A 61,063-nucleotide genomic window follows, 5' to 3' on the forward strand; every position below is an offset into this window, starting at 1 on the left:
AGGAAAAGGCAGATACAAAAACAAGAGAGCAAGTACACACACACAACAAAGACATAGAGAGAAGAAAAAAAGAGAGACACGGACAGAGAGAGCAACATCAAGTAGAGGAGGAATACGCAGCATAGGTTTGTATATGGGATTTCATCAGTCCCTTTCTTCTCTAAATGTCTCTCTCCTTCATTCTCAAATCTGAATTTTTGCTTGGTATTGCAAATAGGATTGAGTTTCATGGGAGTTCCTAACTCCATGCATGAAGCTTTAAATACGAGCCCCTGACTCATAAATCCTATTTGTACATTACCAAATAAAAATTCTCTCATCTTGGCACCACCAAAATCTCCCTCAAATTTTTGTTTGGTAAAACAAATAAGGTTGGGTTTCATAAGGAGTTCCTAACTCCATATATGAGGCTTTAGATATGAGTCCTTGACTCGTAAATCTTATTTGAAAATTACCAAATAAAAATTCTCTCAAGTTGTGGTGTAATGTTCTTTTTAATTGGAATCCTTGATTCTACTAAATTAATGGAGTCCTTGACTCTACCCTATTAATGGAGTCATTGACTCTACCATTTTAATAGAGTCCTTGACTCTACCCCACTAATGGAGTCCTTGACTCTACTAATTAATGGAGTCCTTGACTTTACCTCATCAATGGAGTCCTTGACTCTACCACGTCAATGGAGTCTTTGACTCTACCAAATTAATTGAAATCTTTGATTCTACTAAATTAATAGAGTCCTTGACTCTACCAAATTAATTGAAGTCCTTGACTCTACCATTTTAATGGAGTCCTTGACTCTACCCCATCAATGGAGTCCTTGACTCTACTAAATTAATTGGAGTCCTTGACTCCCAAAAATTACTTTAAGTGGGGATTCTAATTCCTTCAAATTCCAATATGACAAATTCCAATATGACTAATTCTTTGGGATTCATAATCTCTCAATCAAGATTGGAATTAATAATTCTCAAAATAAAATGACCATAAAAATTGATTTAAGGAAATTTTCTAATTCCCAATGTTCATAAAAAATAAAATTGCTTTTAAGGAGTTTTCTTTCCCTTAATTAAATTTGGAAACCTTAATCAAAATATCATTAAAATTCCTACAAAGAAGCAAATGAAAGAAAGGGAAAATTTCTTGGAACTTTAACTTCTCAAAGATAAAATCCTTGATTCAATTTCCATAAAAATATGGTCATTGACTTATCCTTGAGACTAAAACCAATTATCTCACCCAAAAGCAAAATTAAGTCGATGCCTAATTAAATACAAAGTATTTGACTTAAATGTCCATCATTTAAATTGGGCAAAATCAATTTGAGGATTTTGAATCTAAAACCTCAATTTAAGAACTACGAATTGGCTTAATCCCCCCCAAAGGAACGTAGGCAACCTAAATAAATTATTAGGTGCAGCCACAAATAAATAAAAACACATATCCCTTTAAACATGAAAATAAATAAACTTATGTACAAAGACAACGTGGTTGGAATCAAAGGGTTTTCCCTTGAAACAAGGGGTTGTAATTAAGAGATACATTATCTTGAATGGGCACTACTCACATCAATAAAACTCATACACCCAAACACCTATGAGTGAAATTATGTTTGATGAATTAGACATAATTTAACAATTCTTGTTAAACATAATTTGACAACGTTTGTTAAACATAATCTAACAATTATTGTTAACAATTTTCATCAACAAATAAAATTGAAATCTGAACTTTATCAAGATTTATTTTAGAGTATTTATCTACAAGATAATTGTTGCTAAAAAGACCTAAATTATCCAAAAAAGAGATAAAAATCTAAGAATACGAATTGAAAACACGTTTAAATGCAAGGCCCGGCTCAAGAAAACCTAAAAAAGGAGTCCAAAATGCACCCGAAAACGAAAATGCGATTAGCATCCAAGAGTACCATTCGGCACTTTTGGAGTGCCGATCAGCACTTTCAAAGTGCCGAATGGCACCCTTAAGGGCTTTGGTCCAACGCTCTTTGGGTGATGATAAGGCATATTATTTTCGACTTTTTTGCAAAAAGACGCGTATCGATTCGCATTCTACTCATCGTTGCTTATTTTTTAAGCATTCTAACCTCTATAAATAGAGACTGGATCTCAAAATTCAAGACACTCTTTTACGCTCTAAGGGAGACACTTTCTCATACTCTCAAATTTCTCATATTTATGATCTCCCTTTTTGATATTCTCTCTTAAGCTAGGGTTTTTAGGTTTCAAAGATAATTGCATAAATTTCTTTGAACCCTAAAATATCCTCTCAAGAAGAAGAGTGCTTCATGCAAGAGGTTGTTTCTTATTAACCATTTTTTCTTATATTGCTCTTGTTGTGATGATGCATGTTTATTTATTTTAGTGTAGTTGTGTCAAATATTCATATCATGAATTGTTAACTTATTTTGTTGAAACATGTTCTTGATTCTTTTTATTATTGTTATGATCTCTTATACGCTCTAAGGGAGACACTTTCTCATACTCTCAAATTTCTCATATTTATGATCTCCCTTTTTGATATTCTCTCTTAAGCTAGGGTTTTTAGGTTTCAAAGATAATTGCATAAATTTCTTTGAACCCTAAAATATCCTCTCAAGAAGAAGAGTGCTTCATGCAAGAGGTTGTTTCTTATTAACCATTTTTTCTTATATTGCTCTTGTTGTGATGATGCATGTTTATTTATTTTAGTGTAGTTGTGTCAAATATTCATATCATGAATTGTTAACTTATTTTGTTGAAACATGTTCTTGATTCTTTTTATTATTGTTATGATCTCTTTCTTAGTTTGAAAATCTGCATGTTATCAAAAAAAAAAAAATTTTCAACAAAAAACGGATCTGCATCTTCATTAGATGCAAATCTGAACCTTTTTTAAATCAAAAACGGATCTGCATCTTCCTTAGATGCAAATTTGAATTTTTCTCTAAATAAAAAAATTGATCTGCATCTTCATTAGATGCAAATCTGAATTTTTTTCTAATTAAAAACTGATCTACGTTTTCATTAGATGTAGATCTGATTTTTTTTTTTTTTTAACATAGCAAATTTTGAAATAAAGGATCATGAATGGTTGTGTTTGTTGTGCTTGTTTTATTTAGTACACATAGCATAAACTTATTTCATGAATGAGATCCTCTTCTCAAGAAATATTTTTCATATATTTTTTACACATATAAAAATAGATCTGATTTTTTAAATATACAAATCTTATTTTTTTTATTATAACAAAACAGATTTGATCTTTTACAAATCAAAAACAATTTTTTTAAGTTCTCAAAAATAGATTTGATTTTCCTACACCAAATTCAATTTTTTTACAACAACATATTTGAATTTTGTTTAACAAAGAGGAGGATGCATTCATAAATAAACTTGTGTGATTTAGTTTTTTAGTTTTTTTTTTTCATGTATGCAACATATCATTCATATCATTCCCGTATCGATGCGTCATCCATCAGGGGTTGATCATGGAGCATGGCAACAGGCAGCCAGGCTTGGGCTTCGGACTGCTGGATGATCTTCCTACCTTTCCGTTGACCACCGAGCTTCAATTGCTTCGAAGGCCTGCGAAATCCACCCTCCTCGGGCGGGGAATGGGATTTGCTCCTATCCATTGGCTCCTTACCCTTGGAAAGTCTCTTCCTTTTTGGGTCATGAGACTCGGTTTGAGGGTTTGATACTGTAGGGACAGAGGATGACCTGGTTTGCACAGTTGAAATCTGGGGCGGATGTGTTGAAGGTATGGGCTACGACTCTTCCGGTGCACCCTTCTTGGAGCCGCCTTCAAGCAGGTCAAGAAGATTAGTTTGGGGCTGTCTTTTTAAACCCATCTCAGCCTGAGTACCAACTCTTAGGGACTGGAGGTCGGTTTCGGACAGATGAGGGTCTCCTAGATCACCAGGGGGATCCTCGGACTGATCAGCTAGGTTGAACACACTATATTCGTCCTCAGAAGAGCTCAGTTCAACCACCTCCCCTGCCTTCTTAGATTGTCCTTCCTCGGCCACCGTTACTTGGTGGGATGAGGAGGGACCTACTAGCGGAATACCTTCAGGTATGTGAGATCCTTCGGAAAATGCAAAACCGTCCTCCACCACGGTAATCTGCGTAAGCCGATGGTCACGAGCTCTAATTAAGTATCTCGGGACTGGGAATGATTTCTGAGCTGGGTCGCATCCGAGGATTTTGTGAGCAGCTCTAACCTGGTTATCGGTTTCGTTCAGGAAAAGTTCTAACCTAAGAACGGTTTCCAAATCCGCTTTGTTGACCAGGTGGAAATGACGTGCGAAGGCGTGCGGATCTGCGAAAAGAAAAGCGAAACTCCTGTGGTTAATCAATCAAAGCGGATATACAGCTATAAAAAAATGAAAATACTAAAACCTAGATCGTCTCCTACTTCGGATACCCTACATGGCTCCCCCTCAACTGTTGGGCAGTGAAAACCATTGTGCCACTCCCCCGACACTATGAGGAAATCTTGAGTCAACCCCTTATTAGAATCAGGAAGACACTGGATGAGTCGGACCCTCTCGTCCCTCGTCTTCATATAGTACGTCTTACCCCTCAGGTGATGAAGGTTGTAGCACCAGTTCACATTGTGGTGAGTCAGTCTCAGCCCCATTTTCTCATTCAAGGTATCTACACACCCTAATATCCTAAATACATTCATGGCGCACTGGGTAGGAGCCAGACGAAAATGCCTAAGGTAACCGAGAGTCACTGGCCTCATAGGGATTCTCATCCCTCCCTCTACGAAAGCAACTATCGGAATCACGACTTCACCCTCTCTCCTCTTAATGTACCACTCCCCTTCTTCATAGTACCTTAAACTCACATTGTTGGGTATCCCATAGTCAACAATGAATTTGTTCTTCATCTCGTTGGACTCAACCAACTTCTTAAACTTACCCATCCCCCAAGACTGACTAAAGGTTCTAGAAGAAGAAAAGAAGGAGTAGAATCAAGGAAAATTTGGGGTCACCGGAAGAAGAAGACTTACAGAAATATGACGATCCTCTTCAGGCAGTGTGCAAGTTGAACCAGATTCAAATTATACGCATCAATGGTCGTAAGCGCAAAAATGAGGAAACCAGGCGGTTCAAACAAGTACTTATACTCCCCATTAGGCTCCCCAAATGTAACCACCTACCCATAAAAGCAGAAGATCCCCACCGAACAATTACCATCACGCCGTTGAAAGTGGGAAATGTGGTGCCACCAAAATTTAATGTGGGTACACACTGAGTCTTGAAACGCCAAAACGTACATCGGGCAGTCGAAAAGTCGCCAACATTAGCGCGGACCGAAGTGGGGCGGTTCGTCTAGAGGGCCCGTAGATATCAAAACCCTCCTCTTCGTCTGGATGAACGTGAAGCAGGATTTTGAGGGGCTATTGTGGGGCCCGTAGGCCTGATGGCCTCAGCCCATCGTGTAGTAGGCCCAAGGCTTGCGCCGAGGAGGGATGACCATCCAAGGCTAAATTAAAGAAAGACTCTTTTCTGGATCCACGCCGAGGACCTCTTCATTCTCGGCATACTAAGAATAATTTTGGGAAGGGACAAGCCCATAGCAAGCTGTCACCTCCACACTTAATGCATTCACCTAACCCCTCTGGCCACATTAATGGGGATGCAACCCCTTAGCAGGGCGACGTTGATCAGTGTGAACCACTTGAGTGTTGATAAGGCCTCTGATATGACGGACGGTCAGAAGAAAGGCGAATGGATGATCAACAGATGGAAGAACGAGATAGGACAATGAAAACTATATAAAGAGGAGCGATTAAAGTAAGGCAGGGGGGGGAAAGAAAAAGGAGAAAAAGGGCTCCTCGGCCATGGGCCGAGGAGCATCCCCCAGTTGTAGATAATTCTAAGTATTTTCTAATAAAAGAAGAGAGTTCATGCTCACGGAACGCCGGCCAGCACCTAAACCTTCAATCCACTCTCTAAAAATTTATTGTTTGGGCTTGTTGGGCTGAAAACCCATTCATACTCTGGGTCTAATCCAAATTGAGTCCCTACACTTCATAAATACTAAGTTTTTGTGAGGGGTGGGGGGAGGGACAATGGTCTGAATTCAAGTCTCTAAAAGCGAGACTCACACACACACACACACACACACACATACACACTATATATATATATATATATTGTGTTGTGTTAGCTTAGCCACATTAATGGGGATGCAACCCCTTAGCAGGGCGACGTTGATCAGTGTGAACCACTTGAGTGTTGATAAGGCCTCTGATATGATGGACGGTCAGAAGAAAGGCGAATGGATGATCAACAGATGGAAGAACGAGATAGGACAATGAAGACTATATAAAGAGGAGCGATTAAAGTAAAGGGGAGGGGGGGAGAAAAGAGAAAAAAAAAAAAGAAAAAGGGCTTCTCGGCCATGGGCCGAGGAGCATCCCCCAGTTGTAAATAGTTCTAAGTGTTTTCTAATAAAAGAAGAGAGTTCATGCTCATGGAATGCCGGCCAGCGCCTAAACCTTCGATCCACTCTCTAAAAATTTATTATTTGGGCTTGTTGGGTTGAAAACCCATTCATACTCTGGGTCCAATCCAAATTGAGTCCCTACACTATTGATAGTCATTTTTATATTTTGTTAACTCTTTAAAAAAATTTGTAAGGATAATATTAGATATAAAATATAAATTGTCATTTTTTTTAAAATTATTGTGAATCACTTTTTTTTTACGATTCGTTTATTTTAAACTCTTTGATTTTTGTACTTAATAACTCATTTGGATGAATATTTATGATATGGTCTCACATTTGATTCTAAAATTAAAAAATAAAATTCTTTAAGAATAAATAATTTAGGACGCATAGCGCAAAATTAGAACTCCAATTTGAATTTTAATTTGAGTTTCTCTCAGTTTCACATATTATTATTATTATTATTATTATACTAGTTTTTTTTTTTTGGATAGACGTATAATAATTGAATATATACAACCATTACTTTTCATTGCAATAAAGGTAGGCATTTTCTACTTCAGAAGACACGATAGACATATATATACTCTCTAATTCTAATCATATAGTTTAAGAAGCTTAACTTTAATCGTATAAGGCTTAATTGTATTTGTTTAATTAATTCATAAATTCATTGTTTCATCATGTATTTGCTCATATAAGGCTTTTTTTTTTTTTTGGGTGTGGTTAAAGTGCCTCTGTAAGGTTTGATTGTATTTTTATATTATTACTAGTGTGTAAGCCCATTCATATGCACCGGTATAATTAAAAACAATCACAATCATACGGTTCAAAAACCAAACAATCACCTCCCTAGCCACTATTCAAAAACCAAACAAATCAAACCAAAATAATAATAATAATAGCAAAGAATTAGAGAAAAATAGAGAATCAGATGGAGTGAGAGATAGACAGAGCGAAGAATTTCTCGCGAAGCGTCAATCAGTGCCAAGATGAACCTCAAGGACTTCCTCTTTTGCTTATTTGACCAGTCTTTCGGTCCTGCTGTGAACCAAACAAGAAATTAGGATTTCGATAACAATAACTAGAAAAAAAGAAATAGGAATCGATGAATGCAAAAGAGTTGTGTGTACAAATGCCAATGGAGAATGCAGATGCAGGAGCGGTTGGAGAGAGGAAAGGATAGAGAGCGATGAATGAGAATGAGAGAGAAGCTCTACGTGAGAGGGAGATCAAGATCTAGAGGGAGAGAGAGAGAGCTCGAACCTAGAATAGAGAGATCTCGGTAAGGGTTTTTGATAAGGAGCAAGCCGCCTCTTATGGTGGCGGTGCCGGTTTGAGATTAGGTAGCTCAAGCCCTAGGTTTCTGTCGGATGAAATAGCAGAAAAGGGTGGTGGTGGTTGTGGTTGGGGGTTGGGTGGTGGTGGTGGCTGTGGCTGTGGGTAGTGGTAGAGATGAGACAGTGAGGAGATTTTCAAAGGGTCTGTGAGAGAGACTATGTGTGTCTGTGAAAGACTGTGTGCGTGGGAGACTAGCTAAAAACGAAAAGGTGCTAAAAATGAAAAGGGGCAAAAAAAAAAAAAACAGAGGGAAAATTTAGGTCCAGGTGGGGGAAATGTAAGGGTCTATTGCGGCAGGTCATTGACACGCCGCTATATCTAAGTTTGGGGCTTCTAAAACAGGCCTATTACAACAGGTCATTAGCCTAACGCTAAAGTATGCTGTAAAATACTAGAGCTATTGCGGCAGACCAATAGAACGCTGCAATAGATCTCATGTACAGCGGTAGGGGTCAAAACGCGCCGCAATAGGCACCTTATAGCGACAGTTATCGCACCTGCTGCAATAGGTCGGTTTTTTTTTTTTTTTTGTAGTGCTAATACCATGTATAATTTGAATTTCTTCTAAAAAAAGGTATAATTTGAACAGTACAATTGTGATTTTTTTAAAAAAAAAATTGTATCCGTGCATATGCACGGGACTACATACTAGTTGATGTTAATTAATTGTGGAGCTATATGTAAGAAATATTGTACAAATTACAATTTATCAATTCAACATTTTTTTTCAATTTTTGCGCTTATATAACAAGTTGGGCAGTGGAGTTCAAATCCAAGTTCTCTTACATGGGAGAATTGGACAACAACACTGAATTGCAAATCTCTTACTTTATCACATCAATCTGTTGTAAAAGTTTTTAACTCTTAACAAGTTTGTAACCAAATGGGTAGCAAAAAAAGTACTAGTACACCAATAATACGATGTAGAAAATAATAATAATAATAATAATAATAATAATAATAATAATAATACCGCAATATCTATATTTAAAAAAAAAAAATCCTGTGACTATTATGTTTTAAAATTATAGGATTTAAGCCTGTGTTGTAGGTTCCAATCCTATTATATTTATTGTGTAAAATAATTATATGATTTAATTTAAAATCATTCTTTAAAGTGTAGTTTATCCATTCTTCATTTCTACAGTTTGAAGACCATCAAATCCGGTGAGCTTGGGACACAGAAAGTGCAATGTCACACAAACAAAACTCAAAAGCACTATTCTCTCCACACATTTTGAAATAATTCGAGATAGAGTAATAAATTTTCAATACAAAGTGAAGCAAGAACCAATCACTCAATAGTTGGATTTTTTAATTAGTAACTAAACAAAATAAAACAATTCGATAAACCACCTATTGGGATTTAACATAAAAAATAAAAATAAAAATGAGGAAAAAAAACAAATTCATAAAAATATTTGAAAAATGGAGGGCAATTGGGTAGTATTGAAAACTTTTTCATTATCAAAATCTAATTCTTGTTCTCTGAAAATATATATTAAAAAAAAGTTCGTGAACCAATATCTTCCATATAAAAAGGCTGGGACATAATATATAAAAATAAATAGATAAATTGTATAAATCCATTTATTTTTCTGATATACAACTAGGTTGTAATATCATAATAATGAAAGAAATTGAGTTATTCCAAACACTAGCTTGTATCATTATTGCTGAGATAATGGTCTAATTCTTGTGTATGAATGAGATATCCAACAACAAGAAGTAAAACAATTTAATAGAGGACACACACACATCCACAAACCCTCAAAACTTAAAAGCACTAAAAGTTTAGACGTGGCAAAATTGGACCCAACTTGAACCCGAAAATTTTTACCTGAAGTAAAATGGGTTGACATGTTACCAAATCCATTTTCCCTAGGTTGGGTCATATTTGTTTGTTTTGGCTTTTCAATAGCACAATGCACAAATAGAGAGAATATAATTTTGCTAAGTCTAGTTAACTAGAAACCAATGCATAAAAGGACAGCCTCATTGACCATACTTATAGTTTTCATTCCAAGGAAAAAATAAGAAGAAAGAAAGAGACAATATGTTAAGAAAGTATCATATTTCCTATTGCAAAAATATGTTGCCTTGTTTACATTGTACAATCCTAAAAGCTCTACCACGATCCAGATTATAAGATTTATTGACAAACTGAACATAAAGTAACTCATAATCAAGCCATTGCATCTAATCAAGCTATGAGCAATCATAAAATTGATGATGCAAAAAATCATCAAGTTGAGGACCTCGTCTCAGTTGATGGACAATGTTGCGGTTGGTCGTGTCTCCAGTGCAAACCTGCAAGAAAAGCTTGGGAAAGATGTGGAATACACCGGTGTGGTGTTTGCCAAAAACACTCCGATGCTTAATTAAGTCAGAAAGGGAGAAAGTTGTTTAGAGAGAAATTGACTTGGAGTGATTTTTGAATGAATATTTGTGTGTACCTTTGGATTCTATTGCTTCTTTCTTTTATAGTTGTTCCTCGCCTTTATGGACAATGAATGTCTGTATTTATGCTCAACGGCTAGTATATTATCAATGGGAGCTCTAAAGTGCACATCTCACTTGTTACCATTGCTCTGTCTATTAAGTTTCATCATCAATGCACGCAATAAATGTGTAACGCTTGCTTAGATCGTCATTAATGGGAATGATGATCTCGTGTCATTTTTTGACTTATCAGCTGCCCCCCCCCCCTTCATATCCTCATCTATGGGACGAGGTAAGAACATAACTGTTCGTCGCTTTGTGTTCCGTGTTCGGCGCATTTATTGCAAATTGATGTCTTGTCTACCGGCGCCACATGTATGATCAAGATGTCTTCTTTGTGTCAGGAAATCTTGATTTTCCCTCGCACTATCTTCTATTTATTCAGCCTTTTTCCCTCCTTTTCTTTTCTTTTCTTTTTTTTTTTTTTTCCATTTTTGCTTCGTTCTTTCCTTCTTCATGGCGTTTCAACTGCTTTGGATCCTCCCTTATCCCTCTCTTATTTTTTGGTAAGTCTTTCGTGTTTCTTTCTCTGTTTTTGTTCTTTAATGGTAGAGTATTCTGTGGTTAGGTCAGATTGTCCCTCATTTTCTTTTTTCTTTGCTCGCTTGTGTAGTTTGCTCGAAGCTGTAGGTAGACGATGCCCTAAGGTTGGGCTTTTCGTGTGTAGAAATTGTCCTTTTAGGTCTAGCGAACTTGAGAGAAGTTTGTCCTCGTCTGAGGACCGTAGGGCTCTTGAGGTTACTTCTCCATCAACTCATTACAAAGCTTGAGATATTTGCTGTGCTTTGAAAGGGAAATACAAGGGGAGAATTAGGATCCCTGATGATGAGGATAGAGCTGCCATTCTTACGCTAATGAGGTGTACTTCTATGAGGCTAACTTCATCAATGGTCTTCGCTTTCCCATCCATCCCTTTCTTAGGGAGCTCTTTAGTCATTTGTTGCTTGCTCCTACCCAACTAGTCCCCAATTCGTGGATGATAGTTATTTGCTGTATGGTGGTGTAGATGTCAGCTAATGACAGAGACACCATTAAGATAGATGAATTTCTGCATTTGTTCCACCTAAGACACTCCAAGGATCCTGGTTATTGAGAGTTCAAACCCTGGGATAGGAGTTCAAGGCTGATTCTTGACTCCCCTTCTTCTCTTCAAAACTGGAAGATGAGCTTTTTTCTTCGTCTCTAGTAAAGGTTGGGAAACCATCCCTCATGAGGATCCGAGTGAAGCTCCCAAGTTGCTTCACAGTTAGGGGACTCCTGTGTCTAGTGTGTTCTTTATTTGTACTCGTGTTTACATGTTTCTATGCTCGTGTATTTTTGTTACTTTCTGAATCCGTTGTCTGCTGTTTTTGGTGTATATAAAGTTCACCCCCGATTAAAGAGGTGATATCACGCTTGTTTAGAGAAGGTTAAGGAGTATTTGAGGACTGTTAAGGACTTTAATGAGCCCATCTCTCCCCAATCTCTATTTCTTCATTTTCTTGGTCCCAAACCTTCCAACAAAGTTCGAAAGAATATCGAAATCGTCAGGAAAAGTATGTTGACCCTCCATCCTTCAATTTCTATTATATGCTTTTTATGTTTGCCAAGGATCACTGTCCCTTTTTTCTTTTTCAAGAATGACAACCAGGTTCAGCAAAGCAAAACTTGCCGAGGCTCAGGAGAAGAAAGCTGAGGCGGGTTTGGCTGGTGGTCTTCAATTGAGGAAACATCAGAGGGAGATTGAGCCACGCAAGGACAACGCTGTGGTGACTTCCTCTGTGGCCAAGTCTCAAGATCATTGCCCTGCCTCGCCTACTTCTTCCTTGGAGCTGATCGTCTCTACAAGTGGTGGCTATAAGGCCAAAGCCATGAGTAACGCCTAGATTGCCTCTTTTTGGGAAGATGCAGAGACTACAGCGCAAAAGGCTCACGATGCAATCTCTGTGGAGGAATTAGAGCCTTTGATGGGAAAACCTCATTTTGAGCTGATGCCGTCACATGTTCATAAGCTTATGTATGTATGCACCCTTGTCTCTTTTTCTTATGCACACCTTTGTTTTCTTCTTTCTTCTTCTTCTTCTTCTTCTTCTTCTCTCTCTCTCTCTCTCTTAACTGACACCTATTTGTCGTTGCAAATGTTGGGAGAGTCCTTGTACATCTTAGGAAAATACTTGGACTATGACAGAAAGTTGGCTGAGGCTCAGTCTAAGGTTGCTTCTCTTTCTGCCGATAATGAGTCACTGCCGATTCAGATCTTCACTGTTGCTGATGAGGCCAAGAAGGACAAAGATCGTTTGAAGACTTTGGAGAAGAACATCGATATCAAGAAGTCGTTTTCAAAGCTGAAGGATAAGAAAATTGACAAGGCCATCATAAAGGTCGAGAAGGTGGATTTTGAAGCAGTGGAGAAGTTTAAGGCTTTAGATGAGTTCTCGGACAAGCTCTGCGATTATTACATGGATGGTTTCAACCTCTTTCGTAAGTACTTGGCCAAGCATCACCCTGAGTTAGACTTCTCCCAACTTGATATGGAAGAAATGGAGAAGGAAATTTTGGCTGATCGTCCTTCTGAGGCTGTAGCGAAAAACGAGGTTGTGCCAAGTTCAGTTGAAAGCATCCCTACTGATCCTTCCCCTTCCAGTCTTCCTTGAGAATTTTTATTACTTGTTCCTCTTCATTTTTTTTTTTTTTCTTTTTTTTTTTTTGTAAGGCAAAAACATTGTTATTTTTAAGGCTCGTTGTTTTGAGCATGTCTACTTATTTTTCTCCTTTGAACAATCCTTTAAGCTCATTTCTTTTGAGCATATAATTTACTTCGAGTATTTTCTACATATTTTCATCCTTAAGTAGGTTTAATAACTGTTTCTTTGCCATGTATGAGTGGTGACATTGTTGCATATGATATTTATGCATCATGTATAAATGACATCTTAGTTATGTGTTAACAATTTTTCTAAGCCATGTATAGATGACAATGTGGTTATGTATGAATGACGGTTTGGTTATGTATTAATAACTTTATTTCTAAGTCATGTATGAATGACGATATTAATATCCTGAATGTTGATGTTGCTATGAATTAACAACTTTTCTTAAGTCATGATTATGTTTGTTATGTATTAATAACTTTTATTAAGTCATGTATAAATGATGATGCTGTTATGTATTCATAACTTTTATTAAGTCATGTATAAATGACAATGTCATTATGTATTAATAACTTTTATTAAGTCATATATAAATGACAATGTCCATATGTATTAATAACCTTTCTTATTCATACATGAATGATGACATTGTTACGTATTAATACTTTTTATAAGTCATGTATCAATGACAACTTGGCCAACAGTTCGTAATGGAAGAATCTGCGAAAATAATCCCTGAATAGAACTTCTGCTCATGTTTTATTGATAGAGAGACAAAATATTCCTTCGTCTATGGACGGTAATCAATAATAAAAAGGGAAAGTACATCTAAATAAAGATAAGCATTTTGGAATACACGGGGATTCTTACTGATAGTATCTCTTTAGGTGTTCTATGTTTCATGGACGAGATAGTTCTTGGCCATCCAAGGTCTTCAAATGGTATGATCCTTCTGTAGAGTGACGAATTACTTCGTAGGGTTGTAGGAGACAAAATTTTAAGCCAATCATAAAATGCCACATCAAAATTTAGTGGCAAATTCTAAATTAATGTCAATAAATTATTTAAATTAGATGATGACATAGGTCATCCAAATTGACATCACATTAGCATATCAAAATTTGCCACGTGTCATTTAGCCCAGAAGATAAAGATAAATTTCATATTCAAAATTTATGGATAATTATCTTTATTAAAATAAATAAATAAATAAAATAAAGATAAATTTTCTATTCAAAATTGATAGATAATTATTTTTATTAAAATAAATAAATTAAATAGAGATAATTATCTTTATCAAAATATGATCTTTATCAAAATAGATAAATAGAGATAATTATCTCTAAGAAGAATTTGGACCAATCAAAAGTCTACTACATACTTTCAAGCATATCAATTCAAAGTGGAGTTTATCCTCTGAAGTTACTATAAATAGAGGTCATCCCCTTTCATTTTCAACGCCAAGTTTTCATGAGGCCCAAGCTCTGGAGAAATTCTATCTCAAGAATCTTTGAAGAACTTGAAGCATCTTGAAGAACATTCAAAAGGCTTGAAGAACTTGAAGGACAACAAATCTCTAACAAGCTCAAGGCTAGAGATTCGCTGTGAAGACCATTCAATCCACCTTCCAACCAAAGTCAAGAAGATCTCTTGTTCGAGTTCTTTGAAGTTCTATTGGAATTAAGCAAAAAAGCCTCCATAAGCCTCAACAAACCCAAATCGTTGAAGCTTAACGGATTAAGCCTCTAAAGCCCTAAAGAACTTCAACCTAAGAGCCTTCACATTCGAAGACTTGAAGAATAATGAATCTCTAACATGCTCAAAGCTAGAGATTTGTTGTGAAGACCGTTCAATCCATACTCCAACCAAAGTCAAGAAGATCTCCTGTTTGAGTCAAGTTTAAAGAAGATAGAATCAAAGGGTATTCTTTTGTAAAAGTATTGAAATAGAGATTGTACTCATTATTCATCAACACAAATTTATATTTGCAAACCATATTTCTTTTTAATTGTTTGATTTTCTACAATTAAGAAATTTTGTGTTTACAAATTTTTGGCACGCTCGGTGGGACCATCTCTGCCTTTCATCTCTTCTTCATCAATTTGTCATATCTTTTGAAGTCCTATGGCTTCAAAGAAGATTCAAATCAACAATCCTCTTTTCAGAACAAGTGAAGTTGATCCTACAATGGATTCAAACTCTTTGTCAAGTTCTGACACTTCCTATGCTGGACCCATGACAAAGGGAAGAACAAAAGCTCTTGCAGAGGTCTATGCTCAAACAACGCCCATACCCCAGTTGTCACCTATTTTCAACACTTCTAAAGCTTAGAAGTCGCAAATAGATTCATCTACACAGAGGGAAAGCAAAGATGTAGCTAGTCTTGTCAAAGAAATGTTATCTCAACCAGTTTTGTCTCAAACTTCGGAACCAATCCAAGAAGTTCCAATAGTTGAAGAAGAAAACAAGTCACCCGATGGCTCTGAGTTCTCTTTTTCAGAAAATATTCCTACTTCCAAGCTTAGGGACTCTCCTCACTCTGTTAGTTCATTTGCCATGCCAATCATGATGACTAACACAACATCTCTGGAGTAACAAGTCTCAACTATAGTTCAGACTTTAGAAGAATTAATGTAGTCTATGAAAGAAAGGGAAGCATTGAGAGACACACAAATAACTCTCATAATGGATAAGATGGAGAATACGTTTGGACTGAATTGTGAAGATGAAAGCACTAAGCCAAATGGGTAAGGATTTGAATAGACAAGGAAATTAATGGGAATTGATCAGAATGTTTCCCATCATGAATTTGAATAAACAAGGAAATTTGTTTGGTTATGAGCCATTCTATAACCAACACTTTTTCTTGGGAATAATGACATATTTCTATTGCATAACTTCAAAACCTTACTAAAAATTTTGAATTTGATTATGCATTGGATATTTTGCTTGATCACATCACATTTAAAATATTTTACATATTTGGAAGAAATAGTTTGACTTTGATGTAAGTTTTATTTTTTTCCCTTTCTTTTTTATTTGAATTGTAGATTTCTTTAATTTTATTAATTTTTTTATACGTTTTTTGGTTTTTATTTTATTTTATTGTATGGTAGAAAAAATGGATTTGAAAAAGTTTTTTAAAACTTAAAAACTAATTTTCAAATTTTGTATACTTTTTGATGATGCACAAAATGTTATAAATATTTTTGCTTCCTTTTGAATTCTTGAGGAAAAATTATATTGTTTTCATTATGATGCGACAAAAATTCTATATATATATATATATATTAATGATTGTCCCTATAATAAATGAAAATATGATTATAAAATACATTACTATTTATTAAATTAGTCCAAACTTCAAAAAATAAATTTAATGAGACCACCTTATAAATATTATGCGTGGGTCCACGACTAGTAAATATAAATTTGAAACAAGCCATATTAAGAATGAGATTAAATTGGTCAGGAACTGGCGTAAAAGATGTGTTTTATGCTATCCAATCCTAACTCACCATCTCAGCAAAATAATTTAAATTCAATACACTCACTACACAAAACTATAACCCAATTAAAACACCAAACCCTTTCAAACACAACACGTTCAGACTTGGAGACCTAAACCCAAATCTCATCTCCTTCCCTCCTTTTTGCACTGGAGCTCCACCTCTCCACAGACACCGCCGCAGGCACTGCCCAACCCCCGACCCAATTTAATCTCATATAACATTTCATTTAATCACAAAATTTATTATACCTCTGTCACACATGAGTTGCTGAACACTCTCTCAAATACCAAATTTAATAAATCAAATAAATAAAACCCAAAATCTACAGAAAATCAAAACCCAATCTTACTAAACTTCGAGTTTTGAATGGGTTTTGATTTTCTATAGATTTTGGGTTTAATTTATTTTATTAAATTTGGTATTGGAGAGGGAGTGGTAGTGTGTGTTATCATTTATTTTTTTATGGGTAAAAAACTAAAAAAAAATTCAGCTTCCATAGTCCACACTACAAAGATTTTCTTTTATTTTTTTTTTCTTAAAATAAAAATTATTAATGATTGTGTTTGGTAGCTGAGTAAATCATTAAGAAAAAAACTACATAAATCTTCTCCACTCGGTGTTTGGTAGCCTAGAAAATTAGAAGGAAAAGCTAAACAAAGTTTCATCTTCATTTAGTGTTAGGTAGCCAAGAAAACCAAAAGGAAAATCCTCATGTTCTTCACAAAGAAACCCAAAAAAACACCCAATGATCTTGATTCAACCTCTAACGCAAAATTGCCATGAACCACCATATCAAACTCCAAATGTCTACTTCAGCTACACCCAAAATCCAGTTAACCCAATCCCCAATTTGCCATTATAAGGATAGATGCAAGGAAAAATAAAAAGAAGAGAGAGAGAGAGAGTCAGCAGCTCACATGTAACCAAGGTTGTCAAAATCGGGATCCTATGTAGGATCGTGGGAGGTAAGTAGGATCGTTGATCGTAGGATCGGATCGTAAATCGTAAGATCCTACCTAATTTTAGATTATAAGCAAAAAAACCTATTGATAGTAATTTTGTATGTTATATAATCACTTAAAATATGAATCCATCCACTAAAAAAAAAAATGCATAATAAAATGTAATTTGCACACTCTACATTATTCTTATGTCATTCTATTGAAACAAAATATATTTAACTTTTAACATAATGTATCTAAAAAGTTTAATACATGTTTAATTAACAACTAAGTACCAAAATATTATCTACACATATGGAAAATATTTTCCAAATTCTAAGTTCTAAATCCAAAATAAGTTAGGCTAGTTAGCATATAAAAACTAGCTAACTACAAATTTACAATATGTAATCCAAAAGAGAATTCTCAATCTAAGATTCTAAGGTAAACTAGCTAATTACAAATATGATAAACAAAAGAGAATTCTCATTTTAAGGTTCTTCTAATCTAATCAGTGTCATTGTCGTATCTAATATCATCATCTATATCCTTCCTATTATCAACATCCATGGCGTAATCCTCGAAATCCCTAACTCCCTCAAATCCAGGTGGGGGCCCATCACTATCATCATCATTAGAACCATCATCATTCTCATGATATTCATCACTAACATCATGAACTAGCACACTTTTTCCTTTGGCAGCAACTCTTGAAACCTCATCATCACCTAACATTGATAACCAAAATATACAAATTTTTTTGATAAGTAAAGTATACAAATATAAATTAGTGATTAGTGGTCACACATTCAAACTATACATAGGTAACTTGTATAAATATTAGCTATAAAGGAAGGCTTTAAAGTTATAAATTAATACCTTCATTGACTTCATCAAAATCAGCACTATCATCTTCTGAATCTTCTGAATCTGCTGCTAACCACTCATCATCAGAAGACAAATTCTCCAAACCAATTTCTTCTTTTGTACTCAATGGTTTAGCTCTTTTCTCTTTTATCTTCAAGTTGTACATAACGAAGACCAAGTCATTCATTTTTTTCTGGTGTAAGCGATTTCTCCTTTTTGAATGTACCTATAGTTGTAACAATTTTAATTGAGAATTCTCAAACAGAGATTGATTCCGGGATGTGTAAGTGTAACTCACCAATAAATTTTTTTCCTGCTCCCAAAGATTTTGGACAAAGTCTATGTTGTTTGTATAAGTGAAATTGTCCATAAAAAGAAAAAAAAAAAACTAACCGTGTGCACAATTCCTTCTAGTTCAACTCCATAAGTGAGTGTTTGTGTGAGTATATATACATAGATACAGGCACATGCGTATTTAGAAAGAGTTTCCTCAAAAGCTTCTGATTAAGCTATTAATAAAGATGCAAGCTTGTAAACCAATTCAAAAGCTTTTTGAAAAAAAGATTAAACTAAGTTTATTTTTCGATCAGTTAATTTCCTTTCATCCAACTCTGACAGTTACACCAAGCTCAGAAAAATCAAAAGGGCAAACCCCAAAAATAAATAAATAAACCTACAAATTTCACCACCTATCAGACATGAATTTCATAACCAAATCAATTCAACAACTTTTAACCACAGAATCAATCTAACCCACAAGCATTAATTATCATTTCAAACACAGCACAGCACAGCACCAAAGAAAAAGGAGGTTGAACATCACAAAATTGAATGAAACACATAAAAAAAAATAAAAATAAAAAATAAAAATAAAAAAAGAAAATGGAAAATCATCTTGTCATAATATACCAAAGTCATTTGGTCTTACCATTTCAAATGCACTCCAATTTCTTTCACAACCAGATGAGCTACATGTTAAGCTCAATATTCTTATAGCAAATTTTTTCAATTCAGGACAGTCATCTCCATATGAGTCCCACCACTCAGCTGATACATATATGAATTATAATATCTTAGTCTTAAGAATATAATCTACAACTAATAAAGATGAATTTGAATGTAAAACAAGAAATGAAAAACAAAATTGTTACCTGGCTGTTTAGTATTTCTGGCTAGGATGGCAGCTTCAATACCAAAGAGTCCCTTTGCTTGTTTGAATTTTTCAAGTTGGACATCTATTTTTTTCCTATCACTAACTTCTGGAACCATTCGTTGAAGACACATATACAGTCCTAATTTAATATCTGAACCCGGATCAAAAGAAGGATCATAATGAATAGAAGGGTTCAAATAGTATCCCGCAGCGTGCAAAGGCCTATGAAGTTGCATTTCCCATCGATCATCAATAATATCCCATATCTCTTTGTAACTAGAATTTAAAACAGTGGATGTTATATTAAAAAAAAGACTATATATTTAATAAGCTAATGAATTAAAAACAAATGTAAATTTAAGGAAGATATAAATAAAATGGTTACCTCTTTTGAACATTATTGAAATTTTTCTGTATTTCTTCTTTTGCTTTTTCCATTTCTAGATAAATGAATCCCATTGGAGGTGTATCAGAGTCAACCATGCGAAGTACCTTTAAAAGGGGTATTGCAGCCTTCAAGCATTTGACAACAAGTCGCCAAAAGCCGTTGTTATCCATAACTATGGCATGAATTCTTTTCCCTTCTTTTGTTTTTGCAAATTTACTACCCCTCCATTGTTCAGAAGAAAACATTGTCATCAATTCTCCTTTGAACTCATTAAGGCATGACAATGTCAAATATGATGTTGCAAATCTAGTGGCAGCAGGTCTAATCAATTCCCTCCCTTTAGTGAAATCCCTCAACCAATTTAAAAGCATAGCTCTAGAATATATGTATGTTGTAATCTTCTTCCCCTTTGCAATTGTGTACTTATGGTCCTTAATCTTTTTTTCAAAATCCTCAAGCATCAAATCCAAGCAATGGGCAGCACATGGAGTCCAAAACAAGCACTTTCTCTTCTGCATCAACATCTCTCCAGCTAGTTTGTAGTTTGCAGCATTGTCAGTCACCAATTGCACAACATTCTCCTCTCCAACCCTATCCACAACTTCATCTAACATTTGAAAAACTTTTTCAGCTGTTTTAGATATGTCAGATGTGTCTATAAAGTATAGGAAAATGGTTCCTTTGGGACTATTCACCAAAAAATTACAGATGGATCTCCTTTTCTTATCAGACCAGCCATCAGACATAATTGAACAACCTTTTTTTTTCCATTCAACCTTATATTCTTCAAGCATTTGTTGTGTAAAATCTACCTCTTTCTTCAAGCATGTCTCCCTAATCTCATGATAGGAAGGAGGCTTGAGGCCAATTCCAAATCTTGAAATCATATCAATCATTCGTAGAAACTCCGGATTTTTGACACAATTAAAAGAGATGGCACTAGTGTAGAAGAATCTAGCAATTTGTTGGATCACTAGATCACGTTCTCCTTTTTTAAACACCCGATTCATTGTTACTTGCTTTTTTTTTGTAACAAACTTATCCATGGAGCCTATGTGTCTGCCCCTCCCTTTTGATGAATGTGGTTGTTGTACTTCAACTAATTCATCATCACTGCCATCATCATTTTCTTCTATAGTATACCACCTTTTCTTTTTTATAGATGCTTCAGCTTGGGCATACAAAAGAGCCACAAATTTTTCCCTCACCTTTTCTGGCACACTAGGACAAGCTGAAACATTTTTCCTAGTCCCAGCTAAATGATGCTTCAGCCGATATATACCCCCACTATGAATTTCTTTACAATAATTACATTGAACTTGCCTTGAACCTACTTCAACACCATGTTCCCATCCCAGGTCAGACCTATTTCCTGGTGCATTTTTTCGCTTAATTTTCTTTCTAGCCAAAGTAGACATTGTATATTTGTACAAAGCTGTAAAAAAAAAGAAACCAAGATACAGAGCATGCTCAAAAAATCACACAAAAATTTCATCAAACAGGTTGTGTGCAATTCTAAACTACTAATTGTGTTTACTAATATTTCTCAAAGAATCAAATACTGAAGATCCTGTTTCATAATTTTTCAAATTTTACTTAATTTAGTTAACAAAATAGAAAAATAAAAACCTTAAAAGCTTTGTCAAAGTCATATACACAAGTAACAACACAACAATCTGGAATCAAGCTATCAAAGTACAAATAAATGATAAACTACTAAAGCAAATTACCAGAAAGCTCAAAGGCAGCGTTGGGATGGCTCACGGCAACATCATTGAGAGGGCTAGAGTGCTGGGTTTTTGACAAAGGATTGATGAGGCGCCGACTGAGGTGCTAGCACTGATTGTTTCTAAATATTTTAGGTTTTGAAGCTATGGCTCACCATTGAGAGGGCTGAGAGGGGCTGGGTTTTTGACAAAGTACTGTAGACTTGTAAACGTTGAGCAAACTCACAACCCAACAAACTTCCTCGCCACTACCCAAAAAACTATCTCCCGAACTACAGCACCACCATCGTCCAAATCGTCGCTTAGATCGATCTGGCGCTTAGCTCGGTGTTGGAGTGAGAATAGGATCTTTGCCCAACAAATGGATCTTCGTCAACCTGCGTGGATTAGATATGAATTTTTTATGGGTTTCTAATGGGTTTGACTTTGATGTTAGATTTAGGTGATTGATGTGTCTGTGTTTGGGTTTTATTGTATTTGGTGATGTCGTGCCGTGGTGGTTGGCTGTTTGAAGCTTTTCATCGTGTTTAATCTTCAAGTTTGGACTGATAGTTCAGTCTAGAGTGTGGAGGCGCGGACAGAGGTGCTGGTCTGGTCTGCTGGAGCGTGTTTCTGAACTATTTAGGTTTTGAAAATGTTTAACTTAATACTAAAGGTTTTTTTGAGATTTAATGATAAGATAGGGGTAAATTTGGTTCAATCTATTATTGGGTTCTGATGGGCTTGTGGGTTTAGTGGACCGTGGGTTATCAAAATGGACTAAACCAAATGAAGCCCACTTAAAAAAAAAAAAAAAAAAAAACCCAAATGGTAGGATCGGTAGGATCCCATACGATCCTACGATCCTATACGATCCTACACGATCCTACCTACGATCCTAACATTTTTGCGATCCTGCTACGATTTTGATCTTTTTGGTGAGGTGGGATCGTAAAATCGTGCGATTTTACGATCCGGATCGCGATTTTGACAACCTTGCATGTAACAGAGGTGTAATCAAATTTGGGATTTAATGAAATATTATATTCACTTTTTAATACAATGCTGACTAGAGATCCATTATTGGTGGGCTTAAAACATGGTTTTTACATGTTTTACGCCGCCAACCGGACTGAACATGCACGAATATGAGTGAAGTGTGTCTGAAGAAACTGATTGCATTCAACGAACCTTCTTTTTTTTTAAAAAAAAAAAAAAATTTTGGAAGATTCCATTGAGCTACTATCTAATTCTTTATCATTTACTAACAACAAATCTAACCGTTAAATCTTAACATTAACCAACGAATCACTATTAAAAGTAACAAAATCCACCCACGTACGGAGACTGTAAAAACGGTCTGACATCTGAACAAATAATTAATACAGGTGTAGCTTGCGTGATCATTCAAACTACTGCCAATACTTGAAAAATTGTAATCTTTTCGTGTTGGCAAGCTCATGTATTGAGAAATACGACAGGTTCTTCTCAAAAAAAAAAAGAAAAAAAAAAAAATACGACAGGTTGGAGCTGAGACTTCCAGCTGGACAACATGTCATTGACTTTATTGTCTTAACACAAGACAGACCGACCAGGGAAATATCTTATTGCGAGAAAATGGTATTGCCCACGTTCAGTCATAAGTATTTGGTCAACTTTCATTATTTTTTTAATTGAAATTTCTTTTTATTTTATTGAGAAACGGTTACGTGACGTAAAACACATTATCATTTATTATTATATATTTAAAATAAAATAAAAATATTCAATTAAGTAATAAAAGCAAGTCAAATCTGAGTTATAAATGGTTAACTTAAATGTATTATCAAAACACAATTTTAATAGTGTCATGTGTGCACAATGTGTAACTGTCACTTCTCTAAATAATGAATTTCTTGTAATGCACGACAACCCAATAAATAACTGACCCTAGGAACAGGAGATTTGGGACTCCCGTCCCTCCTACATTCTCTGAGACTTCTATTCTTTTAAGAAGCTCCTAGGTTCTCTAACTTAAACATTGAACACTTCCTAGACCAAGCGTTTCTTGCCGAGATTATATATTAAAAAAAAAAACTATTTGTTGATTGAATGTTAGATGCATTTAAAGCGAGGACAAGCCGCATGTTTTCGGTTGGTGTTTCTACAATTCCAAACGTAGCTATACCCCCCCCCCCCCCCCCCCCCAAAAGAAACCAACCTAAGGAGTAAATATAGATTTTAGATATAAATAAATATAGATTTTTTCTTTGAATAATGCTAAGGAGTAGGGACCCACTCATCTATACACCCAAATTCACAACATGCCACTACAAAAATTAGTCTCAAACTAAAAAGACAAATAAACATGCCCCACAAAACATAAGAATACTAATACTAATACTAATTGATGAAGCCAAAAATGGTCGTCAGTTGAAGACCTCGTCAAGACTTTGACAAGGTTATATTCCCTGCAAAGATGAGAGAAAAGCACCGGAGTGGCGTTAGTTCCGATGACTAAGTTAGTAGAGTTCTCAATATCTCTTAGAAAATCAAAATGCAATTCTGTGTGTTTGAATGTGCATACATTTCTCCTGGTGCTTGGTGGCTTATTTATAGTCTTAGTATAGCTATTAGGAGGCTTATCATGAGTGTAATTAATGGTAGCCTCTTAATGGCTCTCTTGGCTATTTTGAGTAACGTTTGTCTGAGATTAAATGGAGGTTTAACTAGCTCATGATTGGCATTTCTGACCATTGGAACTCGTCAATTACGAAATCATTAATGGTCGTGCCGTTAATGTTGTAAGATCATCCATCTTATTGATGACACTATAGATTGAATGCTCGTCAGCTGTATGACAAGCTTGTAATTTTAGTACTCTTCAATTATCCCCTCATTCTTGCATCAACCTTTTGGGCAACTGTAGGAATATTGGCGGTCTACACCTATTTTAATGAAGACTCCTATTTTGGATTCCATTTATATCACATGCTTCTTGCTAATCTTGATAATTAGGTAGAATTTTTGATTTGTTGATATTGTTGATCTTGCTTGCTTCTCTGAGAATTGAGTCATTTATATGATTTTGTTCATTGGTAAGATCTTACAAGTTTAATTACATGACTTACTCTCATATTGTGAAGTTTTTTGTCGTTGATGTGATTTTCTCGTCAATTTCTTCCATCTTTCGCTTGCCATCTATCTCCTTTGTCAATAATGCATCCTCTTCGTTCATGTACTTCTAGGCTTTGAATAGGAGGTCTGTCATTGTAGTTGGCAGGGTCTTGACTAACAAAAAAATGAAGTCCTTGGTCGTCAAGCCAGCTTGGAAGGCCGTCAGTTGAACTTGGTCGTCAGCTTCATCTACCTCCAGGATTGTTTAGTTGAAAAGCTTCACATACGCTCTCAAAGTTTCCTCTTGTTGTTGTTTTATCGTTAATAGATGTGAAGTTGGCCTTTTGTGTCTCTGGCCACCGATAAAATGCAGTACAAAGGAGTCACTTAATTGTTCAAAATTTACTATTGAAGGTGATGCTAACTTGTTAAACCATTCTCGAGCAGCTCCTTTGAGAGTTGTCAAGAAGGATCTACACATCATTTCATCAAGTGTCTGATAAAGGTTTAGAAATATCTTGAAAGACTCTATGTGGTCTAGTGGATTTGTATGCCCTTCATAAGTCTCCAATTGGGGGAGTCAAAACTTCGATGGGAGAGGGCATTCTAGGACCTTGCTGGTGAATGGAGAGTCTATTCTTTTGATCATCCCATCTAGGTTCCTGGACAACTTTCCTTTCAGGGCATTTTGCATTTTGTCCATCACTTTTCTCATGCTCTTCAGGAGATCATCATTGTTTCGATCAGGCTGTTCTATTTGCCAGGAACTGGACTGTCTTGTTCACCTAGAATTGGACTTCTTTGTTTGCCTGGAACTTTCTTTCCTATTACTAGTTCGTGGGCTATAACCTTCCTCGTTGTCGTTGTTCTAGTTACGTTGGCGAGGATGCACATTGCTATTCTCCTGAGAGAAGTGCTGCCTCAACTCTTCATTCTGTTTGGTCAATTCTTTAACACTTGCTACTAGTGATTGAATTTGCTAGGTTATTTGCATTGGATCAAGTGGGGTTGATGAATTTGGATCCATTGCGTCGTTTGAATGGTAGGGCTATGAAAATCTATATGATTCAGATCTACATCCCCATAGACAGTGCCAAACTAATGAAGCCAAAAATTGTCGTCAGTCAAAGACCTCGTCAAGGCTTTGATGAGGTTATGTTCCCTGCAAAGATGAGAGAGAAAGGCACAGGGGTGATGTTAACCAATGGTTCTCAAATGACTAAGTTAGTAAAGTTCTGAATATCTCTCAAAGAATTACAATGTAATTCTGTGTGTTTGAATGTGCATACATTTCTCCTAGTGCTTGGTGGCTTATTTATACCTTTAATACAGCTGTTAGGAGGCTCATTATAAGTATAACTGATGGTAGACTCTTAATGGCTCTCTTGGCTATTTTGAATAACATCTGTCTAAGCTTAAATGGAGGTTTAACTAGCTCATGATTGACTTTTTTGACCATTGAAGTTCGTCAGTTACGAAATCATTAATGACTGCACCATTAATGTTGTACAATCGTCTATCTTATTGATGACACTGTAGATTGAATGCTCGTCAACTGTATAATGAGCCTGTAACATTAGTACTCGTCACTAATAATTCATTACACAACATGAAATTTATAACATTGAACATGTCCTAGACCAAGCGTTTCTTGCCGAGGACTAGCCACACGTTTTCAATCCATATTTGTTTATATCATTGAACACTACCTATTTGTTGATTAACTGTTAGATGCATTTAAAGCGAGGACAAGCCACGCGTTTTCAGTTGGTGTATCTACCATTCCAAACGTTGCTGTAACTTGTAAACTAGGTTCTGCAATAATAATAAAAAAACCCCCACAAACCAACCTAGAAAGTATTATTTATACGTGTGAAAGTCATCCCAATTCCCAGCAGCCAAAAGACACCTGTGCATGATTGCAAGTTTGAGACAACCTAAAGAAAATACAAAATGACTGCAGAGAGAGTACAGGCCTTGGCTTTGGGTGGGCTCAACAAACTTCCTGCTCAATTCATCCGCCCGGCCCATGAACGGCCCGAGAACACTGTGGCCGTTGACGGGGTCACGGTGCCCGTCATATCTCTCTCTCAGCCGCATGATGTGGTCGTCAAAGAAGTTGCAGAGGCTTGCCAGGAGTGGGGATTCTTCCTCATCACCGATCATGGTATATTACCTTCATTAATCCAAAGGCTAAAAGAGGTGGGGCAAGAGTTCTTTGAGCTCCCACAAGAGGAAAAGGAAGCCTATGCAAATGACGCAGCTTGTGGCAAGTTTGAAGGCTATGGTACCAGGATGACAAAGAACCTAGAAGAAAAGGTGGAGTGGATTGACTATTACTTTCATCTCATGGCTCCTGCTTCTAAGGTTAACTACGATGTATGGCCCAAAAATCCTCCTGCTTACAGGTGAGCAGTACATGTCTTCTTTACGTTTTTTTTTTTTTTTTTTACTAATATGTGTCTTCTTTACTTAATCGGTAATCCATGCAGTCGCATATATAAAAATATTTTAACCATCGATCATATATATAAGTCTTACATGAAACTGGTGGACATGGAATTGGTTGATTTAGATGCTTGATAGCATCTATTCTTCTTTTGGTTTGATTTCATAACTGAAAACGAAAGAAGAATACTGTTATATTAGCTTAAGGGTTGTCAAACAAGGGAGCTAAGCTTGAATTCTGTTTACATAAAAAATAAATAAAAAATAAAAAATAAATAAAAAATAAAAACTAGTTGGTACTTTAGTTTATTAATAAAAGTAATCAGCGTTGGGTGGACGTTGTCATAAGTACAAATTCTAAAACTACTATTTTTAAAAATAAAAAAGATTCATTGGATTTCCTAAAAAATTGCCTAAATTTATTAATCCATTGTCATTCATCTAAATCAAATATTCAGGTTTACTCGATTTGATATAAACTAATTTACTAAACATTAACCAGCAAATATTTGTGTTCTCCAAGTAGGTCATGTCAAACAATGCCACCCTTATTTTTCTCAATATCCCTTGATCTCAAATAAGTAGCAGATTGTATGGGAATGTAATTAGTACTAGCCTATTCTTTTTAATTTGCGCATTGCAATTGAACAGAATTAGAAATTAATTTGAAACTCCTAACATATGTATGGGAATATATGTTTAAAAATAATTATAATCAGATACATATAAAATATTTCTAGGCAAGTTTACTACTAATGATATTCGTTTCATGTTTATTATTATTTAAATGATTCATGAAAAATTAGTTATTATAAATATCTATTTAAAAGGCATAACAAATTTTTTAGGTGAAGCTAAATTTTTCTTCGAAGTTTATATATATATATATATATATCAGCAGAGAATTTCGATTATTTTCAAATGCAAATATATGATTGAAAAAGTTTTGAATTGGAGGGCCGGCCTTGACACAAAACTAGAATGGATTTGAAATCTAATTTGGTACATTTGGGACAGAATCAAGGTAGATTAACTTAATCTTTTATTGAAATCCCACTTTTTTTTTTTAATTAGATTCAAATTACACTTAGTGTAACTTTAAAAAATGTCACATTAACTAATAACTATTAATTGGATTAATATTTCAAAAATCTCATTGTTGAATTACATTTTCTCTATGTTATTAAAACTAGTATATAACTCATGCTTGTGCATTATATAACCCATGCATGCGCATGGAAATGATGAATTTTAGTTGTGCTATTGATATTAGCTTAGGTTATAAAACATATAGAATATCAGTTCGACTATGACATTTGGAAGTACTAAAATAGTTTTTACTTGCAATTTTTATAATATTGGTTACGCTAAGTTTCTCATTACACTACTATTATGTATATAATTTTGAAAATCACTATTAGATACTACATATACAACATCAATTCACAATCACTGTTCTTGAAATTCTACTAAATACAATATAAAATAAAAGAATAAATTGGTCTAATAGTATCTCCTAAATTGTTTTATATACAGAGTTTTATATGATTTGGTTTTTTATGATTTATTTATATTAAACTCCTCATTCTCTATACTGATTAACTCACTTGACACAAATTTAAAAACTTAGATTAGATGAGACACATAACGCAAAATTAAACTCTAATTGAATTTCAATTTTTACATTAAATTAATTAACTTGGCACAAAAATTTAAAAACTTAAATTAGATCAAACATGTGGCGCAAAATTAAACTCTAATTAAATCTTAGTTTGAAATCTAATTGAATTTTCTCTCAACTTTGGCTATTAATATATATATATATATATATAGATGTATACCAACTTTCTTGTAAATTGGATACTATTTACTATTCGATTTAGAAAGTCATATTTTATGCAAAACTTTAAATTATTAAAAAAAAAAACTTAAAATTTAAATATTTTGATCAATAACACAGTTTTCGATTTCAAATCATTTTGAAATTTCGCAAGCATATGGTGTACATGAAGAAAATTTAATCAAATAGTAAATTTGTTAAAACTCGCATCCAATAAAAAAAATATTGAGTTGTGTAATATAATTTAAAATTTCACTATGTATAACTTGAACCTAACCTCTCTCTCTCTCTCTAAAACTCGAAGCCAATAAAAAAATATTGATTTGTGTAACATAATTTAAAATTCCACTATGTATAACTTGAACCTAACTCTCTCTCTCTCTCTCTGTATGTTTTATCATAATCGTGCAAATTTTAAAAGATATTTTTTTAAGGATCCCATGAGCTTCCAATAAAGTTGAATAATAATAATAATAATAATAGTAACCTACCAATGTAAAAATCTAAATGTTGATCGAGGATGACATCACTTGGACTGAGAGCACCTATCTAAAAGAAATAAAGAATAAATAGGAAAAGAAAAAGAAAAAAAAAAAAAAAGAAATCATATTACGAGGCATGTATATTTCTGGAAAAAGATAACGCATATCTTAAGGTGTTGATTTAAGAAATATTTTTAAAAACTTTTTATGGAAAAAAAAACAATTAATTTTTGTGATAACTTTTTTTATTTCCATGAAAGTGATATCAAAATCTTTTTAAAATAGTTCATTAACAAATGCTTTAGGGGAATATTTTTTGTGTGTGTGTGTGTGTGTGTGTTTTTTTTTTTTTTTTTTTGGGTAATTTTGAGAAAAAGGAATACATTGTCTTTGTACAACACTATTATTTTTTGGAGAATCAAGACAAACGTGATTACACGATAAATCAGTTATCGACTATTGCAATCCTTTCTATAAGGCCTTCTCTCATTCCAATAATTTAATCTTATTCCCAAAACTTTATTAAGATATAATATTAACTTCTTCTTTTTTTAGAATCAAGATATAATATTTTCTTCTAAAAAATATATATATAATATTAACTTCTAATAATTGAAAGAAACCACCCTTTATTTGTTTTCTCTCAAAACTTTATTAATATAGAGAAGTGTTAACAAATATTTGTTAACACTTCTCTATATTAATAAAGTTTTGAGAGAAACTTTATTGCAAACGCTGGGATAGTCCCATTTTTTTGTAGTGAATGTTCTAAGGGCATTGGTTTAGGAATTATTTTAAAAAAATATTTATATAGAAAAATGATAAAGCAATTAATTGTGTTGACAACCTTTTATATTTCTTATAAAAGTTGTACAAAAACTCTTCTAATATAGTTTATTAACAATTACATTAAAGACACCCGTTAACATGACCCATTAATATATAATACTACCACCAAACTAAAAATATATATTTTACCACCTAATTGACTTAGGATCCCTTCGAATCTAAATCCTCTTCTGTAGTTGTTGTGTTGTTGTTGTTGTTGTTGTTTTTTTTTTTTTTTTTTTTTTTTATGAGAACTTCTAACCCTCTTCCATTCATCGGTTTCATTGATAAGTGATAACAACCCACCAATTTTTATTTATTAAAGTTAGAAAAACATTTTCTATTATTAATTCATTTTGAATCCAAAGATATATGCGTCGGTTCATAGGTTACCTATAAATTTTATGCTTAATAATTCGTTATGATTCCATCAAAAAATAATGATTCGTTATGAATTAGATATGGTACATGGAGAGACAGTTCATATTCTTTCTCAAATTATTTAACCCGAAAACCAAAAAAATAAAAAGGAAAAATCATTTATCCAACAGTGGAGGAAGGGTATATATATGGGGCCATGGCTACGTGGCTTTTTAAATTCCTCCCTCCTATTTCTCTTAAAATTATAAAATAGATTTTAAATTTACGTAACGAGATAATTTATTATTTAGTGTCCATTTGGCTTGGGCTGATTTGCTGAAACGCACGTTTGCGTTTCAGCCTTTTTTTTTTTTTTTTTTTTTTTTTCACGGGTTTCAGACTTTCAATCCACTTTTTTTACTGTTCATTATTGTTGCAGCTACTATTCATGAACAGTAGCCGTAACATTTGACTTTTTCACACAAATTTTACTATTTATGGACCCACAAATTTCACTATTCAGCAACTTTTTCATTAAAAATGAGCCCCACGGTACTATTTACATATTTAAAAATTATTTGTTACAGTGTTTTTCAATTTTCAGTTTTCAGTTTTTAGTCACCTATTAATGTTTTAATGTACGTCACTCAAATAAGATGAAAAAAAAAAATGTTTCTCCACAAACAGATTAGCAAATCCCTATAGGGAAAATGTTTATCTACAAACCACTTTGTAGACAATAAATACAAACTCCCACCATACAATTAATTAATATGACTATATATTTTGAAAATTTAACCGTTGGATTGCATGTTCTTTACATTATCAACATGCACATCAAATTTATTTCAAATTGGATATTATTTATCATTCGATTAGTAAAAATATTTTTTATGCATAATTTAAAGCTACAAAAACTTGAAATTTAAATATTTGATTGATGACACAGCTATTAATCTTTAATCTTCTTGAAATGTTATAAGCATAAAGGATATAATAATAAAATGTAATCAAATGGTGAATTAATTTATCAAAATTCACATCTAATAAAAAGATATAGGGAGAGTTTGTAGTTCGCGTTCTAAAACCTAAGTGATAGATTAATTAATCAGTGAAAAGTTATTGATTGATTCCACACAAATAGATAGTCCATCACAATTATCAATCACCAAATCTAAAAAGATATAAAGATGTAAAGTAGTTTAAGGAAGTAGGTTCTAGTCAGCTGAACTTATAAAATTTATTATCATTGAATAAGAGATTAACTAGGATTCAAACCTTAGATACACCAAAAAGTGATTGATATCTTAGCTTGATGATAAGAGTAATCCTCATGGAGTGAACTCTATAGGTATATTAAATTCATATAAAAGAAAAAGTAGTTTAATGAACACAAATTTGATAACAAAGTGAAATAAACCAATGAAGAACCTCTTCGAAGGTAAAACCACTTCGAGGATCCAATCCCGTAATTAAGAGTTAAGACAATCTACTTATAAAATCCTTATAACCAAACTCTATTGCAACCTTTGAATGCCCTACAACTCTGAAAATCTTCTACATGAACTTCTTTCACAAACAAACCTCATTTGTAATGCCGAAACTTTGGACAATAACAACAACTCATTGTTGTGGAACTAACAAATTAACAATTTAGGCTCAAGGAAAAACTCTAAAAATATCTCATAAGGAGAAACATTCTATGGAGAGGAATTTAGAAGGCTTAAGAAGGTTTTTCCTTAGGCTAATCTTTACTAATAACCTCTCCCTTCTCAATTTATGCAATAAGGGTTGTTTTATATAGGAAATGATAGGTTAAGTCGCCATGTGGTCAAAACCAATTGATTATTTACCGCAATTTTGTTAGAGTGAGTATCTAGCGAGTCAAGCAAACGCTTGGGGACAACACAATTATTGTACTAACTTTAAATAGTTATATCTCATCCATTTCAAATCCAATTTGAGTCAAATTTGTATTTGTGTTGAAGCTCCATATATCTATTTTCCAACGAAATAAGTTCACTCAAAATTATTTTATGGTGTAAAAGATATGAGCAAAAGATTATTAACTTATTATCTTTGATTAGATTAAAACTTTGTTGTCTTTAACCAGCTTTTTTCCTAAACTCAAACCTAATACAAATTTCTTTATAAACCCAAATTTTATATGTTTTGGCATTAGGATTTTCAAACACATCTATAAACCCTAGAAACCATCCCCAGTTGATATATAGTTTAAGAAAAAAAATTCAAAATCCAAAAGTTACTCAATCCTCTGTTCCAAAACTTTAGAATCTAACCCTTTATAAATGCTAAAAGATTTGAACATAAGGGAATATATCTTATCTTCATTTAGCAAAATAATGGATCATGTATTTTGTGTTTAAGAATCATCATGTATTTTAGTCGTTAGGGTCCATTTGATATGTGTGTTTAAACAATATTTTTCAGTTTTTTAAAAAATATGTATGGGTGAAAAATGTGTGAAAATGCGTGTAATATTATTTAAAAACTGAAATCATGTGTTTAAAATGATGTACCAAACAACCCCTTGTTAAAACAAATTTTTTAGAACAATTAAAGAAAGTAGTTTATGAATAATTGTTCATTGTGTACATAGAAAGAGAGATTGTTATGAAATTTAGTTCAAAATCAATAGAGCATAACTCAGATAAGTTTAAGCTAATTTTTGAAAGAAAGTATTCATTGTTAATAATATAAAGATTATTTGAGAGTCTATGAAACAATAACAAATGTTGTATCATGTTAAAAGATATACTTGATATATACATACATGTTTAGTATTAAAAGGAAAAGTTATTTGTTGACCTTTTTTTCTTTTAATATTTAGCTTCGCTTTAATAAAATCTGACTTTGTTAGTGCCTGCATCATGTACACTTAACACAGAGGAGTCACAGAAGAATATAACAAAGAAATATTGAGAATAACCGATAACCTACTGCAACTATTGTCAGAGGGGTTAGGTTTAGAAGGGAAGGTTTTGAAGTCTTGTTTGGGTGATGAAGAACTAGAGCTGGAGATGAAAATAAACATGTACCCACCTTGCCCACAACCTGAATTGGCTTTAGGAGTTGAACCTCATACGGACATGTCTGCACTCACAATACTTGTTCCAAACGATGTTCCAGGCCTTCAAGTGTGGAAAGACGATAATTGGGTTGCCGTAAATCTCTTGGAAAATGCACTTTTTGTCCATATTGGTGATCAAATTGAGGTATGGTACTCCCTATCTTGTGCGGTGAAATATGACAATAATGTTTTTCTAATATAATTTTAATGAATTTTTTTTGCAAAAAATAAATGTTCAAGTGTCCAATGAGATGTTTAAGCCACGATAGAGGCTAAATTATAGCTTTAGAAGCAACAAATATATATATATATTTTTTTAAATTAAAATTCATTCTGAAAATAGCAACAAATAGTTGTTTTTGTAAATGTCCAAGTTATGAGAATTTTGTTATAGGTGCTAAGCAACGGGAAGTACAAGAGTGTTCTTCATAGGAGTTTGGTGAACAAGGAATGCACACGCATGTCATGGGCAGTGTTTATTGTGCCTCCACATGAGGTGAACATTGGACCACTTTCAGAGCTTGTGAATGATCAAAACCAAGCCAAATATTCAACAAAAACTTATGCTGAGTATCGACACCGCAAATTCAATAAGCTCCCACAATGATAATAGTTCCATATAGCCTTATGTATTGTCTTGGAACAAGGTTGCCAATTGTTTGTACATTTCATTTGATTATTTGACTACGGTCAAACTCCGATGAAAGATATGTAATAAGTTATGACGATGCTTTGGGTGTCGTATCAAAGTTCTTAAAGGTTTGTTTGGTAAGAGAGTTTGGGTATTGGTTTTTAAAATAATGTAAAAATTGTGGTTTAAAAAATGTTATAAAAATATGTGTTTAAAGTACTTTTAGTGCAAAAAATGTGTATGGTACCATATTTTTAATAACAAATTTTCAAAAGTGAAAAATAACAATTGAGTATTTGGTAAAAGTATATGTTTGCTTTTTAAAAAAATGTGTGTTTTATGTATTGTCAACATCATCTAGATCCCACAATTTTTAAAAACAATTATAACAATATCACTTAAAACTATTACTTGAAAACTGAACACCTCTTGAAGTGTTCTCAAAATGTAGTCTTTAAACACTCTAAATTAAGAATTGTGACTCAAATATTCTTTGTTAAACTCTCCTACCAAACATTTTATTTTAGGGCTTACAGTTTTCAATGTTTAGACACCGTAAGATATTGTTTGAACTCTAACCAAACAGACTCTAAGTATTTGTCTTAGAATAAGGTTTTCAATTTTTGGTGTATTTCATTGATTGTTTGACTACAATCATACTCTCATGAGAGATTTTTATTAAATTCTAATGATGCTTTGGCTGCCCATTGTCTCTCTCTCTCACTCACAAACAACTCTCTTGCTCTCTCTCTCTCTATCTCCCCCTTCTTATTTCCCTTTTTCCTAACTAAATTAAGTAGAAGATCAACTACTTGGATTTACATGCACAATTGTGTTGGTTTTTCCGACCTTAAATGTCTATACAAAATTACAAACCCCCCATCTCATTTTAATAATTTACACACACATATATAGTTTGGATTCTATCTTCATCAGTAAAGATTGCACATAAAAGAATGTTGAATTCACAACCTTTTTCACTGAAAGTGCCCCTATGCATTTATATTACCATGCATAGCCCAATGTAATACATCACCTTAATTATTTTCTCTCATTTGACCTTATCATGTGCACTATTATCTGCATCTATCCATTCCTTTGAAGCCTAGACTAATTCCCTCATTATTTGATTCCTCATCTTTTAATTTTTAGGGGCACCAATTATAAGAACCTTAATCTTATGAAATTTAGTTTGGTTGGATCTCATCCAGTGTAAATTACATAGAGAAATCATCTCTTTCAACTATCATCTCTGTCTATTCAGCTTATAATTGTTCTAGAAATTGTTGCTAACAATGTTGGAAGAATGTACTTCTCTATATATTAGATGATAAAATACTCTACAATTGGGCATTGTTATACTTTAATTATTTAATTTTCAAATCATCAATAGATATTTCTAATGGAGCTTTATTTATCGCTAACTTTACTTGAGAGGCAGCTGTCAACAAATTTATACAAGGGCTTTGATTGTTTCACATCCAACAATGTCAACACTCTTTCTATCATATATGTAAAATATGGATACCTAATATAAAGTGTAAATATTGTGTGAAATATCATACATCCGGGAGTGTAAAACAGTAATTAGCTTTATATGAAAGAATCCTAAGATACAAAACTTTTTTCATATGTAAGAAAAAAAAGGTATTTTAAGACCGCTAGTTTGGATTGAGGGAGAGTAGAGTTGGCTAAATTAGTCAACTCTACTTTACTAGTATATCTAGTATATTAGAGTTGAGGTTTAGAACTTGGAGTTTGGAATTAGTAAACCATATTTTCTTTATGCAACTCTGGCGTCCTCTTCAGCATTGCCCTTTCCTATTAGTGATTTCAGTGCTACATAACACTACTTAATCCTGAGCATCCTCTCATATAGCTTTATTCCTTCTCTACTAGTGATTTCACCGCCATGTAGTATAACTTTTTAAGATTCACTCATCCCCTCCTTCATAATTCATACCACCATTTTAAGTTACGAAACGACATGGGTCTTGTTTTGCACAATGCCGAAAGACTCATCATTAGAATCTTCCGCTCCTTTTAGTTCACTACCTCACATGCTCTATAGCCTATATGACTATACACAAACACACACACACCAAAATACACATCCACCGACCTCTTCAATGGTCATACTTTTACTCCAATCTCAAATTGTTATCAAGCTTACAATTTGAGTTTGAGAGGAGCATCAGAACACTATAAAAATACTATGGATACAAGGAACAGTGATTTTATATAATAGCACGGGCTGTGGTTTTAGGATTATTACATTTGTTATCACATATTTAAAAATGATCATTGTTATTGAATATGATTTTACATCAATCATATACCAACAGTACTTAGTAAAAAAATTGATCACCACAAAAAAAAAATACTTGGAATAAGGCTTGGATTTCAGTAATTATCAACATGAAACTTTTGCAAAAGCCTAGAAGCCCTTCCAAGACCGGATTTGACAGTAACCATATGAGAGCAAAGTTATCACAACACTTACAGACACATTCACGCAAAAAACAATTATTCTAAGGTTTGGTGCCTAATAAAATGGTGAAAGAGAGGACAGGCTGAATTAGCAATAATGCAGGTGAAGACATCCAAGTTATTGAGTTTAGTTTAATGAAGCTCTAAGAGGCACCATAAAAATTAAAAGACAATCCTTACTATTTATTACTAAAAATCCATTTTGTCACTACAACCAGAATGTTTTTCTGAAGTTTTATGTGATCAATGGCCTGCAACTTGATGGACCATCTTTCCATATCTTCCCAGGCTTCCCATGTCACGCTCTCTTTTTCCCAGTCCCACACAACCTTAAAAGCTGAGTCAGTTCCTCGCTTCAATCTGTTGGATACTCCCAGTCCCTAGTGAACAAGTCAAACAAGTTTTTTAACAAGTCCAGCATAACTTCGTAAATTTCTTATGCATAACCAGACACCAAAGAAAAAAAATGGGAAAAGAAAAATTATCAAGGGTATGAAAATTTAAATTGATGCATTTGTAATTTTTTTCCCCCTAAGGTACTATTTCATCAACTTATATTGGATCATCCAAAAAAAATTGTAGACACTATAAATAATGAGACAGCATCAAATTAAAAGAATTCACGAAATGCGATGTCATTGGTTTTCCATTCATTTTGTAATATAAGACGATGGATGACAGTCTTGGACCATCGTGTTTATAATTATGAATTCTGCTCATATTATATACAAAACAGATCAAACCAACTAAATTTCATAGGACATCAATAGAGAAAAAATAAAATAAAATAAAAAATAAATCATGGGACATTCGAACAGGGCCAGAAGTGCATTATCCCCCTTGCTCTTCTTCTTCTTACCTTTGTAGCAAAATCCTGACCCTCCTGCTTGTAGTAAAATCCCAAGAATTAAGAGAACTCATTTTTAAAAAAACCAAAAAGTAAAGAGAAGTGCTACATCCACAACATTTTCATAACAAATCATAGGTGGCAAGTTGTTATTGATTCAAATTTAAATCTATCACTTAAATTACTTTTTTGCTCACCAATAACAATCAGTAACGACCTACCACTTATGATTTGTTGTGAAAATGTTGTGGCATAGCATTTCTAAAAAGTAAAACGGAAAAGGAACTACTAAGATTCATGATAATACAAAGCCATAACAGTGGGATTCTGGGCAAATGCATCTACAAATTGGAGAGCAGTTGTAGATTTATCTATAAATATGTAATAATAAATAAATAAATTGTTTATAATTCATCATGTCAAATGAATTCACTACCAAAATCACTAAAATATGAAAAATAAATAAATAAATAAATAAAATAAAAAGTGGCCACCCTCAATACAGTAATATAGCAGAGGCGTTACATGAATTTGAAGGAAACCAACTTCTGAAAATAGGCATAGAAAGAATTAACTTACATCCTTAGGCAAGGGTGAAAGGTGCAACAATCCATCAGCATATTCTGACACAAAAACATGCAGATGAAGACCTTGTTTCACAACCAAAAGTGCCATTTCAATATCAAGAAAACCAACTTCCACCATCCTCCTTAAGACTCTTGCTTGGAAGCTCTTTCCCCTATTAGAAAACGTGAGATGCCAGACTTTGGTTTGTATGTAATTATTCATAATAAACATAGAAGGAATCAAGAACAGAGTGCAAAAATCAATGCAATACAATAAATACAATTCCAGAAAGGAATGGTTACCAGAAGTAGGATTAATACATATGTAGTAGCACCAGACCTGCTAGGATCCCTGAGTGGAGAACGAAGTTCTGGGGCAGGTATAATCCCAGCAAGCATTGCAGACTCCCCCAAACTAAGAAGAGATGGATGCTTTCCAAAGTAGAAAATTGATGCTGATTTAATGCCATATATACCATGTCCCCAGTAAATCTGTAATATAAAAATACCTCTATTACAAGCTGACAACCTGTAAGGATCATATGAAATATCTGAAAAAAAGTAAGGCAATCATATTAACCCTTAAAGTTTTAGGTGCTTTCACTTCACATGGTGAATGCATGAATTTAGTACAAAATGGAGGGCTACACGAAATTAAAATAATTTCCAAATGGGCTAAGCAAAATATTTTCTAAAAAGAAACAATGCTACCACCAAAGAAATCAACTTATCAGATCGATTATAGAAGTGTAGGAAGAACAGGGTCCAAAAATTACAAACCTGAGGATTTATGCCAGCAAAGTTGACATATGCCACTGGCATAAAGAGTGAGATCTTTGTCTTAAATTTATAGTGACCTTACAACATTAATTGACGAGATGCCACATAACTTATTTAAGTGAAAGAGCAATTTGATTAATTTTTTATATAAAATCAAGCAGCTAAATAGACTCCAACATTCACAATAGGCTTAGGCAGCAAGCAGAACAACCATTTAGCTTAAACTAGACTTTTTTTTTACAGATCTTCAGACTTCAACCTCAGTTGTTAATAAACACAAGCCAAGCTTGTGTAGGAATTTTGAGCTTGTTAGTTCTATCAACAAAACCTGAGCTACACTTCTAGCCCCTCTCCAGGCCAATGAGCCCTAGCTCAAACAGAGCCTCCTTTACCTGTAAGAATAGGATAAAAGGTGAACTCATGGATTCAAGTCCCACTTTGGGCATGTAACTTACCAATGAAAAAAAAAAATTTATCTATCCCTCCTTCCAAAAAGAAGGGATAGATAAGTTTATGCTTAATTGAGCTCACATATATTGGCGATAAATTACCACTTGTCCCAAAAGCTTAAATGGTTAAGAAATGGAAAATTGAATCATTTAACCACAATTCTAACAATTGGATTAAATTTGAAGAGTAAAACTTTACTAACATCTTTCCTTCCCTAAATCTTTGTTTTAGAAGACATAACCAAACCCTCCTTTTGCAACCTAAATTCTCAAAACGAATGTCATTACAGCACATCTTGCTCATTATAATATTCGTAGTTACTTCTTTGAATGAAAAATTCTCCAACCATATATTAAAAGGAAATAAAATAAAGTCATTCTGAAAACTAAATGCTAATTTTCTAGCCTATCATGGAATGAAACCCAACTAAGAAGTCTTGCATCGCAACCTATTTTTCTGATTAATTAAGATATGTATTTGAGCTACAACCATGATCCAGTCACTACCTGGATTACAACCTTTATATAAACCTTGAATCCTTGATCCTTGTCTACTTTTCTTTCCTCCACATCCTCTTCATTCTCTAAAATTTTCATCTCTAACATTCTGAAAGTGAAACCTTTATGTACTATGAAATGATGATTACATGAATAAGACAAGAAAACACCAACAATTCCAGAAAATTTAATAACTTGCGACAAACATGATTTTGTAATAACGTGGAATTTGAAAGGAGGGAGGGAGGAAATGACTCACAATACTGATTTAAGCTAATATGTCTCCGCCCACACAACCAGCTAGAAAATTAAACCACCGTGACACATATTAAACTTCAAAACAAATAGAATGATGACATTATATGCCTAATGTATCCAATTAATTGAGCTTCCTGGAATCTGTGGGTGAGTGGGGGCAGGAAACATGCTTCCAAATACACACTAAATGTAAGATGCAACTATAATAAATCCTGTCAACATCTCCTTAAAACTTTTCATGTGCAGACATAAGCACATTAAATACAATCTCACATGAACTTCTCAGATCACCCCTACTCCCCCCCAGTGCCCCTCCCGACACAACGCATGAGGAACAGAATACACAGCATCACCTAATTAAAAAGAACTATAATTGACCAAACCTTATTCATATAGCAGCTCAGAATTCTCCTTTTTGACATTGTCCTCTCCAATGCTAGTGCCAACACCATCTCGACTACTTTTCTTGAAAGAGTGCGTTCATTTTTTAGGAAGGTGTTTTTGACAAGCTGCAATGTGTTTCAAGAACAGAAAGAAAATAAGATTAATTAAAACACATGATGTTGAAATAAACCAATAGATGAAAAGAATTCAAAAACAAGCTTCATATATGACTCCACATAAAGGGTGGGTTTCAAAGGTACTGGATGATTCAAGCCAAGAACAACTGTAAGGCCAGGTCTCAGGCCCTTAAAAGAAAGCCAATATAAATGCATAGTGAAGTAATCAAATGTTTGTCTTTCTGCATAAGATATTTGATCAAAATAAAAACGTGGCAATATATTTCTTCACAGCATTATCCATGTAAAATATATCCTAAAATTTTGAAAAGCAGCTACCCGAATTTTCTTTTGATTTAGTGTTAAAAATCCTGGGTTTTTTCCTATTTTCTATTTCAATTACTTCAACTATCATATTAAGACATTAATTTTCCATCAATATCTATTAGGCCTTGATGGAAGTCAAATGTGTTACAGAATACTCCCATACAATTGGCAAAGAACAAATAAATGTTCCCATCTCTAGTGTCCTTTTTTCCTTTTCATGCATTGGGTCCTACTCTAGAACCAGAATAGATATCAGATCATAAGACTTTTCAATTTAAATATCAATTTGTAAAAATGTTACATTAGCTTAGCAAGCTTCCAAGCGGAGACTGCTAATGGTAAACATGATACAAATTTGTCAGTTTGTGTTTTCAATGAACTATTACCACTATATTTGGAAGAAAGTTTCTATATGAGAACTCTCATAATTTCTGCGGTTTTAACTATTGCCATCAGCTTCAATGGCTAACAAATGAATAAATCAAATAACCAATCAAAGAAACTGAAATTTTTTATTAGCTTTCACTATCCTAATGAAACCCGACCACAAAGTTTTGGGACTAAGACTTTGTTGTTGTCTAGCTATACTAATGAAGTAAATTAGGCAATCAAATAATTTTACAGATTTACAACCAAAGATGTTAGGCCAACTAAGATGGTTAGCAGTTTGCTTAAAAGAGCTATGGCCAAATTGTGTCAATCAAGCGGCTTAAAAGAGCCAGCCCTATCTTTAAGTGAATTTTCTCATTTTGAATCCTATCTTTTTGTGTATTTTCACTTATCTATCGTAACATTCTCATTTCAGCTATACTCATGTTATGAATATATTGGTTTTTAACAGCACAATATTCAATACCATCAAGCATAGCTGATCTATTAGCAGCCTTATAAATATTTCCCTTTAACTTAATAGGTATTCTACAATCGCACAATACTGATAATGCATTTCTCCAATTCATCTACCATGCACTTATCCTATGATTTCCATAATCTTCAATCTCTCCATCTTTATGGATTATTGATCCAAGATATCAAAAGCTCCCGCTCTTTAGTATCTTTTGGACATCATGTCTTACAACGTCTCTTTTTATACTTTTACTAAACTTACATTCCATGTACTCTATTTTAGTCCTAACTAATTGAAAGCCTATAGATTCTAAAGTGTGTATTCATATTTCTAACTTAGCATTAACTCCACATCTAGTTTCATTTACTAAAACTGTATCATCTACAAAAATCACAAAGGAAGGAACTTCTGCTTGGATCAATTCAGTGAGGTCATCCATCACTATTGCAAAGAGATATGAACTTAATATTAATCATTGATGCAAACCAATAGTTAGAAAGCTCACCTGTGATGCCTACACTTGTTCTCACACTAGTTACCACTCCGTCATACATATCCTTAATTAAATTAATATACTTCAGAGAAACTCCTTTCTATTCCAAAAGCCACTAGATAACCTCTCTAGGGACTCTATCATATGCTTTCTCTAGATTAATACAAAACATATGAAGAAGATATTAAAATAAATTTCCATTAAATAGGCAAGGATAAAGGAAAATAATTTGACAGCAAGGTAGCCAGAAAGGGGCCCCCTGTTCAGAAAGAAAAAAAAAAAAAAAAAAAAAAAAGGAATGCAAAATTACCTAGATACATTCACATTCTGTGTCAGCCACATAAAAAATATATACGTGTGTGTGTGTAAAAAGACATTCCATGCAAAATTTCAGTGTCTCTCATTCTGCCAATCTACTATAACAAGATATAATAACATAACTCAGATGTTTACTATAAAATACAAAGATCAAATGGACCTTTACATAGAATTGAATCATATTGTACATTCAAAAGAACACTTTTCACAAGTGTAAAAGGTCACAGCCACTCAATCCACCTTGAGCTTTGTAGCAAAACGTAAGAATGATGCAGTAGATTTCAGTTTTCTAGAGTAGGCAACAACTAGAATTCCTGAAAACATACATTTCATAGTCATTCACAGAAAACTATACATGAGCTGCAAAAACAAAATGCCATTCAATACTATCTTGGGCCAGAGATCTGCTGTGAAGATATACAAGAAAAACCAGTCTGTAAGCTATTTGCTTGTGGATGTGATAGAGAACCATTTGGGTCCATTATTGTGGAAGCCTCAGTAAACCTACGCCCATAAAAGCGCAAGAAGTTTAGAGATTCTGTTCTTGGCTGACCTAAAGGAACCCCACCCTCCAACATGCCAACAACAGTAATCATATTTGGCCTAAGTGATGGTTCCTCATAAAGACAACACAAAGCTACACGCACTAATTTCTCCACCTCTTCCCTTGTCACCCGTCCTTCTAGCCTTGGGTCAACAAGCTCCAAGTACTTACCTTGTTCATGCATCTCTAATGCAAATAGAGGATAGTAAATGAGTCCTGACCATGATGATGATGAAAAGTGACCACCACCACTACCACTATCCTCTATGCTATGGCTTTGTGACCGTAATGAGCAATTTTTTCTTCCACTCACAAGTTCAAGCAGTACCATTCCAAAACTATAGACATCAGTTTTTTCTGAGATTGCAGAGGTGGTAAGCCATTCAGGTGCAAGATAGCCACGAGTACCTCTCATGGTAGTGAAAAGACCAGATTGTTCAGGACTTAGAAGCTTGGAGAGTCCAAAATCAGAAATTTTTGCCTGAAGGTGGTCATCCAAAAGAATGTTCTCTGGTTTGACGTCACAATGGATGATCTTGTGTTCGCACCCACTATGCAAGTATGCAAGCCCACGTGCTGATCCGAGCGCAACATCAAACCTCTCTTGCCATTCTAAGACAGGCCCACTACCAAACAGAGTCCTGTCCAATGAACCATGATTCATATACTCATAAACCAATAGGCGCTGTCTTCCATGGACACAAAACCCTTTCAATCGAACCAAATTGACATGGTGAACATTTCCAATAACCGCAATCTCAGTGCAGAATTCTTTTTTCCCTTGATTGCCTAAATTGGTTATCTTCTTTATGGCCACAACACTTTTATCAGGCAGTGTCCCCATGTATACAGAACCAAACCCTCCTGATCCAATCTGAGTGCTAAATTTATCAGTTGCCACCTCAAGCTCTTCATAGTCAAACCTTTTAGGTAAGCCTGGGATGTAGAATGCATCCAGGTCTTCAGAAGACTGTGAGTTGAAGCCACCTAATTTAATTTCCTTAGTTTTGGAGAGTTTCCATCTCATCCAAATGAGAAAACCTAGTGCCACTAACAGTAAAATTGAAACGGACAGTAAAAGCACCAGAACAACAACACGAATCCTTTTTCTATGATTACTAGAACTGTTAGGGGGAGGACCATTGTCATTTGTTGTTGTATTTGATCCAGAGACTTTGATGTAGCCCAGCAGGTTCATTCCACCAGAATTGCTTGATGTAAAGGACCCCAACTCATTTTCAAGCATGTAGCAAGAACCAGATGAGTTTCCATAGAAAATTCCCAAGCAAGAACAGTCCCCTGAGCAGAGATCTTGACAAACTGTCAAATTCACACCATATTTTAGAGGCTGGGAGAAATCATTGGAAAAATAATCTATACCATAGCTAAGCCCCAAAAATGAAACAACAGATGAGTTTAACTGACTGCCATTATTGGTTGAGTTACAAGCAAGCGGCAAAGATTGAGAATCATCACTTGGCACACAGCCACTCACATTCTGTGAACCTGCATGGAAGCCTGATGGACATGAACATATTGGGGTAATGGATGGAGAGTTGTCAGTACACAATCCCATTTGGCCACAAATAGACGGAGTTCTACAAGAAGAATCTGGCCCGGAAAATTCCTGCTCCCAGTGGGCATCAGAAAAGCTATGGACAGTAAAGCGCCCTAACGGACCCAACTTGCCAATTCGGAAGTCGGCTGGTGGCAAGCTGACCTGTATAACAACTTCCGATGCATCATGGCCAAGGAGAAAAAGACCCGTTCTGTTAATTGCCATGTATTTCACAACATAATTCGAGATAATAAAAGCCTTTGTATCCATTGACAATTTCCAGTATGTCTGTCCATACCACTGCAGTAAGGCATCAGAAGTACTTATTGTGAAGTTGTAAATACTAGATGATAAGTCATAATCTGATGCAGCACTAGACAGATACATCCCAACAGGTAAGTGTTGTCCAATCACAATTGTGTCTGTTGGATAGTGGAAACTCTCCCAAAGAGAACTATTGGAATGATCAAGTAAGACAAGATTACCCATCTCAGTTAACAATAATGCATATACTGATGACTGTAATGGCGGAGTTGACCATCTGAGATTGCCATATTGATCAGAAACTGTAATCCCTTTGGTCGTAAGATTCATTATACCAGAACTTGAGATGGGAGCGTCACGGTTAGCAGACCAGATGATGGTGTTGGATGCCACATGGATGATGCACAAGTAGAAGTTGGTTTGTTGAGCACCAGGGTTAAAGATAGCAGCTGCGAATGTGCCATTACGGGAGGACAAAAAAACACCACTGCTGTCAATATGTTGAAATTCCGAAGCAGTGAAATTTGGGTATATGTACTCTAAGGATGACAAACTCGAGGCAGGAGGAAAGACTAAGAAGATGGTGAGGAACAATAAACAGTATCCCATGTAGAGGTTTGATGAAATGAAGAATAAAGAGAAGTTTGGTAGAGGGTTTCATGAAGAGCATAATGGTGAGATTGTAAATGCCTTCCTCCAGTTACTTCCATTTCTTTCCTCCCAAATCCAATAGGGTTATGCATTGACTATGAAACTTTCTCCTCAACAACTTGATTCTAATTGGAGGCCAAGATTATATTTATTCAGTGCTAACATCAGCTGCCGATGCAAGATATAAGAATTTTTAAAACAAGTCAAACCTGAATGAACATTTATTTATTCTAAGATTGATTTCCTTAAATGCTACACGCATACACAATCATCAACCAGCTGCTCTCTTGTATACCAATAAAGTGGATCTAAGATTTAAAGATTTCTGTGCAGTTAGGACCTAACTTGGTGTTTCTTTATTCTAGGATGAATGCTGTATCGTGCACTATTACCATTTACAATATATTAGATGCACTCAATCATTAATCACTAAAATATACCTTGAACAGCATACCCCATCTCCACCTTGCCACCTTACCATCCCAGCTAAGACCCGAACACCATAAATGAATACCTCTATTTAGAACTCAATGACTTCATTAATAAACATAATAATAATTGATTAAATATACAACGCCCACAAGTCAAACAAACAAACAAAACCAACTTGATTGATAAAACCATCAAACACATGGTACGCGTAACAAACAAGTCAACCAAAATACAACCTCACCTGTTGGGTAATGGTGCTACCACCTCCACTAGACGAAAAAGACAGCACAGCACGGGCAATGCCGACGGGGTCAACCCCATGATGCATAAAGAAGCGGCGGTCCTCGTAAGCCACAATGGCTTGCCATAAATGCCAAGGATAAGAGCTGGCTCTGAGTTCAGCCTCGGCGGAAAATGCAATGAGGTTTCGCCAACGACGAGGGAAATCGGGCAAAAGGGCATTGGAGAAGAGCCTAAGGCAGAGAAGGAGCGTGGAAAATGTGAGTACAACAAGTGTTTCGGGAACAATGCGGTGGTTCTTGAAGGACTTCTGGGTCCAGTGGACTCGTCCTTCGTGCACTGAGTTGGAACGAGTTGGAGATCGGTGACTGTGAGTGTGAGTGAGAGAGAAGAAAGGGAGTGAATGTGGAATGGGAAAGAGAGACGGGTTTGCGTTGAGATTTGAGTTTTGGTACGAGGAATGGTTTGGTTGTTTTGGTAATGGTAATGGGAGTAAGAGACTGAAGTTCATTTCTCTTTCACATGACAATGTTGTTTCAGTTCAACCATTCGGTAGGTAATACGGTTAAAAGCAACTGCTTCGTTCCACTAAAAATCTTAAAATTTAAATAACACAAAGTAATAACAAAAAGTTTCACAATTTCTCTTCCAAGAATTGTATTAGAGCAATGGCTAAATGCACATCTTCCACAATTTGTTTTCATCATTATTAATATGATAAAGTTGAAATTAGAGTAATATTGTTTTTTTCCCTCACGATTGTATTCAGCTAATGGACTCATTAGTTTGAGGCGTGACGTAAACCCAAAAGTTTCAATCCACCCATAATATCAATTTATAGGGTTTTCAATATAATACCACTTTTATTACCCACTAATTACAACAAATTATATCAATTGTTAGGAAAAAAAGTTGTTAATAATGTAATATCCCTAAATTTATTGATTGCAATATCTTATTATTATTAGATATTTTATTATGATTATGTTTAGATAAGATAAATGCAAGAAATAATTGTGCATTACATTGGGTGGGCCCGTGTGTGAGATTTTGTTTTTGCTGAATAGCCCATGTGTGAGATTGATAGGTAGAGTGATTACCTTTATATAATGAGGGCGTAGTATATTAAAAGCACTATACAATTTCATGAAGCTATTATTGTCTAATGTCTATTGATCCCTTCACACAAAGTGCTAAAAATAAAATATTAGAATTTCAATTTTTCATCTTATCTCTAAAGATTTGCTTTTCAAAAAAAAAAAAAAACTCTAAAGATTTAGTCTTGTCATTATTACTGGATATTATTTTTATTATCACAATCATTCACACGTTATTTCAGCCACAAATAAATAAATAAATAAATCATCCACACACTATTATTCAAACCCAATAGAAATTGTATGCAGCATAATCTTTATAGGGCAAGACTTAGGTATAGTATTTAGGTATTATACCAAAGTTTTTATCCATCTTTATATATATATAGACACACACTGTCTAAATCTTATGAGTGCCCTAGTTAGGTACCTGATTCTAAAGAGTAAAGACACCGTGAATCTTTTTTTTTATTCTTTTTTTTTTTTTTGTTTCATTCCAAGTCATTTTTATTTCTTTCTAAAAAAAAGTCATTTTTATTTTTATTTTTTTAATCCTATCATTAAAAGGAAAAAAAAAATGTTGGGTTTAGAGTTTAGTTTGCTTTTCATTTTGACTAATTCTTGTTCAAGGTTGCTTTTGAATTAGTGGACAGTTAGTCCAAAGTCCAAACTCAAAGTTGCAATCATTAGATTTATATGGAGTATTCTCCCATTAAAAAAAAAAAAGGATTTTATATGGAGCATAAGTTAACAATTTTGGCAGCGGTAGTATGTTTATGCCTTAAGATCGTACTCGAGTTAGAAATTTAGAATAGGAAATAATTAGTTAACTTTGAATATATAGTCTTTTTTTTTTTTTTTTTAAAGACACCGTGAATCTTTTTTTTTATTCTTTTTTTTTTTTTTTGTTTCATTCCAAGTCATTTTTATTTCTTTCTAAAAAAAAGTCATTTTTATTTTTATTTTTTTAATCCTATCATTAAAAGGAAAAAAAAAATGTTGGGTTTAGAGTTTAGTTTGCTTTTCATTTTGACTAATTCTTGTTCAAGGTTGCTTTTGAATTAGTGGACAGTTAGTCCAAAGTCCAAACTCAAAGTTGCAATCATTAGATTTATATGGAGTATTCTCCCATTAAAAAAAAAAAAGGATTTTATATGGAGCATAAGTTAACAATTTTGGCAGCGGTAGTATGTTTATGCCTTAAGATCGTACTCGAGTTAGAAATTTAGAATAGGAAATAATTAGTTAACTTTGAATATATAGTCTTTTTTTTTTTTTTTTTTGGCTGAATAACTTTGAATATATAGTCGTTGTATTGCTAACCTCCAAGATGCAATCGGGTTAGGTCTCAATCTTCTATATATTCGTTGGTTGGAAATCAAAGATAGGATCAACACGTAAAAAGGTTTGCTAAATAGGACTATGACGGAAAAATTTACTTTATGTTTATTATTGTAGAGGCAAAATAGATATTTGTATGTTCCATTACTAAAAGGCAATGCATCAAAGTTTTGTAATTAATTGAAATCAACCCTCCCCGACAACCAAATTATTAAAATATATATATATATATATTATAATTATATGGTGGAAGTTGGGACAAAAATGCCTTATGCCCTTTTCGGGCAAATTATATAGCATTATGCCCCCTTCCCAAACTAATTAAAGAAATGCTCATCTTTTAAAACTCGATTTTTGATAAATCGAGTTAGGCCCTATAATGATGTTTTTAAGGAGCTTATAGTGACGTTTTAAGGACCTATAGTGATGTTTTTTAACTCGACTTCAATGAAATCGAGTTATAGGCAATGAAATCAACCTATAGTGGCCTTTTTTTTTACCTATAACTCGATTTTATTGAAGTCGAGTTAAAAAACGTTACTATAAGTTTTTAAAACGTCACTATAGGGCCTAAGAAATTTTTTTTTTTTTTAAACTTGATTTATCAAAAAATCGAGTTTTAAAAGAGAGGCATTTCTCTATTTAGTTTGGGAAATGGGGGCATAATGCTATATAATTTGCCTGAAAAGGGCAAAAGCCCATTTTGTCCTGGAAGTTGTTAGATTTACTACTCTTGTTTAGACCCTTTTGTAGTTGTACTTTGGTTAAAATAATGTATTATAAACCCGGTTTAAAATACTAATATAATTATTTTCGTATGTGTTCTAATAAGTATTACTGTTTACTAAAAAAATAAATAAACTTCCTTTCATTAGGGGAAAAAAATCCTTAGAACCCTAAAATATTGTTCCGTTTTAGATTATCCAACTAATAGTCTAATACAATGACTTTTTCTACTTTTGTGTTTGGGAATTTATTTCATTACGTCATGAGGTTAAAAGACATTGATGAATAACTTTGTTGTTAAAAAAAAAAAAAAATAGTGAGATTTGATCCAAATTCCTTTATTTTACAACGAAAAGGAAAAGGCTTTACCGTATAAGTTTATTGTTACCACGTGATTTTTTTATTAGCTTTAATATTTGTCTTTAAAACATTTCACCATTGTAGCTTATATACATGATTATGGAAGTGTTTTTGTTTTGGAAACTCATTTTGAAAATGCTTAGAATAATTGGCAAATAAGGCTTTGTTTAGAGAGCCAAACAGCCCATCAAACCCTAAAAACCATATGGCTCAAACAGCACACCTTCTCCCCTTTGGATTTTCCCAAACTTATAGTCATCTCAACTTAGGTAGAGAAAGGAAATGTACAACATATTGGCTAGCTAGCCAGATTCCTGAGTCCTAACTCCTAAGAGCATTCACAATATAGTTTTAATAGAAAGTCATCTTTCTATTTTAACTACCTATCATTTTGGATTCACTCCTCAACAAGCTCTCTATTTTTTTATTTCTCTATTCTATCTAAATATTATTTTACATCGTACATCTAAGCACCTAAGATTCTTCACTTCTCACTCTCCCTCCTTCACATCACCACTACCACCATGGCTGATCCACCACAATCAATCCCAAAACTCAGGCCCTCAAAATCATAGCTAGAGTCAACTTCTTTTGTTGCACCCTAAAGGACACCCTCTGTATCCGGTCTCCACTCTCTTAGCATTGAAGTTGAAGACCCGCACCTCCTCTTACCACTCCATCGCTACCAAGGTTGGCTGCCTCCTCTTCCACTGAAACCTGCAACCTCATTGCTTGTGACACTAGCTGCCATGAGAGAGATCTCTCCATTCAGTGGTGGCTCCAAGATTTTTTTTAAGGTCAATAAGAAACATAAATTATACAAAATTTAAAACAAAAGAGAACTTGAATATATCAATATAAAAAATATAAATAAAAAAAAACAAAAAAAAAGGCAAAAAACCAAATATAAGTTTTACAATTGTCTTCTTTGAGACTTCATATTTTGAAATCATTGCATGATATCTTCATTATCAATCCTACGAGTTACATCTCTTTCAATGTACACTGCCTCCCATTTGATTGATTTATTTCAATTTTTTTAAGATCTAAATGGGCTTTTTCTAAAGTTTAAAATTAACAAATCTCTATTTTTGTTGTTAGGCTTTTTATTTTATTATATTTTTTTCAAATATTAGATCAAATTAGTTTGTTATTGGGTTTTTTGTGTTTAAAAATATCAAGATATTAATAGGATCCTATTCAAGCTTGTTTAAACGGAGCTTATGCGAAAACTATTAAAAATAAAATTTTAAAAAGAATATTTTATATACATGCATACTTTTCCTCCTCGTTTGTAGGAGCTCTCTCTCTCGTTACCACGAGATATTTCTCCCTTAGGGTTTCTTAAGGGTTTGCTTTTTATTTTCTTAATCCAGCTACCATGGCAGACGATGTTACGAGTATACTGGAAAAAATGAAGCTTACTTCGGAGGAGGAAGAGGTCATTGAGATTCCGGAGGAAGGGCGCAAAGAAGGGATGGAGAGTTGTGTTCTTAGTTTGACTGGGAAGTTTCTTACTTGTCGGCGTTCAATAGGAAGGCAGCCATAACTATGCTGAAAAGGGCATGGGGTTTGGAGGAAGGTGTTCAGATGATAGAAGTGGGAACAAATCTTTTTCAACTCAAGTTTCAAACTAAGTTTGAGATGGATTGTGTACTGAAGGGAGGGCCGTGGTCCTTTGATAATCAGGTTTTGCTGTTGACTCGTTGGAAAGCAGGGATGACGGCAGATAATGTTTGGTTTGATTCGGTTGCCCTTTGGGTGCAAATCTGGGGCACCCCATTTGACTTGGTGTCGCCTAAAATTGCAAAAACAGTGGGAAGTAGGTTAGGGTCAGTGGTTGAGGTTGAGAAAAAACAGAAGCTTGAAGGACAAAGTTACTTTATGAGAGTTAAGGTTGCTATTCCACTAGCAAAGCCGGTCTGGCGAGGGGCTTTTTTGGTTGGTTCTGATGGCATGAGTCATTGGGTCACGTTCAAATATGAGCGCCTCCCTCTATTTTGTCACTTTTGTGGTTTACTTGGCCATGATTTAAAGCATTGTGCTCCTTATTTCGCAGCAACCAAGAACGATGGGGAGGTTATTTGTCAATATGGGGATTGGCTTCAAGCCATGGGGGGACAGACTAGATCACCTCCTCATAGGAAGTATGAAAGGGAAGAGGTCAGAGTGGATTTGGACCAACGATAGAAACAGTTTGGGCAGATCAGTCATGATGCAATCCCTGGAGATGGCGGAGACACAGTCCATCATTATTCCAAGCCTAAATCCTTTACGGAGGAGGGTGCAGGTGGTGGTTAGGTACAAGTTCTGGTGGCTGTTTCCATGCAGACGGTGGCTGAAGTAGGTAACGAAAACCCTAGGGTAGTTGATGAAGTTGAAGCCGAGAATTTAGGACCATTTACGGATTCCATGCAAATTGATGCCGTGTTGGGTGCAAACGAGCTGACGTGGAGGAGCTTAATTCTAGGGTAGTAATTTCAGAACCAGATATTCAGCTAGTATTAAATGGCAAGCCTAATTTGATTACGTGGACTGAGAAGGAAGTTAAAAGTGCTAATAGGAATGAAGTGCAAGTAGTGTCCAGATCAGAAAAGCTTCTTGAGCATGTGCCATACAATAATCAACCATCTTTGGATAGAGCTAGGCTGTCTAATTTCAAGCCCAAATCTACATAGACCCGGTTTAATAGAATGGAGTTTGGGCTTGGTGGATTAGCCTGTGCAATAACACTCCCAACACTTGGGAAGAAAGACATGAGAGATGATGTTGGTGAGTAGGTTGATGAGAATGAACATAAAAGAGGGAAGGCAGCCAATGAGGGTGGCTTTTCAGAAGATTTATCAATGGGGGTGGACAGCCACCCTTGCCAGAAGTAATGAGGCTGTTACGCTGGAATTGCCAAGGGCTTGGGAACCCTTGGACAGATCATAGCCTTCGTAAGATTGTGAGGGAACAAGCTCCCACAGTCTGTTTTCTGATGGAGACTAGACTGAATAGAGATGGTTTTAAAATTTTATATGGTAATTTGCCGTATCAGAATAAAGTTATTGTGAAGCATCTTGATTCAGGTGGAGGGTTAGCACTTTTGTAGAAAAATTCTATTACATTGGAGGTCATCAACTACACGGTGAACCATGTTTTGACTATAGTTATAGAGGAAGACGGCTTTAGATGGTTTTTGACGTGTTTCTATGGATGGTCGGAGGCTTAACAAAAGGAAAAGTCTTGGAGATTGTTGGAATATTTGAAGACATTTATGGAAGGACCTTGGTTGGTTGTAGGGGATTTTAACGCTTTTTTACATGCCTCTGAGAAGAAAAGTAAAAGACCACCACAATATTCACAAGTTGATGCATTTAGAGTTGCTTTGGATTCTTGTCAGCTTTAGGATTTGGGTTATAAAGGATATCCTTTTACATGGAATAGTAGGAGACCAGGTGAGGCAAACACTAAAATCAGATTGGATAGAGCTGTGGCCAATAAAGATTGGATTGGGAAATTTCAAATAAGCAAAGTTTTGCACCTATCCACTCATGCTTCGGATCACTTACCAATTCTTTTGCAGGTTCAATCTTTTGTTCCATAAAGAAGGGAGAGAGGATTTAAATTTGAGGAGTCTTGGCTACTCATGGAGGATTGTGAGGCTACGGTAAAGGAGACCTGGGATAGTGAGCTGGTTGGTGAGCAGGGATTGGCTTCAACATTGAAGAAGATACAAGTTTGTGGTTCAGAATTAATGAAGTGGGGTTCAGCAAGAACAGCTCCAGATGAAAAGGCAATCAAACAGATTCAAAAGAGGTTGGACAGATTAGATGAAGAGGAGATGATTTTTAATAGCAAGGCCGAATATTTAGAGTTGAATAAAAAGATGGATGAGCTTCTCCAAAAATAGGAAATTTATTGGGCCCAAAGGTCTAGAATTTCTTGGTTGAAGCATGGTGATAAAAATACTAAGTTCTTTCATTCCAAGGCTTCATAAAGGAGGAGAAAGAATCATATCCGGGTATCAAAAATAGTCAAGGGCAATGGGTGGAAGAAGTAGAAGAGGTGGTGGCAGTTGCTTCTGATTATTTTGAAAACCTATTTTAGGCAGGAGCATGTGACCGGATGGAGGAGTGCCTAGATGTTGTTCCACAGATGGTGACTGAAGAAATGCAGGAAGCTCTGTCTAAGGAGTTTACTGTAGAAGAAGTGAAAGTGGCCTTATTTCAGATGGGATCTACAAAAGCTCCTGGACCTGATGGTATGAATGCCCTTTTCTTTCAAAAATTTTGGCACATAGTGGGTGATGATGTTGTTATGGCTATTTTGGATTTTTTAAATAATGGTCACATGCTATCTGAGATAAATCACACAAACATAGTTCTTATTCCTAAAGTGAAAAATCCTGATAGAATGTCTAATTTTAGACCTATAAGTTTATGTAATGTGATTTATAAGATTATGTCAAAAGTTTTGGCAAATAGATTGAAACAGGTGCTTCCATATATTATCTCGTCCACCCAGAGTGCCTTTGTACCAGGGAGATTGATTACAGATAATGTCTTGGTGGCATATGAAACACTACATACAATGCATGCTAGGAAGAAGGGAAAGAAAGGGTCTTTGGCATTGAAATTGGATGTTAGCAAAGCCTATGATCGTGTGGAGTGGCAGTTTCTTAAGGGGATTATGGAAAAGATGGGTTTCCTGACATTGTGGACAGAGAGGGTGATGAGTTGTGTTACTACTCCAACCTTCTCTATTCTAGTGAATGGTAAACCTTATGGTATGATACATCCATCAAGAGGAATACGACAAGGTGATCCATTATTACCATATCTATTTCTCTTATGTGCAAAAGGCTTTACAGCTCTGTTGGCAAAAGCAGAAATTGAAAGGAGGATCAAAGGGGTTTCCATATGTAGAGGAGCACCCAGAATTACCAACTTACTATTTGTTGATGATTCTCTATTGTTTTGTCAAGCTATACAGAATGAAGGGCAAGCTGTAATGGAAATTCTTCAAACATGTGCACAGGCTTCAAGGCAATGTGTGAATTTGGAGAAATCTTCAGTTTATTTCAGTAGTAATACCACAAGTAGTCAGAGGCAACAGATGCTGCAGATCCTAGGGGTGAAGGAGGTGGAGAGATTTGAATTTTATCTAGGGCTGCCAACATTGATTGGAAGAGCTAAGTATCATACTTTTTCTTATTTAAAAGACCGAATCTAGAAGAAGCTGCAAGGTTGGAAAGGAATGTTATTATCTAGAGCTGGAAAGGAAATTTTGATAAAAGCGGTGACCCAATCTATTCCCACTTACACAATGAGTGTGTTCCAGCTTCCTATGAAACTATGTGATGAACTAAATAGCATGTGTGCTAGATTCTGGTGGAGTCAAGTAGGTGATGAAAGGAAGATTCATTGGAAGAGGTGGGATAAGCTATCAATTCCAAAGAAGGGGGGTGGTATGGGTTTTCAAGATTTGAAAGATTTTAATTTGGTCATGTTGGCTAAACAAGGATGGCTTTTGATCCAAGGGAATGATTCTTTGCTTTACAGGTGTTTCAAACCAAGATATTTCCCTCAGTCTTATTTTCTAGAGGCCAAAGAATCACCTGGTTGTTCCTATGTGTGGAGAAGTATATTGGCTACCTTGCCTATTCTTAGATTAGGTTCTTGTTAAAGGGTTGGTAATGGGGCTTCAATAAGTGCTGTAGGGAATAGGTGGCTTCCTAACCATCCCACAAATAAAATTATGTACCCAAGATATGGGCTGGTTGAAGATTTAGCAGTATCAGATTTAATTGATCCAAAGTTGCATATATGGAGAAAAGACATGATTATGGGACTGTTCCATAGAGAAGATGCCAAAGCTATTTGTAGAATTCCTCTTAGTTAAAGATCTATTCCAGATTCAATTTTTTGGCTGCATAACAGAAGCGGTAAGTTTTCTGTTAAGTCTGCGTATAAGCTTGCGAGACAAATTCAACTTCCTGGAGATAGGGCCGAGACTTCAAGTGGCTGTGCTAGGAAAATAATTTGGCCGGTATTGTGGAAGCTTAAAATTCCAAATAAAGTTAAAATATTTGGATGGAGAGCTTACCATGATATTTTACCAACATTCTACAATCTGTCATGTCGGAGGATCATAACTGAAGATAAATGTCAACTGTGTACCAAAGAGGTGGAGACAACAACTCACGCTTTGTGGGAATGTGCTGCGGTGCAAGACGTATGGGCTGGTAGCATTTCGAAATTGCAAAAAGGACCCTCCGTTTTTCATGATATACTTCAACTAATGGAGTTTCTAGTGGACAGGTTAACGATTGAAGAGCTGGAGCTATTCTGGGTACAGGCTTGGATTTTTTGGAACCAGCGGAACTGTGTTGTGCATGGCGGTCAATTAAAGGATCCTAAATGCCTTAACAAATGAGCAGAGGAATTTGTTCTGGAATTTCACCAAGCCCAGGTGCAGTTGATAGTTGTTCAGACTGAGCAAATTATTTATGACCAGTGGCACCCTCCACCGCCGAATGTATACAAGTTAAACTTTGATGCTGCAGTGTTTTCGGGGTTGAACAGAACAGGTATAGGTACTATTATTCGAAATGAGAAGGGGGAGGTCATGGCTACAATGTCTGCAGTCGGACCAGGTGCAGAAAACAGTGAAGAAGCCGAGTTAATGGCCTGCGGAAGATCCTTGGAGTTTGTTGTAGATGCTGGGTTTTCAAGTTTGATTATTGAGGGTGATAATGCTAATGTCATTCAAGCTATTTCTTCATCCCTGCCTAACAATTCCTTTCTTGGTTGTGTAGTGGATGATATTCGCCATTTGATACATGGGTTATATTGGGCTAGGACTAATCAAATTAGGAGGGGAGGGAATATAGTGGCACATGTTCTTGCCCAATTTGCTAGAAATTTAGATGAGGATTTAGTTTGGATTGAGGATTCTCCTCCACTTGCTTTTGGCGGCCTTGTTTCATGATGCTTCATTTTTATAATTGAATGAAAGTTGCCTATTCAAAAAAAAAAAAAAAAAAAAAAAAGGAGCTTAAAAAATTTAGGGTCTAGATGAAAAAAAAAAAAAAAAAAAAAAAAAAAAAAAAAAAAAAAAAAAACAGAGCTTAAAAAATTTAGGGTCTAGATGTTTAAATTTTTATTTTAGGGGTAAAAAAAAAATTATATATAGTATCCTATTTGTCAATTTAGGGAGTTTGAATCCCGGGGGCTTCAAGCGGAGCTGCCCTTATGTCTATTATAATAAATTAAAATTGGTGAGAAATAATATGGTAAAGCTATAGCCTATATTACTACTCACAATGGAAGGGCCACATTGACTTCAGGGGGTATTGAACCTCCTGACTTGGGACAAAGTGTTTTTAGTTATAATATTTTTATAATTTTTTGGTTATGAACACCCTAAAATAAAAATTTGAACCCCTTAAAAGAATCTCCATAACAAACCAATTTGATCTAAAATCTAGAAAAAAAAAATTAGTAATTTGTTGATCTTAATCCCAGATAAAGACAATTAAGTGAACAATAAAGTGTAAACACTAAAAAACAATTAAGTGTAAAGGTAGTGAAGGTAATATGTGGGTCAATGGGGAGTGAAGACATTTTTTTTTTTTTTTTTGATTGTATAACAGAAATTCTTCCTAATGAATTAGAAAGACCGATAAGTTTTCAAAGTTGATTTGAATTGTTAAATAAAAGATTTAAAAAGAGTAAAGACAGAAACTAATAAATAATAAATTAAACTATTCTAAGCAATAAGGGGAAATTACACTTTATCACCCTAAACTATGCACTAGATTACACTTTGCACCCTAAACTATCACACTTTTCACCCTGGTGTTATTTTTACTGTTATATTTAATAGAATCTTGCTGCATGTGACAAGCACATGCTTCTTATTTAGGTGGAACAAAGTTAAAAGACTAAAATAACCTTCCTCAAACTCAATTAAAACAATTTCCACATCTCCCTCTATCTCATGTGGGGCCATCCTCTTCATGATTCCACGCAACTTCATTTGCATTGTCTCTTAAAAAAAAAAACACAAAAATCTCAAAGTTTCTCTCTTATCTTCCTTGGCCATTGACAAACCTGGGTGCTTCAACCATCAAAAAAAAAAAAAAAAAAAATCTGGGTGCTTCGTAATTATTTGAAGAATTATCTATTACATTTCAATTTTGCCTGCTCCATAATAATGGACTTTGTGACTCCCTCAACTCTTGTCTTTTAGTGCTAAAAAAGCCAAATATTTAGGAAAACAAAGTGCTTTGACATTAATAGCTTTACTCATTGGTCACAGATGACAATGACACAAAAAATAATCCAAATGTAACATAAAATTGTTAATGCCTAGTAAAAATCATTGTTCACAAATTGATAATGACCAAAAAAAAAAAAACCCCAATTGTAAGGATTACATGTTGTTAATGCCTAATACGTAAAGCTTGCACAACCCAACACAAACTAATTATATTTTCTCAAACCCAAGGTTTTTTCTTTTTCTTAGCCTGCATCCTTTGAATGGCTTTTTCCAAAGTTGGCACCACCACACGCTCACTGTTAGCACCAGTGGAACTTGCAGCAACAGCCCTTGAACCTCCAGCCCTTGAATCTACAGCACTTGCAGCAACAATCCTTGAACCTCCAGCCCTTGAATCTACATAACTTGCAGCAGCAATTCTTACCAACTGTCCTTGCTCTCAGTTTCTACAATAGCCATAGCAATGGGGTACATGTTATCATTGGCATCTCTTCCCACAGCACTTAAGATTTGTCCTTTTTGGTTACCCTTCAAGAAACATCCATCTAGCCCAATTAAGGGTCTACATCCAGCCTTGAACCCTTCCTTTGTAGCTTGGAGACAAATGTATAACCTTTGAAATGTACCTGCCACATCAAGAGTAGGCCTATCCACCAACATCAATGTAGTGGTACCCACATTTGTAGCCTTTAATGTCTCACAATAGTCCCAAATTCTATTATATTGTTCATTATCATCACCATCAATTATTTTTTCAGCACTTTTCCTTACTCTATACACCTGCATCCTACCCACATCAACATCAAACGTATCCTTAATCTCCTTCTGCAGTCCAGCGGTAGCGCAGTTTAAATCATATCTAAACTTCTGCATATACCTCTTGGAAATCCACCTTGATGTACATGCTGAATTTTTGTATGCCCTAGTGCAAGTGTGAGTGGGGTTCAATGTCTTAATTTGGAAGGTCATTTCATCTGTTACTTGAGAACCATAAACCCTATATTTGCACCCTTCAGCTTTACATCTCACAATCACCTTGTCTTTATTGTTCTTCACAAAATGTAAATATTTGCCTTTAATCAAGTTGGCCTCTCTCATAGCAGCTCTAAAAGTGGCAACGTCACCAAACTTCAAACCTTTCACAAGTTCTGGACAGGCCATATCAATTTCATTAAATTCAAGATTTTTGTTGGTGTTACAGTTATCCTCTTCAGATGTGGGCTTAGGAGAAATCAGCTCATCACTTTTGCCAATATCAGAACCACAATCCTTACCCATTTGCTCTTCATGTGTCAAATACAATACCTTCTTGGGGTCATTTTCCTTCCCAATTGGCTCAAATATGTCTTCATCACCACTTAGTACCTCACCCCAAAAGGATCTTTATAAGCTCTACTGTTCTATACATCAAACTCCTCCTCTTCTTCACTTTCATTCAAGCTGTCATATTCATCTTCAGCTATATTTTCATGCCAATCCACATCAAGGTCACCATCTGCATCATACCCTAGGGGACAACATCATCACACACCTTCTCCTTCCCTTCCTATTGCTACAAGTAGACTTGTTTTTCCCACCCTTAATTTGCAATTTTGGTCTATTAAAACCAGCAGCATTAGAAACACACTTCTCTTTTTCCTTCCTTTTGCTACCACCAATAATTACACTCTCAGGTAAGTTATGAGTAAATGGTATGCAATCACTATCAATCTCTTGACTAACAGTGTATAATACCACATTTTCTACACCTTTATGACAGTCAACCATCTTCAACACATCTGGATCTGTTTTTATCTGCACAAGCCCTTCATCCAAATTCATGCCAACTTGTTTGTAATAAACTAAATCCTCCCTTTTATATCCATATGACTTCAAAATACTCTCAACCTCAATAAAAGACATACAATCCCTACCATATCCCTCACCATGAATTGATATGTCACCACCAACATAAATTAACCCATTCAAATTCTGGAACCCTCCCCCGTGGTGAATCTCAAATATTAAATCACCTTCTTCCATGTTTTGGCTGTATTTTTTTCTGCATTAAAATATTCTAGTCAAAAACATGCTTTCAATATTACAAGTGGGACAAAAATATTCTATACAGAGTGGGGACCATTGAAGACACCACCTAAGTCAATACAAACACATAATAATATTCTATAACAGTGTTAAAAAAAAAAAAAAAAAAACACCATCCATAATTAAAAAATTCAAAAAGCTACCAAATATTAAAATCACTAACTACTAGTCTTATACTCATCAGTAACACAAAACCAGTGAGAGAGTGAGACAGTAAGATAAGCAAGAGAGTGATAAGCGAGAGAGTGCAAGGTTCAAACACAAAAACCTTCTACAAATCCGATTATACAGATGCTACAATCATATGAAATTTAACACAAAACCATATGTATCTGTATCAATCCGAACCCAAAGCAACATCACACAAAATAAATCACTGATTTAAAGAAATTGTGCTTAAGAATCGGTGGAAACCAAACAAATAAGAAAAAATCTTTGAATGCATTTTGATTTTGCTAACTTGTAATAGAAGATTTAAACTTTGTCAATGGCCAAAGAAGATAGAGAGGAAACTTGAGATTTTTGTGTTTTTTAGAGAGAGAGAGTGAGATGAACGGTGGAAACCAAACAAATAAGAAAGAAATTTGGTTGTTTTAATTGAGTTTGAGGAAGGTTATTTTAGTCTTTTAACTTTGTTTACCTAATAATAAGCATGTGCTTGTCACATGAGCAAGATTTTTTAAATATAACAGAAAAATAAACCGGGTGAAAAGTGTGATAAGTGTGATAGTATGTGTGCAATGATCTGTGCTAAGTTTAGGTTGGTAAAGGTGTAATTTTCCAAGGCAGAATTAAAGTCCTTAACAACAATAATTTAAGTTTATTTATAAAGATTCCAAAATTT

The 61,063-nt window shown here is 34.6% G+C and overlaps 4 protein-coding genes across 5 annotated transcripts; 2 read left to right on the forward strand and 2 right to left on the reverse strand.

Moving 5' to 3' along the window:
• Positions 1-17,897: 17,897 nt before the first annotated feature.
• LOC112033045 (uncharacterized) lies at positions 17,898-21,216 on the reverse strand. The gene is made up of 5 exons (XM_024065822.1): positions 19,796-21,216; positions 19,409-19,686; positions 19,186-19,304; positions 18,270-18,483; positions 17,898-18,118 (listed from the first exon to the last, which is right to left on the reverse strand). Exons 1-5 carry the CDS (start codon positions 21,214-21,216, stop codon positions 17,898-17,900), a joined length of 2,253 nt encoding a protein of 750 aa, XP_023921590.1.
• Positions 21,217-26,465: 5,249 nt separating this feature from the next.
• On the forward strand, positions 26,466-34,484 carry LOC112033039 (flavonol synthase/flavanone 3-hydroxylase). The gene is made up of 3 exons (XM_024065814.2): positions 26,466-27,008; positions 33,467-33,794; positions 34,044-34,484. The coding sequence occupies exons 1-3, from the start codon at positions 26,554-26,556 to the stop codon at positions 34,254-34,256; spliced, it is 996 nt and encodes a 331-aa protein (XP_023921582.1). The 5' UTR covers positions 26,466-26,553; the 3' UTR covers positions 34,257-34,484.
• A 2,180-nt stretch (positions 34,485-36,664) lies between these two features.
• On the reverse strand, positions 36,665-46,979 carry LOC112033041 (uncharacterized). 2 transcript variants are annotated; one of them, XM_024065817.2, is made up of 5 exons: positions 46,344-46,971; positions 40,552-40,677; positions 38,524-38,675; positions 38,197-38,356; positions 36,665-37,150 (listed from the first exon to the last, which is right to left on the reverse strand). In XM_024065817.2, exons 1-5 carry the CDS (start codon positions 46,851-46,853, stop codon positions 36,950-36,952), a joined length of 1,149 nt encoding a protein of 382 aa, XP_023921585.1. In that variant the 5' UTR covers positions 46,854-46,971; the 3' UTR covers positions 36,665-36,949. The 2 variants fall into 2 exon arrangements, with proteins under 2 accessions (XP_023921585.1, XP_023921586.1); XM_024065818.2 differs by lacking the exon at positions 36,665-37,150 and adding an exon at positions 37,224-37,653 and having other exon boundaries at positions 46,344-46,979.
• A 4,438-nt stretch (positions 46,980-51,417) lies between these two features.
• LOC112033044 (uncharacterized) lies at positions 51,418-52,056 on the forward strand. Its single transcript, XM_024065821.1, has one exon. The coding sequence runs from the start codon at positions 51,418-51,420 to the stop codon at positions 52,054-52,056; it is 639 nt and encodes a 212-aa protein (XP_023921589.1).
• The last annotated feature ends 9,007 nt before the right edge of the window (positions 52,057-61,063 follow it).

Source organism: Quercus suber, unplaced genomic scaffold (assembly GCF_002906115.3).
Source record: "Quercus suber isolate HL8 unplaced genomic scaffold, Cork oak 2.0 scaffold_42, whole genome shotgun sequence".
Taxonomy (NCBI): Eukaryota; Viridiplantae; Streptophyta; class Magnoliopsida; order Fagales; family Fagaceae; genus Quercus; species Quercus suber.

Bases quoted from the DNA above. Each gene is read 5' to 3' on its own strand.
- LOC112033045 (XM_024065822.1), bottom strand. From the start codon at position 21,216: ATGTCTACTTTGGCTAGAAAGAAAATTAAGCGAAAAAATGCACCAGGA. The intron at 19,687-19,795 runs GTAACCATTTTA...TTTAAATTCTAG, and splicing joins TTCAATAATGTTCAAAAGAG to TTACAAAGAGATATGGGATA. The intron at 18,484-19,185 runs GTAAGACCAAAT...TTACAACTATAG, and splicing joins ATTGGAGTGCATTTGAAATG to GTACATTCAAAAAGGAGAAA.
- LOC112033039 (XM_024065814.2), top strand. From the start codon at position 26,554: ATGACTGCAGAGAGAGTACAGGCCTTGGCTTTGGGTGGGCTCAACAAA. The intron at 27,009-33,466 runs GTGAGCAGTACA...CACTTAACACAG, and splicing joins AAAAATCCTCCTGCTTACAG to AGGAGTCACAGAAGAATATA. The intron at 33,795-34,043 runs GTATGGTACTCC...ATTTTGTTATAG, and splicing joins ATATTGGTGATCAAATTGAG to GTGCTAAGCAACGGGAAGTA.
- LOC112033041 (XM_024065817.2), bottom strand. From the start codon at position 46,853: ATGAACTTCAGTCTCTTACTCCCATTACCATTACCAAAACAACCAAAC. The intron at 38,676-40,551 runs GTTTGGTCAATT...TTTATATTACAG, and splicing joins TGAGCTGCTATATGAATAAG to ATTTACTGGGGACATGGTAT. The intron at 37,151-38,196 runs GTAAGTTAATTC...CTTGTTCACTAG, and splicing joins TTTCACCCTTGCCTAAGGAT to GGACTGGGAGTATCCAACAG.
- LOC112033044 (XM_024065821.1), top strand. From the start codon at position 51,418: ATGCTGAAAAGGGCATGGGGTTTGGAGGAAGGTGTTCAGATGATAGAA.